General features: G+C 42.8%; 4 protein-coding genes across 7 annotated transcripts in view; 2 read left to right on the top strand and 2 right to left on the bottom strand.

The window, feature by feature from the left end:
* Positions 1-1,648, bottom strand: part of LOC146682268 (E3 SUMO-protein ligase ZBED1-like) — an 11,461-nt gene extending 9,813 nt beyond the window's left edge. The window contains exon 1 of the mRNA XM_085448091.1: positions 1,584-1,648. The gene's annotated coding sequence lies outside the window, so the exon portion shown is untranslated. The remainder of the gene's footprint in view (positions 1-1,583) is intronic.
* dhrsx (dehydrogenase/reductase (SDR family) X-linked) overlaps positions 1-1,744 on the bottom strand; it is a 20,841-nt gene extending 19,097 nt beyond the window's left edge. The window contains exon 1 of the mRNA XM_085448093.1: positions 1,584-1,744. Within this exon, the coding sequence (XP_085304219.1) occupies positions 1,584-1,683 (100 nt within the window). The 5' untranslated portion in view covers positions 1,684-1,744. The remainder of the gene's footprint in view (positions 1-1,583) is intronic.
* A 38,505-nt stretch (positions 1,745-40,249) lies between these two features.
* On the top strand, positions 40,250-55,189 carry cd99 (CD99 molecule). 4 transcript variants are annotated; one of them, XM_085447996.1, is made up of 14 exons: positions 40,254-40,601; positions 44,963-44,995; positions 45,078-45,137; positions 45,604-45,636; positions 45,846-45,893; positions 46,058-46,096; positions 46,480-46,533; positions 46,972-47,049; positions 48,952-48,972; positions 49,232-49,252; positions 49,620-49,640; positions 51,927-52,037; positions 52,135-52,188; positions 53,538-55,189. In XM_085447996.1, the coding sequence occupies exons 1-14, from the start codon at positions 40,541-40,543 to the stop codon at positions 53,564-53,566; spliced, it is 663 nt and encodes a 220-aa protein (XP_085304122.1). In that variant the 5' UTR covers positions 40,254-40,540; the 3' UTR covers positions 53,567-55,189. The 4 variants fall into 4 exon arrangements, with proteins under 4 accessions (XP_085304124.1, XP_085304125.1, XP_085304123.1 ...); XM_085447997.1 differs by lacking the exon at positions 48,952-48,972 and having other exon boundaries at positions 40,253-40,601; XM_085447998.1 differs by lacking the exons at positions 51,927-52,037; positions 52,135-52,188; positions 53,538-55,189 and adding an exon at positions 50,180-50,943 and having other exon boundaries at positions 40,250-40,601.
* Positions 55,190-57,064: 1,875 nt separating this feature from the next.
* Positions 57,065-68,351, top strand: gyg2 (glycogenin 2). Its single transcript, XM_085449059.1, has 9 exons — positions 57,065-57,417; positions 60,149-60,287; positions 62,288-62,462; positions 63,276-63,438; positions 64,468-64,594; positions 65,757-65,943; positions 66,653-66,775; positions 67,375-67,506; positions 68,216-68,351. The coding sequence occupies exons 1-9, from the start codon at positions 57,411-57,413 to the stop codon at positions 68,333-68,335; spliced, it is 1,173 nt and encodes a 390-aa protein (XP_085305185.1). The 5' UTR covers positions 57,065-57,410; the 3' UTR covers positions 68,336-68,351.
* Positions 68,352-71,867: the final 3,516 nt, after the last annotated feature.

Below are 71,867 nucleotides of genomic sequence, written 5' to 3'. Positions count from 1 at the left end.
ACTTTTTATTATTATTTGTAAATATGTGTACAAATGGTTGGTTTTTTATACCGTTTTTATCAATAAATCTCAGCAACAAAGGACATACACCCATGTGTGTTGATTTCTCCCTAAGATGGCAAACTGAAACACTCCAAGTTGGTGACTTTTGGAGATTTATTTCCCTGGATGATTGAGAATGCATCAAGACGAACACAAAAGGAAGTTCACAGCTTTTAGCAGCTCTCCCCCCCGGGCTAAAGCTATTACAGAAGCTGTTGGGGTGTTTAGCTGCAGACGGGAGGCCGTATTCTGTTGCGCAAAACAAGGGGTTTAAACTATGATGGACGTGCTTGAGCCACGCTGTGATATCCCGTTTGCGTCCACTTCAGTGGCAACATCGTTCCAAGCATGTATGAGCAGGAAAAGTTTAAAGTTATGGCTGAACTGTCCCAGGCATCTTCTGTTACCCAACTACTACAAACGGGTGGAGCTCCAGGGCAACGGAAAGCTACGTGACCGCTCGTTATATCACAGCAGAGTGCGATATAACGAGCGGTGTGTATTACTGTAGGGTCGACCTTACATTATAAAGCGCCTTGAGGCGACTGTTGTTGTGATTTGGCGCTTTATAAATAAAATTGAATTGAGTGGTAGATACAAAGACTGTACTGCCCCATATTGTACCATCATTTTTTTTTATAATTGCGTGGAATGAGTCTTGAGCTGAATGTTTTTAACAGGCAAAAATACTTCAATAAGTAAATGTTACATTTTTGTCTTTTTTCGCAGATCCGTAAAATTGATCCGAACCGTGAGATTTTGGATCCGTTGCACCACTAATGTTATATAAATATAGTTTAGTTCGGACTAAAACAGCTGGTAAAACATGCTTCAGAGAGCCACTTCTTATTACCTCTGTCACAGTTTTAATGGGCCCAGGCTGTTACAGCTCCACAGGCTTTTCTTTGCATTTGTAAAGACAAAGCGGCTCTCATGTCACACCTTTACCACAGTGCCTATGAGCTCAGTGGGGTATGAAGCTTGTCCCTGGGGACATTAATGCACGTCAATAGAAAAAGCATAGACACGTGCGTGTAAAGGTCAGTGCATTCACCATCACAGGAAGTGTACAAACATGAATCAGTGTAAGAAATAAAAACAAATGATTGATAATGAAAATTAAATGAACCTCCTTTGAAAACAGGATTGCTCTGATGCGATCTGAGTCCCCTTTGTGTCACAGCCCGCGCAGGAGCCCACGAGGAGACGGACTCACCGTAAGAATCATCTCAGTTTAATCTCATCCCAGCATAAAACCGTTTGCGAGTTAGAAAACGCTACTTTAACTGCTGTTCCGCCGCAAACACACGCACCGCACGGCTCTGGCTGAAATCACATCTTCCTCACACTATCGATCGGAATTACGGACTAACGAGTACTTCAAACTCTCCGTGTCCTGTTCTTGCAGCTGACCGAGCAGTTCTATACCTGCAGGCGCTTCTGTCGACGACGACACGACATCAGTACCGCACATGGTGACAAATATGCATCAGGCACAAACCAGCAGACACAGAGCTGTGTAAGAGAGAAGCGGGACTGACCTGGGAGCGTAAAGGAGCGGTTGAAAATTTGGTAGAGAAGAACTTTAATTCCGCATAAGTACAGTTTGAAGAGAGGCACCAGCACCGACTGAAGAGACATCCTTCTGCTTCCCACACCGAAACGCTTCCGAGTCCGAGTGCGCTTCCGTTAATGAGTCCGTGTGGACGCCTCACTGGGATAAGTCTGTCAGTGGTTCCGCCCTCAAGAAGTTTTGACGCAAAGAGGGCGGAACCAAATGAGCTGAAACGCATTTTCTCCGCTAAAGCTGTGAACAGTGTTTAGTTTGAACAGCCACGTCAATGCATCTGCTGTCGTTATGTCAACAATAATAACAGTATCGGTACTTTGTAGTTTCTGATGAAGAGGCTGTGAGCTGTTTGGTGGCCTTATTCAGACGGTATATTTATTGGGCCATAGCAGCGGGGTTAAAGTAGGGGCAGAGATGAGGTGCAGACCCGCCACATGTCTATTGGTATCAACATTAACAACAATGAAAATAGAATACACAATAAAACAATATGTCCCAGTGGGGGGACAGGGGTACCTTGACACAGAGCCTCTGAAGCATAGTGTGGTTTGTTTTTTGTCACATGCACTGGAGCTTCACAGACCGTCACTACTAATAACTAGGTTACACATCAGCTAAATGTCAAAGTCATATTTTCCACCAGCTTAACCAAACTCGCCATAGTAACCGAAATTTCTATTCCTTGGCAGACAATAACCAGCTGGAAGAAATACAGACAATAAAAACATGTAAAACTTGCTGTATTAGTGAGGCTCAGATATTTTCTGTTGTTGCTGAGGGAGCTTTACTGTGACACAAGACTGTAATCTATCACATGATAGTTTAGACTGAAACATCTTTCTGAATGACTCAATTCTATTCAATTTTATTTAAATAGCACCAAATCACAAGAACAGTTGCCTCAAGGTGCTTTATATTGTACAGTAGATCCTACAATGATAGAAGATACAGAGATATTTGTTTTATAAACGCGAACACTAAACATGGACCGATCCGATATTACGTATCGGTATCGGTCCGATACTGACCTAAATTACTGGATCGGATATCGGAGAAAAATAAAAAATGTAATCCGATCCATTAAATATCACGAAAGCACCTCACAAAACTTGCAACACGCGGTAACTCGCCTCAGAACGTTAGCACGTCGGAGCAGTATGCATCACGTGATAGAGCGGCTGTGGCATGCGGGACCTGTCGGTGGTCTGGATAGCATTTGGAGCTTCGCTAGCAACCCGGCATTTCATCTCAACAAAGTTATCCCCGAGAGAAGTAAAGCAAGTGTGTAAGTCCATCTCTGAATGTTTGTAAAGCATTCCTGCGTTAAGCTTAACAAACGATATATGGAGCGACTGCCTCTTCTTGCTGCTACTTCAATCATGAAACTGCTTAACGATCAGCTGATCGGCTTTTCTGTCACGAGTCCGTCTTTGTTTTTGGTCCACTTTGCACCAGAAAGAGGAAACCAGCGGATAAACAACAGCAGCAAGTTTAAGCTTGATCAGCTGTTGTTAGAATGTATTTAATATTACTTTCTACTCGAGGATCTTTTTCTACGTAGCTGACGCTGGTAACTGTGCAGGGGCGGATCTAGCAAAGTTTAGCCAGGGGGGCCGATAGGGCATGAACAGGGAAAAGGGGGCACCAAGACATACTTTTCTTTCTTATTCTCATTTAAAATGTCGAGCTTTTAATAAATAATTATCTGACACCCAAAGTTTTAATTTGATGCAAAATGAATAGAAGTCCATTACTGTATATAGTGACTATTAAGTCTAATATATATACCCTAGTAAGCTATAGTACTTTTTCCTTTGGGAAGGTACCATCTGTGCAGTCTGCAGTTCTGTTGAAGAAAGATGTTGAATCTATTTAATATTTCTTGAAAAATAATTGATTTCTGTGCATTTTCTGTGCACTGCATCAAATTAAGGTTGATTACGTCGATTAAGCATCATGAGGTGGAGCGTGAGGGGTGGTTCCTTATTTTTTATTTATTTATTTTTGTTGTTGCTGGGAGTTGGAACCCTATTAGTTAGGTTGCTTAATATTTATGCTAAGTACTCTTTAAAATACCAGAATAGGGAGGATGGTGTAGGTCTAAGTTTATTAGATTGATCAGTATTGCTGAACTATGAAATATTTTTTTTGCATACAGGTATAACAGAATAGCTTTAGTGTAGTTGTTGTTTTAAACTTGAGTATGAACTTATACAAAATGCAGCAAGATATTTAAAAAACAGTTTTGTTGATTAAAACACACTATATCGGATTCATATCGGTATCGGCAGATATCCAAATTTATGATATCGGTATCGGACATAAAAAAGTGGTATCGTGCCATCTCTAGTTCACACAGAAAAGCCTCCATGGACATCTAGTTTATCTCTCAGATAAACTCATCTCTAATCTAGCTCCTCCTGGTTCGTTCCAACAAAAGCACACATGATTACAGATGATTGATTTATTGCAAATATCCAACAAATCTTGATTTCGTCACCAGTAACACTGATGTTCAGAACTACAATAAAAGTCTGTTTTTAAAAGTGAATATTTGGCTCATTAAATCAAAGGCCACCGTAAAAGGCCAATCAGTTTTGATCTTTTGTAATGCTGCTGGATATTCCCAAAAAAAGGAATGCAACAAATCTGTCATTAGTCACGCACTCGGTGAGATTATGTGGGTATAAAACCCAGATCTGCATCTCCAGAAACACTTCCCTCTTTGTCTTACAGTGTAATGCATTAGTGATTTTCCACTCTATGGTCACATGCTTTATTCACTAAAATTAAATTACTAACACTGCTCCTTTGATAAATGGGTTTTCAAAAACCTCTAGCTGTAACTCCACCTGTCTACATACTTTTGCTAACAAACAGACATTTTCTGGTCTTCAGCAGATTCATTCTCCACATCTTTGGCTGTAGTTCAGCAGGTCACCTATTAATCACATGCTTGGTGTTTAGCCTACCACCTACACTACAATAAAACTGAAATGGCTATTCAGTAGTGATGGCCTAATGAAGCTTGAGTTAAGTTTTCAATACAGTCTGCTTTGGTGCCATCATTTTGGCAAAAACATGAAACGCAGCTTGAATCTACAAGTTCAATGAACTGCCCGCTCTCAGAGCTCAGTTAGCAGGTTCTGTTTGATATAATGTGACCATTCTGAGTGATCATTGAACATGGATTTGATTGAACAATGATGTGATGTCCACTCGACTAATGAATCATTTTAAAGAAGAAACCTTCCTTGTTTGATCAGGTGTCTTGCTGTGTTCTCCCTTTGCTTGATGAAATTTGTAAAGATAACAGATAAATAAAACATTACATATATTACAGTACAAGACGCTGTTATAATAGGTTGGGAGTAATGCTTGTGCTGTGAGGTCCTTGTAATCGTTACAGTTACATTTATATATAACATATTACAGCTTATTTAGTCTAGTTCTTCTTTATGTTTGTGACCTGGGAGCAGAATTGCTTATGAACATATAAACGTTCATAGAATTTATTTTTTAAATTCTAATTATAATCAGCTTCAATCTGAAGAAAAAGAAGGAAAATCTATTTCTATTTTCTGTTGCCTACATTGTAAAATATGTACAGTCAGGAGGGATTCAGCAGGCTGGGGTTGTAATGTCTCAGTGTGGTGAAACAAATCATAACAGAGCTCCAGCAGATTTTTTTAGTGTACAGGCTGTGATCAGCTGACCTGCTGCTCGCTGTGGATGTACACAGCTGAATTCAACCAGATGTGAGCAGATGTTTCATAAGCGGTCCTGGCTGATTTCATCCTTTACACTGACTGTTTACGCTGTCTTTATATTAGACACTATACAGTTGGTGTGAAGGTGGAATTCAGTCAATGGATCTCAGCATCATCAGCTACAATGTATATGAATCTCTGCTACACTTGATGTAACCTAACGATGAAACCACAGCCACTGTGCACCAGTCACACACTGTCCTTTACTTTAAATCCATCACAGTGCAGCAAACTAACCTGTTTATCCTGCACTAACCTGCAGAGGATTTTCATGCAGCCTTTAAAAAACTGTTATTCTACCTCAGTTTGTTTAGCAGCAGGTTTCACAATATGAAAAAACATAATGTCACATGTACAGACCCAAGAGCTGATTTAAAAACATGACGACTTACATGTGAGCTTTACATTTCTCCTGATCATCCTTCCCTTTAAAGCTCTCTTCTTCCTCTCCTGTCTTTCTTATCTTTCTCCATCTCTGAGTGAGGTTAGCTCTTTCTTTTCTCTTCCTGTGAAATAAGCAGCTGGACCTTTTAGCTGGCAACACACTGTGAGACAAACTGCACACAAACAGTTTGTGTGCAGTTTGTTGAGCTGATAGAAACGTTGCATCTGAAATTACTTGCCACTTAAAAAAAGTCACTCCCTTTATGGTCGCACCTAAGGTGGGTGTCATCTGCATAGCAGTGTAAATGTATGCTATGTCTTCTAATGATGCTGCCTAAGGGAAGCATGTATAATGTAAACAGAATTGGTCCTAGCACTGAACCCTGTGGAACTCCATAATTAACCTCAGTGTGTGAAGAGGACTCTCCATTTACATGCACAAACTGGAGTCTATTAGATAGATATGATACAAACCACTGCGTTTAATAACTACAGCACGCTTAATCACTGCAATAATTCATGTTTTCTATCACACACACACACACACACACACACACACACACACACACACACACACACACACACACACACTAATCTTATTAAACATTTTTAGTGTCAAATTGGTTTGCACAAGTTAGAATGATTACGTGCATCCTTATGTCTCTCACATAAATGAAAAATATAGTCTTCACTTAATTCAAAAACATCACAGGATTTGTAGTTCCACTTTGTGATAAAGGCACAGTGTATAACAGGTTCATGCCGATGAAAGCTTGCATCATGCGGGCCCTTGCAGCTATGTGGATAAGAAGTATAACTCTATAAGTCATAAATGCTGCCTTGTCTTTACTGGCATTGAATCCAACCTTTTCTAAGCACCTTTAGGCGACTGTTGCTGTTATTTGGCATTATATAAATAACATTGAATTGAATTTAAATGAATTTTCTCTAGCATGGATGTCAGGACTAATTGTTCCACTTCAAACTTTGAATGTTCACGCCAACAACTAAATCTCTTTGGACAGTTGTTTCTTTATTAGAGGGAATTAAATGGATCTTAAAATAGAAACACAGTTTTTAGAGTAGTTTTTTGGGAGGTTATATCATTTTGAAAAGAAGTGACTCATCGCTTAGCAGAGCACTAGTGATTTCTACACACAAAGTGCCAACTCTGTAACTTCATGCTGAAGTTGCTTGGGTTTCCCAAGTCCTTTGCAATAATGTCAATTACAGTTCATTATGGAGGGAAGATGTCTTGTTGCAAAGTTGGCATGCTACTACAAGCTAACACCTGAATTTAGTGATCTCTTTAGAATGACCCTGTAACTCACCTGACACTGGGACGTCCTCTGTGTTTTCCCTGTATAATTGTAGGATTTTCACCATAGAATATAAAGTGCCTGAAGCAGCTGTTGTTGTGATTTGGTGCTATATAAATAAAATTGAATTGAATTCAAGGTAACAGACCCAACAACACTTTTGAAATGGCCAGCTGGTTTACCAACTGGCAGCCTGGTAAACCAGTTGCACAGCCCTCCTGCCAATAGAATCAGGTCATAAGTTGATCCACAGTTGATTCATACTCCATGTGACCAGCCATCAGGCTATAATGAGCCACCTGGGAAATTAATTCCTGAGGGCTTTTTGGCACCAACAACTGGGTGTGTTCTTCTCTAGTGCAACCGTCACGAATCATTTGGTACAATATGCCCCTAATAGTGATGTGTCGGTCGCAAACGAAACGGCTCTTAGAGCCGGGTCTTTGACGTGAACGACGCGAGCCGTAGGTTTTTTTTTCTTTCTCTCTCTCTCTCTCTCTCTCTCTCTCTCTCTCTCTCTCTCGCACTTTTTCCCGCTTCACTCTGCACGCGAGCCTTGTGCTTTGCGCTGGGCAGAGGGGGGAGGGGCGGTAGTTACACTCAGTAGCACAGGAACAGAGCGGGAGGGAGAGAGAAAGAGAGCAACGTCACATTAGAAAGGTATTGTTGTAAAGGCTCACCTTCTAGCACATTCACTTCACCAGATGCACCTTGTTTCTTTTCCTCACCTTTGATTGGGTGTGGTGCTTGGCCTTAATTGCACTCACCTGTCACACATTATATGTCACACAGTATATAAGGACTGCACTCACCTACCCCTCACTCTTTCTTCACTCCCACATGGGGCGGCAGCTGAGGTGAGTTTCTCTTTGAGGCTCCTGAGTTCATGTATCATTTTGAGTTACTTAAATCGTACTTTATGTCCTTTTTAGAGAGAGCAGTCCATGTGTGTCTTTCTTTCCTTTACCTGTTATACAATAAAACGACAAAACCTGCAAATGATGACTGCTTATTCTCATTCTAATCCGATGAGCCCATGATGATGACTACTGAAACCCTGAACCTTCCTTCCTCCAAAACATGGTCCTCCGAGCCGGAGTAGCGTTAGCGTCATGGATTCACAGCAGCCATTGACTGAAGATTTGAGACGTTCAGGTCGTGATAGTCGACCTCCTGCCTACCTGCAGCAGTATGACGTTCAGTATCCTGGAGCTAGAAGAGCTACATGTGAGACAGGGAGTCAAACAGAATGCCAACATAGTGACAAAGACACACATGGGCTGCAGGATCCTGTCGGAGAGTCAGAAAGCTGCTAGCTGCTACCACTGCACATTCACCCAGTGTATATACTATATGTGTGTGTGTGTGTGTGTGTATGTATGTGTGTGTATATATATATATATATATATATATATATATATATATATATATATATATATATATATATATATTTATATTTTTTTTTTTTTTCTTCCTCTACACCCCCCCCCCCCCATTTTTTTCACATGTCGAGGAGCGTGTCAGACTACATTTCACTGTGTCTTATACTTGTATAACTATGCATGTGACAAATAAAGAACCTTGAAAGACAACCAGAGACATCCCCTGCTCCTTTACCCACCAATCAAGATGAGGTGATGAGGGAACTCCTGATGACAATGAGGGAGATTAGGCAACTCATGCTTCAGTTATCTCCTCCCCATTCTCGCAGTTCCTCCAGATCTTCAATTCACACTGTCTCTGATGAAAGCAAATCCTCAGTTTGCGGTTTACAAGCCATTCCCCAAACACATCAGCAACATGAGCAGTTCCCAGTGATTGATCCAGCAACATGTCAATCACCCTCTCAGCCCCCCCAGGTTAGCCGTCACTCTGGTGCAGTTCTGGCTGCTAGCCCTCCTTTCCCTAATTCAACAATATTAGATGCTGCAGTTCCTTCAAGTGGTTTGCCTAGACCAGTTTTTCCGACACCAGATGAGACTCCTTTTAATTTCCTGGCCACACCACTGCAAGGTCCCCACCAGATTTCATGTGTTCAACCTGCTGTTCCTCTAGATCAGTAGTTCCCAAACTACCGTACGCGTACCCTCGGGGGTACGCAAGTGGCTGTAGGGGGTACGCGTGGGTTGGGGTTGGAGTGGGGATCAAAAGTTTTAAAAGCCGAAATTTGCGCTAATGCAGTTTTTTTTGCCTGTCAAATACATGACTATATACCACCCTCTGGTGTTCAGCAAAAAAATAGCTCTGACAAAATACATGGGCGTGATTTGCCCAAATGACTGACACCTAACAGTTGAAGTTGCCTCCAAGCATTCAGTGCAGCGCGAAAATGGACAAGTGGTTAACAAGAAAAAAAGGCCCTACCACAGAGACACCGGCCACAACAACCAATAAGCTCATATCTGAAGATGCATTTTCCAGTGACCGCACAGGTGATTGTTCAACAACAATGTGTTCGTCAGATTTGGATGCTAGCAGTGCTAGCAGGGATGTATCTGTGGTTACTAGCCAAGTGGCTAGCATAGCTGGAGCCAGCCATGTGGAAAGTGATGAAGTGTCTGATGCGGAGCGTCAAAGTGGGAGAAAGCATGACAGCACGGACTGTAACACAACCTCATCAAAGAAGCGCAAATATGATGACAATTATATTTCGCTGGGGTTTACGTGTATAAATATTGGTGGATTTCCCCGGCCACAGTGTGTTATTTGTGCAAAAGTATTGTCTCAGAACTCAATGAAACCTTCACTTTTGCGCAGACATTTAGAGACAAATCATCCCCATTTGAAAAATAAACCAAGGGAATATTTTGAGCGACAGCTAAAATCACTTTCAACAAGTAAAACCTGCATTCAGGTGCCAGATCTTATGAATAAAAACAGACTACAAGCATCTTACATGGTCAGTTACAGAGTGGCTAAAAACAACAAACCCCACACTATTGTGGAGGACCTCATTCTCCCTGCTGCTTTAGATATGGTAGGGACGTTGGGGGAAAAGGCAAAAAAGACGATACAGTCCATTCCATCATCAAACAATACTGTCTTACGGCGCATCAATGCAATGTCAGAAAATGTTTTACAGCAGCTACTTCTGCGCATACGCCACAGTGAATGTTATGCAATACAGCTGGACGAGTCCACGGATGTGGCTGGCCTGGCGCATCTTCTCGTATATGTGCGCTACATTCATGAAGGAACCATCAAGGAGGACATGCTGTTCTGTAAACCGCTGGAACAAAGGACAACTGCCGCAGATATTTTTCAAAAGCTGGACACATTCATGAACACACATGGACTCGTGTGGGACAGATGTGTTGGCATCTGTACTGATGGCGCACGGGCCATGACTGGGAGACACGGAGGTGTGGTTTCGCGTGTGCAAGCAGTCGCGCCAGATGCCTCCTGGGTACACTGCAGCATCCACCGAGAGGCTCTTGCTGCAAAGAGAATACCTGTCCGTTTGAAACATGTTTTGGACACGAGTGTAAAAATGGTTAACTTTGTGAAAGCCAGGCCGCTGAACTCCCGCTTATTTGCTGCGTTGTGCAATGAGATGGGCAGCGAGCATGAGACATTATTACTCCACACAGAGGTTCGCTGGCTATCTAGAGGGAAAGTGCTGACCCGTTTCTTTGAGTTGAGGGACGAACTTAAAGTTTTCTTCAGTAACCATCCCTTTGAGCTGTCTGAACATTTGCATGATGAAGAGTACCTTACCTGCCTGGCTTATCTGTGTGATATATTTTCTCGTCTGAACGAGCTCAATCTCGGATTACAAGGCGTTTCTGCAACTATATTCAATGTTCAAGATAAAGTTGAGGCCATGATAAAGAAGTTAAACCTTTGGAAGAACTGCTTGGATACAAACAACACTGAAGTCTTTCCTGTGCTGCATGATTTTCTGTGCTCTAATGATCTCACACTATCTAAAAGTGTAAAGCGTGAATGTAACGTGCACCTTGAGGAGCTGGCGGTGCAGTTACGCCGATACTTCCCAGAGACGGACGGCTCAAATGATTGGATACGTCACCCGTTCACCGCCGTGCCTACTTCGTTATCACCGTCTGACCAGGAGAGCCTAATTGAAATCGCCACAGATGGATCTCTAAAAGTTGAACACGCTCAAAAGAACCTGGCGGATTTCTGGATAGGGCTGCGCACTGAACAGCCCGCGCTGGCTAAGCGCGCTGTCAAGACTCTGATGCCTTTCGCCACCACATACTTATGCGAAAAGGGATTTTCTGCTTTAACAAACATGAAAACAAAATACAGAGCAAGACTTTGTGTGGAAAACGATTTAAGACTCAGCCTTTCCCAAATTGAGCCAAACATTGAAGAGCTGTGTGCCTCTGCTCAAGCACATCCATCACATTAAATAAAGTTCTGTTTAATGAAAGTTCATGGCCTTTATGCTCTCGACAAAAAAGTGAATTCTAATAAATCCTTTGATACACTGCTAGTATTAAGTAGTAAAGTTTGTTATTAAAACTCTGTCATTACTAAAAAATATTGATAAATTCATTTGGTGGTGAGAAATAATCGACTGTGCAGTATTTATCTTTATGCATGCGATATTGCAATGTATTTATAGACACTAATTAAGAGTCGTTCGTAGTAGGGGGTATGCGGCTGAGGGTGACATGTCTCAAGGGGTACGTGGCTGGAAAAAGTTTGGGAAGCACTGCTCTAGATGAAGACCCAGCTCAACCTCTCGTTTGCATTCCAGAACCAAGGCAGCACCCTCCTGTAAAGCAGCAACCAGCTACATCTGATGGTTTGCATGCACAAAACCCTTCAGTACCCATTACTGCTAGTTCTAGTCACCCTGTTAGCACTAGAACACATGTGTATAAGCTTGAGGGTCCTTCTTTCCCAGACCTTACCAGAGAAGATGAAATCCAGTATAGGCTGTTACGAATGGCCCTTACTAACCTGCTTGACCCTCATGAGACAGAGCACTTTAAATATCATGTCCTCCTCGATCATCTGAAAGTAGACCAAGCTAAACGGTTAGCTATTTCCTTTTCCTATGCTCCTGACCCATACACTCAAGCCATCAAAGCTCTTGATGAGCGTTATGGGCAACCAAGACAGCTAGCATTGAAAGAGCTACGGAATATACTGGAGCTTCCTCCTATCAGAGCAGGTGATGGTCGGACTCTGGATAACTTTGCTCTTCGTGTGCAAGCTTTAGTTGGTTTGCTTAGCACTATGGGTGATCAAGGACGGACAGAACTAAATTGTGGCTCCCATGTCGATCGCCTACTTGAAAAGTTGCCCGCAGAGCATTCCAGTCGCTTCAAACGGCACATTTACAGGGAACAAGGAGATATGACGTATGACTTACCTTTGTTCTCATCCTGGTTGCAAATGGAATGCAAGTGTCAATCAAGAAAGGACAGTCCTGTTTCATCCTTTAACCAGCCACGACCTGCCCATAAGTACACCTCTCCACTCACAACAATATTACATGGGACAAATGCATCCGATCCTGCACAACCCATCATAATGACTAAGGCTAGATGTGCATATTGCTGCTCACCTGAACACCACATTAGCAAGTGCCCTGAGTTCATTAACAAGACAAAGGATGAGAAAATAAACTGGATAAAAGCAAACAAACGGTGTTGGCGTTGTGCTAGGACTCATCAGGCCGCAAAGTGTGATCTGAGGAAAGCATGTGCCACCTGTATGGAAAGACATCTACAGATCCTATGTGAGGTGAATCAGAGACCTAGAACTGAAACTAATCCTGTAGTGAGGACACTGTACTTTGATAGACCTAGCGATCGCCCTAGTGTACTATTAAAGGTTGTGAAAGTGCTCCTGCGTAATGGCAAAAGAACCCTGGAAACATATGCAATACTTGACGATGGCTCCCAACGTACCATGCTTCTGACATCTGCAGCTAAGCATCTCCACCTAACCGGGAAAGCTGAAAAATTATCACTCAGAACTGTCCATCAAGAAGTTGAAACCATTCAAGGTTCTTGTGTAAGTTTCCAGATTTCTCCCATCGCACATCCAGAGAAAACTTACACAATTAATAATGCCTTCGCTACAAGTCGCTTAGCACTTTCAGACCACACCTACCCTGTATCCTCTCTTCAACGGAGACAACGGAGAACAAGCATCTTCAAGGTATCCCATTAACCTTCATTAACAAAGCAGCTCCACTACTGCTCATAGGCTCTGATCATACCCACCTTATTACGCCTATTGCACCAGTTAGACATGGACCATTCGGATCTCCTGCAGCAGTCAAAACCTGCTTAGGATGGACACTCCAAGGTCCAATCACAGACTTCCAACCCCAGAGCAGTTCCACACATGCCCAATGTTTATTCACATCTTCCAGTTCAGGTTCAGGAGAACCGCTCCAGCACATCCTTGTGTCCGCTGATGGCTCTGAATTCATTCAGCCACCTCATACTCTACCATCAGCAGTACCTACGTCGTCACTGGCAGTGCCACTATCACCAGTTCCACCGCCTGTGGCTGCCATCCCGCCAGTGGTCAGGGCGCTGCCTGCTCCTGCATCACCTGGTCCTGCCTCTGCCAAGCCCCGTACATTGCCCCCAGCACCTGCAAAACTGCCCAACGGTCTGCAGGTCTGGGCCTGCCGCTGCATCCCAGGTGGTTGGCATTTGGACCTGCTTTGCCGCCACCGCTGGCTACATGGTCGGCCCCCTGAACTGTCTAGCCTGCATTGTCGACCTCTAGGTCGACCCCCTGGACCTATAGTAGACCTGTAGCATGTCTGATTCCTCTGCCCCCGCTTTGTGAAAAGGAGCATCTCTGATCCTTTGAACATATTTCTCAGTAGAAATATGGGGGCGGCTGTTGTAAAGGCTCACCTTCTAGCACATTCACTTCACCAGATGCACCTTGTTTCTTTTCCTCACCTTTGATTGGGTGTGGTGCTTGGCCTTAATTGCACTCACCTCAATTCAATTCAATTCAATTCAATTTTATTTATATAGCGCCAAATCACAACAAAAGTCGCCTCAAGGTGCTTCATTCACCTGTCACACATTATATGTCACACAGTATATAAGGACTGCACTCACCTACCCCTCACTCTTTCTTCACTCCCACATGGGGCGGCAGCTGAGGTGAGTTTCTCTTTGAGTCTCCTGAGTTCATGTATCATTTTGAGTTACTTAAATCGTACTTTATGTCCTTTTTAGAGAGAGCAGTCCATGTGTGTCTTTCTTTCCTTTACCTGTTATACAATAAAACGACAAAACCTGCAAATGATGACTGCTTATTCTCATTCTAATCCGATGAGCCCATGATGATGACTACTGAAACCCTGAACCTTCCTTCCTCCAAAACAGGTATAGTAATCATCCACAACTATTTTCAGTTGCAGATGATAAAGGATTCAGAAAGTTTATTCATGCAGGTCCATATGACAGAGAATGTGCATCTTCTTTATGTTTTCATATTATAATTTATATTTAATTGTGTTGTGGTTTGCAGTGTTTTGTGTTGTTTCACTTTAAATTTGTTTAAAAGGAAAAAGCTGAAAGTTTAAATAATTAAAAGTTGAAATGTGAATAGTTGGTTTTTGTATTATATGATTTATTTATTACATTTTATATTTACAGTGGCCCGGTGGACTGGTGCCAGCTGAACTACCTCCACATCAACACCAGAAAAACCAAGGAGCTGGTCGTAAACTTATGCAGGAACAAACATCCTCCACTGCAACCACTGAACATCCAAGGTATGGACATTGAGACTGTGGACAGCTACAGGTACCTTTGTGTTCATCTGAACAATAAATTGCACTGGACTGTTAATTCAGACGCCCTCTACAGGAAAGGGCAGAGCAGGCTGTACCTGCTGCAGAGACTCAGGTCTTTTGGAGTGGAGGGCCCACTCCTGAAGACCTTCTATGACTCTGTGGTGGCCTCGGCCATCTTTTATGGTGTGGTCTGCTGGGGACAGGAAGAGACTGAACAGGCTGATCTGCAGGGCCAGCTCTGTTCTAGGATGCCCTCTGGACCCAGTGGAGGTGGTGAGTGACAGGAGAACGGTGGCTAAGCTGTCATCCCTGTTGGACAACATCTCCCACCCCATGCAGGAGACTCTGACAGCACTGAGCAGCTCCATCAGTGGCTGCAGCACCCACGGTGTGGGACGGAGAGATTTCGCAGGTCTTTCCTCCCCACTGCTGTCAGGTCATACAGGTCAACATGGTCATACATGCACACAGACACACACAAACACCCCATACACAATTGTAACTCTCCCACTGATGCGCAGAAGGAGATAATAATCAAGGAGAGCAATCTCCGGCTTGAGTGAACGCGCCTGCTGGCTACCGCCGCGCCTGGCTACCGCCGCGCCTGGCTACCGCCGCGCCTGGCTACCGCCGCGCCTGGCTACCGCCGCGCCTGGCTACCGCCGCGCCTGGCTACCGCTACTCACCAGTACATTTTCATTTTCGATTATTTGGCTTCAGACTTGAATGAACAGGAACATTCACACTCAGGACCAGATCGATCTCTGCCAGGGATTGATTTGCAACGCTTGTCCTCAACATCTGCTATTTCAGCTGAATGTGCTCTGACGTCTTCTTCTCAGTGAGCTGCACTAGCTTAACTGTTTGAGCTATTTTAGCCTACCTGTTTGTTGCTCCGGCCAGCTCCTTTTCCTCCACATAATTCAACATGTGGGCCAAGATGTTCTTGAGCTGGTCCACACTATTTTGGATTCTCCTGACGCTCGTCTACCATCCTCACTTTCCAGCCTCGCCGGAGATACATCCATCGCGGGTCCCGCATGGAACTAAATCGTTCTGGTCTGCTACTCGCCGCCCTCGCAGGAACCCTGATCGGGCTGTCAACCATCGATCTCTAGCCCACCTGCCCAGGGCGCCCACCACGATTAGCAAAAAAGAAAATACTCCACTCAACTTCGGTCTTCTAAACATTCGTTCATTGACAAGTAAGGGACCTCTCATCCAAGGCCTCCTATCTGACCGTAAGTTTGACTTTTTCTGCTTAACTGAAACCTGGCAACAACCTGATGACTTTTCTCAGCTAAACAAATCTACTCCTCTGGGGTTTGTTTACTTTTCTAAACCCCGCTGCTCAGGTCGTGGGGGTGGTCTCGCGATCTTCTTTCGCCAGCACTTGAAAGTCCTGCCAGTTAACGTTGATACCTTTAGTTCTCTAGAGGTCCTTGCATGTGAGCTGACTGGACCCATTCCCACCATCATAGCTACTGTATACCACCCCCCCCCCCAAACCTAACCCTGTCTTCCTCAGTGACTTTGCTAATCTACTAACCCATCCTTCATCTCTCTCCCCAAATGTGATCTTGGTGGGAGATTTCAACATTCACATGGACAATAATGACCTTCTGCTCACCAGAGACTTTTCCTCCTGTCTCGAAGGCTCTGAATTTCAACAATTTATCGACTTTCCCACTCACTCTAAAGGACACACCCTGGACTTGGTCTGCTGTTCTGGTCTCACTCCCTTGAATCTTTCTGCTACTGAAATCCCCACAACTGACCACTTCCTCCTTTCATTTAACCTCACTCTCTGCTGCTCTTCTACCAAGCCAACCCGTCTCATCTCATTCCGCAACATCAAGAACATTGATATGGACATTCTCACTACCAGTTTGGACAATGTTCAGATTCCAATGTTCAGCGTCTTTCTTTTTGCAAGTGTTTTCTGAAGTTGCAGTCCGTTTGGCCTCTCAGGGCCACTGTAGTAATGGCTTCATGAATTTTATTTTACAAATAAACCTCACAAATGTACATTATGTACTGTTACAGGGTGGCCCTTAGTGGCTGGAAACACAGTGAGATGGACCGAGGCAAGAGTAGTGGAACAAATTATTTATTTGCTATACAGCTCTCCTTACAACAATTAACTTGTCGAGCTTCTTCACAGCACAAAAAATCCCCCTCTAATGACAACTGGCAGCCTTAAATATGTTCAGCTGTCACAGACTAAACCATTATTCCACTCTCAGGTAAATTCTTAAATCCCAACCTTCCACCACAGTATACAATATATCAATAAGAATAAATAAATACAGAAATACATTTTCACATTAATAAATATTTCACACTTAATGTTACACCAAACCCAATATTATAAAAACCCAGAAACCCAAGCACAAAGATTCACCACACTCTCTTTACCAATGGTCTCTCCCGGAACCTTTAAATGGTGTCTGGACCCCCGGGGAAGCATTTGCCCAAACACCTTGAAGAGGACACAGGCAAGAAAGGTGAGTCATCATTAACTTACAAACACTTATTTGCACCACTTTTATCCCTAGATTTCACACACATTTGCATTAGTTTTCCTTATTGGTAAACCTTAATCACAATCTCAATCACCATTCTTCTCTCCTGACAGACAACCACCACATTCCTTGATGAGGAGCAGCTGTGCAGGATCTGAAATAAGGCTACCAACTGATTTTAAAATTCCCAATAAATAGTCAATAAATATTTAAACTGCTTGTGTGCAAATCCATGCTTAAAGTGCCATGCTAAATAAAGTGCTTGATAAGGTGCTTTTAATAAAGTGAAAGGTGTGCTCCGAAGTGCTATACATATAATATAAATAAATGCAGTAAGGGAGTCCTCTTCCTTACATGTACAGCTACTGTAATCCATCAGCCAATGTTGATAATTAAAGAAAAGATAAGATATGATTGTTCACAGCAGAAAGTACAAGAGCAGTAAAAAATTAAGAGAAGAGAAAAACAACGCGGTATACAACATGCCACATTAGCACTGTTTTCTATTCTTTTAAGTGCTCAATAACTATCATTCACACTCCGATGGATGCATCGGAGAGCAACTTGGGCCCCAAAGACATTTGGCATGCAGACTAGAGAGCCAGGGATCAAACCACCGACCTTGCGATCACTAGACGACCTGCTCTACCTCCTGAGCTACAGCCACCCCCACCGCTTTATTTGCATGTGAAGATGCTCCCCAGAGCTTAATTGAGGCAACAACAAACTTCTGAAGTGCCACAGAATTTCAGTGAGGCCTTCCTTAGGAATGTGTTTGTTTTGCTTCTTCCTCCAGCTTCAATAATACAGGCAATTGCTCAAGAGATGCAAAATGTGCACGAGTTGGGTCAGGATTATGCTTTAGGTAAACTACAGTCACTTTTAAAAAATGATTTGTGCCTAAGAGATGATGCTATTGCTAAAATCTGTGATTGTATCAAGTCCACTGAGAACAACATACTTAAGCCTAAAGAATTAACGTCAGGAAATGTTGGAAATTTGACGCCAAGGATTTCCTTCTACATACCAAAGAAACAAACACAGCAGCTTATTAAAATCAGAATTATGGACGAATTCAGTGTCACAGCAGTCTGGTGAAACTGACTCGGATGCTTTTGGAGACATACGTAATGGAAAAGTCTGACAAGTTTTTCATTGAAAATCCAGGATGCCTGAAGCTAATTCTGTCCCAGGATGTATTTGAAATTGTTAATCCTCTTGGCTTTGCTAAGAAAAAACACAAAGTGGTTGGAGTCTGTCTGTCTGTGGCAAATCTGCCTGCTCATGTGTGGTCCAGTACTGATCACATGTCTCTTATCTTCCTATGTGGAGAGAATGACCTTAATAAAAATTTGGAAGAACAAAGGTTTTCTCAAAAATTTTTATTATTAACCTTTATTTAACCAGGAAAAGTCCCATTGAGATTAAAAACCTCTTTTTCAAGGGAGTCCTGGCCAAGAGGCGACAACACGTTGAAATTACAAATGTTAGAAGATTTAAGAGATTTGGAGGAAAGTGGTATCATTTCTGGTGATGAAACAGTCAAAGCAGCTTTGTCTTGTATTTCTGGGGATAATTTGGTTTCACACAACGTTGGTGGGTTTACTGAGAACTTCAGTCGCGCTGAATACAGATACTATGAAATCACACAAAGTGAGTTTCAGAGTTATGATGTAAATGCATGTGATCTGCAGCGCACATCTGAAAGCTACAATTCTGTTGTGGACAATCTACAAACTGAAGGCAGTCAAGAAATCAAAGGGATAAACTCTGTTTTTAATACTTTGAAATCTTTTCTTGTTTGCCAACCTGGTTTAGGCCACGACATGTTTGAGGGTGTCTTAGCCTACGACATTGCAGTGTACCTGAAGTATTTCATTAAGGAAAAGAAGCGAGTTACATGTGCACTTTTGAACTGACGCATTAAACAGTTCAAGTACAAAGGAGCTGGTGCGCTAACAAAGCCGTGTGCTGTCAACCCATTTTTAACCAAGCTTTCAGGTCAAGCCATTCAGAACTGGAGTTTGTTAAGGTTGCTGCATGTTATAAATGGTGATAAAGTCCAAAACCCAAAGGATGACGTACGAAAGTTAATGCTCCAGCTTAAAGACAGTTGAAATGATTCGTGTACAAAAGATCTCACTGTCACAGGTAGCTTATCTTGACCTTATAATCCAAGAATATTGAGATTCAAGAAAGTGTTTGTTTCCAGAGTCTACTAAAACCCAAACACAATTTCTTGAGCCACTATCCTGCACTTATTTGTAAATTTGGCCCCTTGATTAGGTGAGCTATGCATTTTAAAAGTAAACATAGTTACTTCAAAAGATGTGCCAGGAATCTGAAAAACTTTAAAATCATGTGCCAAACGTTATCGAAAGCCATCAAATGATGTAGTTGTGTATTTTGTGGATATACACAAAGCTGAGTATCTTTCTGAATACCACTCGGTGACAAAGGATAGTACAAGGTTGCAATGTCTCAACTAGAGATGGACCGATTCAATATTGCGTATCGGTATCGGTCCGATACTGACGTAAATTACTGGATCGGATATCAGAGAGAAATAAAAAAAAATGTAATCCGGTCCATAAATATCACAAGAGCACCTCAGCATCTGGGGCTCTCCTCAGCTCTTCCCAGGAGGGTGGCACGGATGCCCCTCCGGTGGTCCTCCTTGGGCTCTCGCCCTCTGGGGCCTCTGGATGTCTGGAGCCTGGATCTCCTCCATGCCTGCTTCATGCCCTGGGGGGCGGGGCTATGGCTCTCTACATCCTCTAGCAGACCGTTACATGGGGAAACCATTTGAATACAAGCGCGCTGATCCACACAGGTGTGCACACGGGTGTTCACTGTTCATAGACATAAACTACACCTTTATTGGTGCTATTTCCAAGCACATTGTGCGCTGTCGGTCCTGCTTGCTACACAACAACATTCAATATTTAGTATTTACTGCTGTTTACACTCAGCTAGATTAACGTGATGGTGTTGTGTTTAGTATGTTGCTCTGTTGTTTTTGCTTGTTTTCTCTTCTTTCTCTTTTTAAGTGCCCTTTCTCACTGTCCCTCTTCCCTTCTGTTTTTCTTTTCCTTCATATTTCTCTCTCCCTTTCCTATCCCTCACTCATGTCTGTCCCGTCTGTAACAACTGAAAATAAAATTAAATAAATAATAACAACAAAGGTCGATCAAATGGACCAATAAGCAAGGCCTTGATGATCCATTTGGCAAAGTAAATCCATTGGGTCTCCTTGTTGGTCTTCAGACAACAATTCTGACGGCTAAAGAACCAAATGGGACAGGCACAAAGGAAAAAAAAAAAGAGTACCTCAGAAACTTGCAGAGGTGGGACCAAGTCATTGTTTTGCAAGTCTCAAGTAAGTCTCAAGTCTTTATCCTCAAGTCTCAAGTCAAGTCTCAAGTAATGTCAGGCAAGTCAGAGTCGAGTCTCAAGTCACTGGTGTAAAAGTCCAAGTAAAGTCACAAGTCTGAAACTTTGAATTTCAAGTCCTTTCGAGTCTTTAAAAAAAACAACGAAAAAAGCACGTTGCAGTTATATGCTAAATGTAAATATTAGACCATGTAATTTTAAAATCTGTGTTTTTCTCAACACATGACAAAATAGTGAACTTAGAAAATATACACAAATTGTGAAATTGCACCTCTTTAAAATGCAGCTCAATTAAACCTAGCTCCAAGAATAATTTTCACCGACAGTTCTGAGATAAGCTGCATGTTATTCTTGGATGCGGTTGTAGGACCGGCTTTAAAATCGCATGACAAAAATATCATACACATTAAAAAAACTGCATCACCAACGTAGCCTGGAAAACATTTGCTAGTTAGATGAAGTCAGCTATCTCATCGTAGCATATTTATATGCATATTTATAATCATACGGTTCTTGGAGTGAGTGCATACACTCATGAAGTTTAGTAACTTCAGGTCACTGCAACAAGCCCAGGTACAGTTTACCGACGGATGGGTGCAGGACCTTGAAATGCACCGTGTAGAAAGTACAGACCATCGTACGTATCATAAGTTTACCAGTCTCACAAATCGTCTTCATAAATACACATTCGTTAACAGTTTATTAATAGGACCTTTGAGCTCAACGGTAATTAATTAGTAGTGGAAATAATTTCTGGTTCATCACAGAAATGTAGCAGTGACAATAATACTGTATGCTGTAATCGTACTGGGCAATTAGTGATACAAAAAACCTGTTTTATCCTGTGAATAAAAGTATATGTTTTTGTCAATGTACCATAATAACAGAAGCGAAACGCAATATTGTGTCAGGACAATTCACTATTTATGCACAATAAACAAAGGAGCATAGCGCGACAATTTCTGTTCAGCGCCAGACTTGCTTGTAACCTATATCACCAATTATGTTAAGAAAAATGACGCATTAACTACTACAAAACTCTGACCTTTGTGGAAATGCTTGGAGCAGACTAACCTGTGAGCTGGAGTGTTCTGGGACGTTATATTTGGTCTTTGAATGGCTGCAATCCAGTCGCCTGTTTGTTACTTCGGAAACATGGCTCGAACAATTTCTCTTCAACGACGTAATCCGATAACAACCGATCTCTTTACCCGTCGGCTTCCCGTGGCTGTCATGCGACCGGCTATTGCAGTTAATAATACAACAGCTTCTTGACATTTTTGTGTTTCTTTTTATCGCTGTATAACTGATTTTAATTGAAAGCCTGCGTGCGCTAGTACCGCTTGCCACGCGTTCCCAGAATCCTTTGCGGTTTTACCCCTGAATGACGTCACATTTTCAATCTCTATATAATATGCATGTTAAATTTTATATTTGGGGTAAAATATCAAGTCTTTTCAAGTAAACCGGTTCAAGTCCAATTCAAGTCCCAGGTCATTGGTGTAAAAGTCCAAGTCAAGTCACAAGTCTTAGAACATTTTTTCAAGTCAAGTCTAAAGTCATAAAATTAATGACTCGAGTCTGACTCGAGTCCAAGTCATGTGACTCGAGTCCACACCTCTGGAAACTTGTGACATGGCATAACTCAGCTCATAACCTTAGCACAGGGGTGCCCAATCCCGGTCCTCGAGAGCTACCGTCCTGCAGCTTTTAGATGCATCCTTGTTCCCACACACCCGAATCAAATGAATGGCTTGTTATCAGGCCTTTGCCAAACACGATGGCATGCTGAAGAGGTAATCAAACCATTTGATTCAGCTGTGTTGGAGTAGGGATGCATCTAAAAGCTGCAGGATAGTAGCTCTCGAGGACTGGGATTGGGCAGCCCTGCCTTAGCACGTCGGAGCAGTATGCATCACGTGAAAGAGCGGCTGTGGAGTGCAAGACCTCTCGGGGGTCTGGTTGAGCATTTGGAGCCAAACCGGCATTTCATCTCCGTGAAAGTGATCCCAGAGAGAAGTAAAGCAAGTGTGTAAGTCCATCTCTGAATGTTTGTAAAGCATTCCTGCGTTAAGCTTAACAAACGATATATGGAGCGACTGCCTCTCTCTCTCCCTCTCCTGCTGCTACTTCAATCGCGAAACTGATCAATGATCAGCTGATCGGCTTTTCTGTCGCAACTCTGTCTCTCTTGTTTTTTTATCGCCCACTTTGCACCAGAAAGAGGAAACAACAGCAGCAGGTTTAAGCTTGACAAGCTGTTGTTAGAATTTATTTAATATTACTTTCTACACCAGGATCTTTTTCTACAGCTGACGGCTGTAACTGTGCAGGGGCGGATCTAGCAAACTTTAGCCAGGGGGGCCGATAGGGCATTAACAGGGGAAAGGGGGCACAGAGACATACTTTTCTTTCTTATTCTCATTTAAAATGTCGAGCTTTTAATAAAAAATTATCTGAATCTTACACCCAAAGTTTTAATCTGATGTAACTAACGGTACAACACAAAGAAATCACAAAAGACCATGAACTCAAAATGATGGGTCACTGACCCAGGACCCTGATATACTGTTTTCCTGGCTGCTAAGAATAATCACCCGGGGGAGAGCTAACAGGGCCTACGCTACCTTCAGCTGCACCAGCTACAGAGGCCTGGCTAGCTACAGTTTTGTTGAAGGTGCGAAGCCAACTCTCAAATTCAGTGATCCTAGCCCAAACTGCAAACAGGCTACATTCATTACAAGTATCATTACTGCTAGAGGAGGCTGAGGAGTAACTAAACATCTGACACACTGAGCAGGAAACTGCAGGAGGGACAGGTGAAGAGGCCGCACCTCTAGCAAGTCAGCTTTGAGGTAAGCTAGCAAATCACAAAAGAAACAGTGAGTGAATACTGTGAATGTAACAGAGAGTGTACTTTGGATAAAGCACGTGAAAATGACACTATGAAATAACACACTGTCTATTATTTCGTTTTTAATTAAATTGACTACGCAGATAAGCTACACAAAAGCACCACTGTGTGTTGGAACAGGAACAGAAAGGGATACTCTACCGCAGTGAGAGTCAACACCAAGCGCGAGCCTCATTACATGGCAAAATATAATGGCACAAAAGGAGGGTGTGTGTGATGTTTGGTGATGCATGTTGTACCTTCATCCCTGACAATACTGCTGCTAATAGTTCTTTTACATAAACAGTCAGTAAATTAGAAACATTGGCTGATGGATTTAAATATAACATTTGATAAAGATGTCTCACATAAATGAACAACTTATTTAAATAAAGTTTTAAAGCTCTCTTTATGCAGTAGAACAACTAATGCTAATGTACTATGTGCTAACTAATGCTTTGTACAACGAGTGTGAAGACGGGAAAAGAACTGACTGTAAGCTTTGCTCAAGACCATGACAAACTTCATTATCAAGCTGGTGTCATGATGGTGAGAATTTCACTCCCAGCCACTGAGTTGAGGAAGGAATCTTGTCTTTTTCTCAATGCTGGTACAAACCCCATTATTATTATTATTATTGATCACTTTGCAAAGTTTTTAACGTTCGTTCAATAAATCTCAGAAAATCAGTTTGGTTTCGATTCTCAAATAATTTTTCCACAACAGCCAACATGAGCGTTGAAGTCCTGTTCTTAAGCGTGCTGTACCTGCTCGATGTTATCGTGCTTTTGGCTCAGATACCGCCGAGCGGTTCTCCATATTGTTTGACCAATTTATTTCTTATCCTCCTGAGTTGTCCATCTCAGATGGATTAGTTTCTTGTTAAGATTCTGCTTGTAAATCTGTCGCTCCTTTTATATTCAGACGATGCAAGCCAAAGGCTAGTCCTTGGCTAACTGATTTTACCAGAGTCGCTAGAAAAGAATGTAGAAGATGTGAAAGACGGTGGAAAAAAGATAGGCTGTGTGTCTCTATGGAAGCTCTTAAGACTAGCTGGAAAGTCTATCAGGGAGCAGTAAAGGCTGCCAAGCACTCCTATTTTTCTCAACTTATTGCTGCCAGCTCGCATAACCCTCGTGTTCTATATAACTCTATAAATTCTGTACTTAATCCAGAAGGCTATATTCTTTTGCACTCTTCTGCGGTTATGTGCAATAAGTTTCTTAATTATTTTGTGGATAAGGTTGCTAGTTTGAGACCTCCGACTCTACCTATTGCTGACCCAGCCATGCATGGTTCTTGCTCAAGTCTGTTCTCTGCTTTTCTACCAATTGTTTTATCTGATTTAGAGAAACTTGTGTTGAATGCTAAACCGTGTGGCTCTCCAAAGGATGTTGTTCCTCCCCGTTTTCTTAAAAAGGTATTTCCTGTCATTGGAACACACATTCTGAACATCATTAATACTAGTCTTTTGTCTGGTCAAGTACCTAGGGAATTTAAGCAGTCATACATCCTTTACTTAAGAAACCAGGCTTAGACAGTTCAGTCATATCAAATTTTAGACCCATCTCTAAGCTTCCCTTTCTTAGTAAGATTCTGGAAAGGGTTGTTTATACTCAGTCGATGGACTACTTGAATGACTCTAAATTGTCAGAAATCTTTCAGTCCGGCTTTAAGCCATTCCACAGCACGGAGACAGCCCTCGTAAAAGTTATGAATGACATCCTGATAGCGACAGACCGTGGTAAATATGCAGTGCTGGTCTTGTTGGACATGACCGCTGCATTTGACACAGTGGATCACGATTTGCCGATCGCAGCACTGTGTGGGAATTTCTGGTTCGGCACTTTTGTGGTTAAAGTCCTATCTCTTAAATAGAACATTTTGTGTTAAGTTGGGGTCGGCTTCATCCTCTGAACAGAAGGACACGCATTCTGAGGGAAAGGGGTTACCCGCACACGCAGGGTGGATCTATGAGAAAAAGAAAAACGAAACTTTAGGGGGAGATGCCAAACCACCGATAAGAAACAGCAATAAACATGGGGAGAGTTGGAGAGCTCACTTGTCACACTCGGGCGAGGGTTAGGGTTAGGGTTAGCCCGAGCCCTGTACAGGCTCGGGCGAGGATTCTCGGGATGTGGGAGAAACGCTGTGATTGATCTCCGTAGTGATCCCGGAAATGCGGCTTCACAAACAGCTGACAGGTAAGCGGGTGATGGATCCGGCTGAGGATACAGGACAACAGGTAAGCGAACAAAATCCCAGACATATGTAACGTGCGGTGGAGATGAAGCCAGCCGCGGAGGTGTGCAGGTGGATAGCGAATGAGCAACAGCTTCTGACTTTCCAAAAAGTACTCATTTATTTACAATATCAAAAATAAGTGCTACCTCTACCACACATTACTGAAGAGCACACTAGTCCGCGTACACACGGGAGCATCCATTACAGGAGGAGTGCGAAGAAGAACAAAAAAGGGGGTGACACCAGTCGTGAGACAGGAGGCGCCGCCATGTGGTGATACACTGCATTACGATAGCAACTGTTACACATAGGTTGGCCGTAATGCACACCGCGGAGAATTAACAAACACGTTACCACTCGAGGAGGTGGCAATACTCCGACACCAGACGTCAGTCGCGCTGCTCCTGAGTAACGCTTCATCAAATGACGTCTGATGCACCGCCGGTGTGTCAGCATCCTGTGACACACCACCCCGCCTACCTGTGCTGAAAACAGAAGCAGACCCCGTGACACCACACCAGAGAAACACCACCAACTCCTAATAGTTATTACGTGAGTTATCATAACATAAAATACAATATCATTGTATTGAAGCAATCAAGTGATGAATAACTGTTTTCCAGTACGATGTTTTGCAATGTTGTTGGTTTTTTGTTGCATTGTTGATTTGTTTTTCACCGAAGCAGCTAATAAAGCACGATGGATTTTTACAATTTTGCCTCTTTCTTGTAAGATTCTATAATAGAATTAAATAATAATGCCAGTTATAAATAAAGACAATAAATTGAGTAAATTATGAAACACTTATTTTATTTCTATTAGATCTGAAAATGTTGTGTAACACTACAACCTGAAAGGACAAATAGATGCGTTGGCCTGTAACAACAGCTGTGAGATGGAATCGTCCAAATCACCAAAGTAAACTGGACCTGGGCTTGTTGCAGGATCTGAAGTTACTAAACATGTTGTGAGTGTGTGCACTCTCACTTAGGACCATATAATAATAAATATGTGCGTGATGAAAGTTGGGCAGCACGCTAACGTCCTTACTCCACTCTGTATGCTCGTGTGGGTCTGACCCTTTCACTCCTTTGATTTGTTCCTCGTACTTTCTTTTGCCTCTTCGTCACGTCTGTCTTCGTACGCAGCTGCCGTGTTCTCCGTCGTTTTGTACAGAACTGTTTTTGGGACAAATAAAATGCAAGTAGGGATTAAAACCGCAGAATTAATGATTACCGGTGCTGGAAATGCAGTGTTTTGATTTTGTTGCCACTCATACCCACAATGCAATGTGCAAAAGTCACGGGGTCTGTGAGTCTCTATTGTCTTCAGACACCGTGAAAACTGAAGAAACATAAGGTTTACAACATAAATGTATTTGATCTTATCAGAGTCTCATGTTTTGAGCAAGCAGAACAGAAAAAATGCAAAATAATGGATATTACTGAAAATGTCCTCTTGTTACCAATGTAGAACGTGTATGCAACCTTACGATATACATGAAAACCATGCTGTGTGCGCCTCTTGGACCACACGCAGAATAACATTCATGTTGTGCTGTAGCCCCATCTGTAGCTTCTGACCCACAATGCCATGGTTGTGCTCTCAACCAAACTCTGCTCATGTGACCATTACAAACTCTACCTAATACAAACTCTACAGCACTTTACATCTGTAACAAACCATTATTTTGTAACCACATATTTTAGCCAAGGTTTTTTAATCAATGCTACACTTTTATCATCTTATCCAATACATGTTTAATTCTTTCCAACAAATAAATGAACTAAATTAAGCATGAATCTATCACAGAAACATGTGAAATAAACAACTTTATTTTAACTGTCTCAGGGACAGTTACATCGTGGAAACATCTGAGCACAACAGAGAGCGTCTCCAGATATTCTGACGATGTCAGAAAATAAATGAGTATGTCATCCAAGTAAGCTTCACAGTTTTTCACTTGAAACAAAACCTTTTGCAGTAAACGTTGAAATGGTGCAGGTGCATTTTGCAACTTGAAAGGCATAACCGTGTATTGGAAGAAATGATCCGGAATTACAAAAGCAGAGATTTCAGAAGCGTTAACGTGTTAACAGAACTTGCCAATACCCTTTAAAAGGTCATCATCATCATCATCATCATCATCAACTTTATTTATAAAGCACTTTAAAACAACCACAGCTGACACAAAGTGCTGTACATTGGAACTGTAAAATAAAATTACATGAGATATAAATAAAAACAAATAAAAGAAGAGTGAAATCATTAATTAAATAACTACTGCATTAAAAAAGAAACTAAGTCTCACTGAGGTTAAAAGCCAAGGAATAAAAGTGGGTTTTAAGACGTGATTTAAAAGTGGACAGTGAAGGGGCCTCTCTAACATGCATGGGCAAATTATTCCATAACTTTGGAGCCACAATAGAGAAGGCCCTGTCCCCTCTGAGCTTCCTCCTGGATCTCGGTACCTCCAGGAGCAGCTGGTCAGCTGACCTGAGAGACCGACAGGGTATGTGGGGATGAAGAAGCTCAGAGAGGTAAGGCGGGGCAAGACTGTGTAGACATTTAAAAACAAACATAAGAATTTTAAAATTAACTCTAAAAGACACAGGCAGCCAGTGCAGAGAGGCCAGCACGGGGGTTATATGCTCTCTTTTTCGAGTTCCTGTTAGGAGTCGTGCAGCCGCATTTTGAACCAGCTGCAGACGTGAGAGCAATAACTGACTGACCCCCACATAAAGTGAGTTACAGTAGTCCAGGCGGGAAGAAATAAAAGCATGGATCACTGTTTCAAGGTGCTGCCTCGAAAGAAAAGATTTTAGTCTTGCCAGTCGCCTTAAATGATAAAAACTGGACTTCACCACTGCTCTGATTTGGTTGTCCAATTTAAAATCACTGTCCAACTTAAAACCAAGGTCAGTAACAACAGATTTAAAATAGACTTCCAGGGATCCTAAAACAACAGAGGAGGACTCACAGGGACCACTGGGTCCAAACACCAACACTTCTGTTTTCTTTTTATTAAAATTTAAAACGTTTCGAGCCAACCAAGCTTTAATGTCATCTAGACATGTCAAGAGAGGTTTTATGGAGATGGCATCCTTGCGTTTTAGTGTCAAATAAATTTGGCAGTCATCGGCATAACAGTGAAATGAGATCCCATGCCTTCTAAGGATGGAACCCAGAGGCAGTAGATACAGAGAAAAGAGCAGTGGCCCTAAAATTGAGCCCTGTGGGACACCACATGACAGAGGAGCAGAAGACGATTCGTAACCGAGAAGGCTGACAGAGAAAGTTCTATCTGACAAATAAGACCTAAACCAATTGAGTGCAGTGCCACCAATACCCACTACATCATGTAATCGAGAAGTTAGAATATTGTGGTCTACTGTGTCAAAGGCAGCAGTTGGGTCAAGCAAGACAAGAACAACATGGTTACCAGAATCACATGCCAGAAGGATGTCATTAAAAACCCTTAGTAATGCAGATTCTGTGCTGTGAAGGGTTTTAAAACCTGATTGAAAAACCTCAAAGATGCCATTACCATCTAGAAAATCTTTCAGTTGACTAAAAACAATTTTCTCTAAAACCTTGGAGACTAAAGGCAGCTTGGAAATAGGCCTATAGTTCGCTAAAACTGTGTGATCAAGGCCAGGTTTCTTAAGCAGTGGCTGTACTACTGCATGTTTGAAATTTGCAGGAACCATACCAGAAGGCAGACTGCTGTTAATAATGTCAAGGACATGTATACTAGGAAAAATTTCTTTAAAGAATTGTGGAGGGACAGGATCCCGTGGGGAACCTGTGGGCTTAATATGGCGAACCACATCCTCTAAAGAGGAGAGCGTCACAAGCTCAAACTGAGTGAAAACAGCAGCGCAAGGGACAGAGACAGAGGGGTCAGAGTCAGGAGCTGTGATAAGAGCCCTGGTGGTGACAACCTTTTCAATAAAAAAGTTCAGAAAATCATTGCAAATCTCAGGAGAAACTTCCAAACAGACATTCAAAGGAGTATTAAGAACAGTGTCAATGGTCCTAAATAACACACGTGGGTTATGACAGTTGGAAGAAATAATATTTGCAAAATATTCCCTTTTTGCATCTTTAACAGTGTTCTGGTAGCGATGCCAGCAGTCTTTGAGAATTTGAAATGATACATGCAGTTTATCCTTTTTCCACCTCCGTTCTGCTCGACGACATTCCCTCTTAACAGCACGACTGCTCTCATTAAACCAAGGCTCAGGTTTAGCCTTAAGCTGCCTGGTTTTTAAAGGAGCCACAGAGTCCATGATTTTTTGACAGCAAGAATTAAACCAGGAATGTAGGTCTTCTGTGTCAGAGGAAACAAAGTCAGAAGGCCCGCCGAGCTGATTAAAAGCAGCAGAAAACTGCGCAGCAGTGGCGGGGTTAATAACCCGACAGCACCGAGTAGCAGCGCCAGGTTTAACTGCGGTATATGTCAAACCAACGTTGAATAACACAGGCATATGATCTGAGAGTGCACAGTCACAAATCTCCAAGTCAGTGACAGGCAGACCATATGACAGAACAAGGTCCAGTGTGTGTCCGTGCTCATGTGTAGGGCCACGTACGGACTGTACCAGGCTAAAAGAGTCAATAAGGCTTAAAAAGTCCTTTACCAGTGGCTTATCAGGACAGCATACATGTATATTAAAATCTCCAACAATAAGAACACTATCATAGTTGGGCATAATCCCAGCTAAAAAATCAGAAAAGTCGTTTATGAAGTTCTTATTGTATTTCGGGGGGCGATAGATGACAGCGCAGAAAATCGGGTTTGTACGACTCACCTCAAATGAGGTAAGTTCAAAGCTGGAGAACGAAGGCTGTAGAAAACACTGCTTACATTTAAAATCCTTTTTGTAAACAGTCACTGTGCCTCCACCTCTGCCTGACGTCCGTGGCGAGTTAAAATAGCAACAATCCACAGGTAAAAGTTCAGATAGAACACTGGACTCACCAACACTCAGCCACGTCTCAGTCACACACAGAAAATCCAGATCACGGGAACTGAAGAAGTCCCGAAGAATAGAAGTTTTGTTTAAAAGTGATCTGGCGTTCACCAGGCCAATCCTAGCTGGAGCTGGAGTTGGAGCTCGGGGTTCAGGGGGTCCAGAAACCCGCCGCAGCGATCTCAGATTCCGATAATGTTGACAGCGGAGGTTTAGCCGAGGAGCATCATCATCAAAGCCGACCACAGGCACCAAACAGGCATCAACAGGATCCAGAAAACGCCGAGACGCAAACAGCCTTGGCAAGAATCCATGCACTGGTCGGAAAACAGCAGAATAATTCTTTAGGTAAACCTTTAGCTTCACCAGGCGACCGCTTCGTTTACCCCGGCGACGAGGACGCTTTCGCCGGGAAGGTAGCGTGGGAACCCGGTACAGGGAACCCGGGGTTTCCGATGCAAATGGGGGCAGGGGTTGCTGCCCACCAGCTCCAAAGGACACAATATTTTGGACCACAGGTTTGAGGTCCAATAGTGTCTGGCGATCATACCTCAGCAGAGACTTTGTTTCGTGGATGACACAAATTAGAAATAACATAAACAGGAACAAACATGACAGTGACAGACGAGCAGCCACACACACCGGCGCCATCTTGCCTATATCATGCAATTTCCTTATATGCCAGTAGCATATAAGGAAATTAGGTCCAACTTTGTAACAAATTTAGCTGACTCAACACTACGAATCCTCCCCCTCCTTCCTGGAATAAGGTAAGTCCAGAGACCAAGACTTCAACAGAACACCATTTTCAACTAAATACCTTACTGGGTCTTTAGATCCATCCCTCTACAACAGAAGAAAAACAAGACGCCAGTGAAGGATCACTCTGCTGTGGTTTGATCAACGTTTCACGTCTATTCACGTTCAAATTCAAATTTATGTCTGCAGGAATAACTTCAGAAACATCACATCTGATCATTTTTACAGAATTACTGGGTGACACAAAAGAGTCTTTTTCATCAAGTGTAGCCATAAATGATCCAGACAAATCCACAATTTCATCCATTTTATGAGCTTGTGCGCGTGTAATTGTGCATGCAAGAAACACATCTGAAGATAGTGCACCAGTCAACGAAACAAACCAGCATAAGATGAATGGCAAAAACTGTGGATCAACGTCAGCTTTTGATTTTTCCTCAGCATCAACATGCACATTCAGCGGAGAAGCTGCCGGAGAAGCCCACACTGGCAGAGCTTTAGTGGCTTGAGCTTCCTTTCTCTTTAATGCTGGACATGCAGCGTTCAAATGTCCTCACGACAGTAAAAACAGACATGATCATTTGACTTAACAGCAGAGGATGATAAAATTTTTCAGAGAGGTTTTGGTGATTTTTTTTTGTTCAGATGAAATTTCTTGAAAGAGCATTTCAAGAAATTTCATTTCATTGAATTCTTTGAACGAAACACACTTTTATGAGTTAAAACAAACTCATCAGTCAAAAGTGCAGCATTAGTGAGGGAGGACACCTTTTGTTAACATAAATGAGTCACAATGCGTCAAATGCTTTTTGTATGATACGTTTTAACTTTACATAGGATAAGATAAGATAAGACTTTATTGATCCCACAACGGGGAAATTTTTGCGTCACCTCAGCTCAGGTACAGATATATGAAGGAAATACAAAAATACAATTAAGTACAATCAATGAAAAAAAGTAAGATAATACACTACATACAATGGTAGCACACACAGTATGTGATTATGGATATAGTTGGAAATATGGAAGACATAAACTATATAGCTTGGAAGGTCATGGAAGATCCATTATGCATGAAGTGGTGACCGTGGATGTTCACAGTGTCCAGTGACTTATGACATCGTGATTGAGGAGTTAGAGTCTAACTGCTGTTGGGATGAATGATCTGTAAAAGCGCTCCTTCCTGCAGCGAGGGTGTTTTAGTCTCTGACTAAAGGAGCTGCTCAGCCCACTCACAGACTCATGCAGTGGGTGATGTGGGTTGTTCATGATGGATGTCAGCTTTACTAACATCCTCCCCTCACCAACCACCTCCACAGACTCCAGGGGACATCCCAGCACGGAGCTAGACCTCCGCACCAGTTTGTCAATCCTGCTCCTGTCCCTGTCCGTGCATCCACTCCCCCAGCAGGGCACTGCATAGAAAAGGGCAGATGCTACCACAGTGTCATAGAATAACAGAGTCCTGCAGACTCCGAAGGACCTCAGTCTCCTCAGCAGGTGGAGTCGACTCTGGCCCTAGAGGACGTCTGTATTTGTTGTCCAGTCCAGTTTCTTGTTGAGGTGAACACCCAGGTACTTATAAGAGTCCACTATCTCAGTGTCTTTCCCTTGGATGTTCACCGGTGTTGTAGGGGGTGACTTCCTCCTGAAGTCTATGATCATCTCCTTTGTCTTGCCGGCGTTGATTTGGAGTACGTTGGTCTCACACCAGCCAACAAAGTCACTGATGACCCGCCTGTATTCCTGATCATTCCCGTCTGATACGCATCCAATGATGGCTGTATCATCTGAGAACTTCTGTAGATGGCAATCGTCCGAATTATAACAGAAGTCTGAAGTGTGAAGGCTGAACAGAAATGGTGAACCGTGCCCTGTGGTGCCCCCGTGCTGCCCACCAGTGGCCGAAGGTGGTGCAGGATGAGCCTTTCCATGGTCTTCATCAGATGAGAAGTCAAGGCAACAGGCCTGAAGTGGTTGGGCTCCCTGGGGTGTGCGATTTTTGGCACCGGAACCACACAGGAAGTCTTCCACAGTTCAGGAACCCTCTCCAGGCTCAGGCTCAGGTTGAAGATGTACAGGCCCACCTGACAGAGCTGGTCTGCACAGTCCCTGAGCAGTCTGGAGCAGATTCCATCCGGACCTGCTGCCTTCCTTGCCTTCGTCCTCTTGAGCTGATTTCTCACCTGATCAGCTGTGAAGTAGATGTGAGGCTGGGCTGGAGTGGGGGGTGGGGCTCGCTTTGTTGTGGATAGATGTGTGGATAGGGGTGAAGCAGGGTTGTGGTGAGAGGAGAGCTCAGGTGACAATGGCATTGCACCGGGAGGGGGCGGCGGCAAACGGAGGGGGGTTAATGGAACCTGGGGGGTGGGAGAGGTGATCAGTGGGCCATTGTCAAAACTGTTAAAAAACAGATTCAAGACGTTAGCCCACCCCCGGCCAGAAGACTCCGCGGCTCCTCCATTGTCCTGGAAGTGTCCAGAGATTTGTTTCATGTTCCTCCAGACGTCTCTGACGTTTTTCTGTTGGAGTTGGTTTTCCATCTTCCTCCTGAAGCGCTCCTTGCCTTCTTGGATCTTGTATTTAAGATCCTTTTGGACTTTCTTAAGTTGAATGACATGAATAACACCATTTATTAAACAGAACTCTTTTCTCTTGCATCTCAATGAAGGTCAGGTTAGCAGTTTGCTCATGTTGATCACTTTATTTCAGTCAGGGTCACTTTAAATCACTCATACTGCAAACTAAAGCTGCTACGTTTGTCATTTTAAAGCACTTCAAAGTCACTTTAAATCTCAATTGTAAATTTTAGACTGTTACTAAACCATTTTTTCCTTCAAAGTGTATATTTACTCCCCTTACCTCAGTCTCAAAGAGTATATATATTTATTCTTACTCTTCTTATATTTATTGTTGTTCTTTTGCACTGAATGGAACTGGAGCCTCGTCGTCTCCTCTCTCTAATTACTGAACTGTATATAGCAGAGATGACAATAAAGTTTACTTTGAATTTTAACGTGACTTTGAGCTGAGAAATTTGTGCTTGGTGGTGTTGATGAAACTGCAGGTGAGCCCTTTTCAAGTTCAAGAGCTCTGATATCAGTCGGTATAGCTCCATCTATCACTGCCACCATCCTCCTCTGCTTGTCCATCACTACAATGTTCAGTTGGTTAGCCATCACCAGTGTGTCACAATATTTATTATGTTTTTATTATGTCATACAACAACAAAGACCTATAAAATCGAGTCAGGTTGGATATTTGGGTAATTCTCACAACATTAGTGACAATTTTATAAGCTTTATTTGGCTGTGCAACAAACGCTGTTGCCAGTAGATGTCAGCCATGAGTGAAGTGAATGAATAGAATAGAATAGAATAGAATAGAATAGAATAGAATAGCCCTTTATTGTCATTGTACATGTACAATGAAATTTTGAGTGCTCCACACCAACTGTGCAGAAATAACAAGCAGGAGAAATATCTGCAGGCAGGAGTAAGGCACACATTAGAAGAACAGGTTGGAAGTAGTGCAGGGCTTGAGTGGAGTCTGTCTTTGAGTGGCCTGAGTGATGATGGTTTCTCCGAAACACACAAACAGGAAAACGGGGAATCAGGACTGGAGTCGAGAAAACAAAACACAACACACGGACACAACGGGCAGGTCGACCGGCGAGGACTGCCAGACCATGACAGTGCCTCATATTCATCATGGAGTCGGAAGGGAGAGAGGATGCTCTGCCTATTCCTGATAAAAAATTAAATGTTATGTTTTTATTTTACTAGTTCATAAACAATTCTGCCCCCAGGTCCAAAACGTACATAAATACACTATAGACATACGTTATAATATATCTCAATGTACCTGTCCACTGGTTAATTACAAAAGCACGAGGAAGCAGAGACCTCACCACACAAGCACACTCCCAACCTACTATGAGAGTGTGCACGTTGTTATATATAAAAGGTTTTTTTAGTCTGTTATTTTTACAAATGTCAAGAAGTCAAAGGAGACCACAGCATGGCACATGTTTAAACAAAAAAGGTTTATGCATTAAAATGATTTTTTAATCAAACAGACACCACAACAATGGCCCGGTATCACACAATTACATGATCTTAAACTGAAGCTGTCAAATCATCATGAAGCAGTTTAATTCAAGCTGCTTTTCATATTTTTGCCCAGCAGATGTCACCAAAGAGACTGTGTTAAAAGTAGAGTATTGAACCTTTTTCAATACAAGCTTCAATGCTCGAGAAAAACTTAATTTGGCCATCACTACTGAAAGCTGTTCAAAAGGACCTAAGAACAACTGAAACAAAAACCAAAGGCTTGGTCGACGGCCATTCTTCTTACAGGGTCACCTTGAACAATCCCTCACCTGCATCAACCCAGGTGTATAAAGCTTAAGCTCCTCCCCAGAAAAAACTGTGTGTCACAAACCGGGCCGCACGGCCATGACAAAAAACCCAGACATGATTAGGAAGGTTTCCAGACTACTTTATTTATTTATTAATAAATAAAACAGAAGAAAACCTACTGTCAAAAAACACAAACTGTGGTGTGTGTAGTCAGTACCATCAGCAGAGTGAGGGAGTGCATGGGTGGGAAAATGGCGCATGTAATGGTGTAAAAAGCCAAACCAAACGCCTGGTGGCATTTGGTTTGGCTTTCCCCGAAAAAAAATGAGCCCAACACAGCTATTTAAGGCTTTTTATGGAGCCTTGGCTCACTGGCCCAGGTGTTGCCAGTGTCACTGATTGTAAACGCAAACTCCGCCTCTCCAACACCTGCAAACAAGACACACATAAGCCAAAAGGGTCGTCACATATGCAAGCAGTTATTAGTTAAGTTACATATCAAATACTTTTGCACACTAGCATCTATTTACCCCTTCTGAGGCTTTTACACAAAAACACCAATACACAATTTTGTTAACACGATTCAAGAGACAATTAAAAAAAAAACTCTGATAAACTTTGTTGTTTTTTCCCTCTTTCTTCCATAACTGGTAAGCTCCAAATTTGCACTCCTATAAAAAGGCTTGGAATCTGCCACTTCCTGTTTGACTCTTTGCAATAAGTGGAATGAGTCCTTGATCAGTGATCAAAGCCCACTGATCAATAACCATGAGTCCCATTCACAGAGAGTTGGGGAATGGCTGCAATCACAGCATTGTAAGATGGGGTCAGATGTACCCTTAAGCCCCCCTCCTCAACTCAGAGATGGTCTTTCCCTTTTCACGTAAACGGAGAAACCAGTGAGTGGACAGAAGTGGACAGTTCTTTGGTAGCTAGCTCGTCTTGGATTTACAGTACTTGCTTAAAGATGCAGTCCCACCACCTCTCTTACCACTTCTATGAACCGAAATGTTTTGTAATTACTGAATGCATGTTTTTGATACCATCTCTTCTCTTTATTGCACCTGCATGCATAAAAGCCTCAGTACAAAATTAAAGCATGATCATTACCTTTTCCTTGTGTTATTTCTCATTGTGTTTGAAGCACAATTGAAAACAATAATGTTGTGGTGTAAACCAACACCAAAGAAGAGGTGAGGTGGTTCTTGGGGCTGGCTGGCTATTATCACCAGTTCAGCTTTGCCAAGCTGACCAGCCTGGCATAGATTAGTATGGGAACCCTAAGATCAGTAATGAAGCATGGAGACAAGTGCCTGTGATCAGCTGACCTGTGCTGATATTCTTTCTGGATTTTGCCACACAGCATTCAGCAATACATAAATGAGTCATCACGACTGCTAGACATGTGGAAATCACTGAGTTAATCTAATCAGCAAAACTTTAACTTGATGTCTGCTACTATTGATGTAACCCAACTTTGACCATGAACGTCACAACTGCTCTGTAGCAATTCAGCTTCAAAATGCAAACTAACCAGTGGAGCCTGCACTAAACTGTTTAGGAGGTTCATGCAACCTTAAGACATCAATTTGTTTTGGAAGGATGTTTCCCCACATGAAAAGAGAACTTCAGCAGCTACGTATAGATCCAATGTCTGTTTAAAAACCTCTAAAATTAATGGGGACATTACATGTGAGCTTTTGTTTTCAATTGGTACTGAAGGAAAAGCAGGGAGGTGCCTTAATTAGAAGTTTTGTGCAGATATTTACATGATGCTACATGTGTACAGATGTGTTTTGTGACCAAATGATGTAGATCTGTCTTTTATTGTTTCACATGGATAAAAATCCACTAAACAAATAACTGTCCTCGATACGTTAAGAAGGAAATGCAACAATGATGCAGTAGAATTTAGAGATTCACTCTAACATGTATCCTGTCAAGTGAAAGCCTCGATACTAGCTCAACGTTACCCATGAAAGGGTTAGCTTGGAGCTAGCAATGCACTGTTTTAATGACATGGCAATCTTTTCATTTTGTAAAATAGTAAACAGCATGCAGAGCACTTAAAAGATGTTCTTCCTCACACACTCACTTGGTTGAAGCAGCATTTTCCACTGTAAAAACACAGAGACTTTGGTAAACCAGTAATAACATGAATTCATTACATTAACTGTCACTGGTGACTGCCTACAGCCAGCTTTACTAGTGTCTGTTTAGCATGACTTGTCTTTCATACCTGGTTCGGTCCAGCCATGCTTTAGATGTGGTTTAAACAAGTGTTTAACTGACAATTTCTATTTACGTATTGACGTTTAAATCCATAGGTGTCTATATTTCTAATGTGTTCAGTGACACATGTATTAGCTGCCATACTCGTGTAAAGAAGTTCTTTCATGCTACACCAACTGGTTAAATGTCTGTTTATTATGAGAGATAAGAAACGTGCTGATTGCTGTTCCTCTCTATGGTGCAAATGAAATGGCTTTGAGACTGACATAACTTTAACAGGCTGATGGGGTATGTCATGCTGCCAGGTGGGCAGGCAAGGCTGAAATACTAGTTTGTCAATGTGATACATGGAGAAAGCAGTGACATGGGAGTTTCAAATGTGTCTACTAAAAATAGAATAGAATAGAATTCAACTTTATTGTCATTGCACATGTCACAGGTACAGGGCAACGAAATGTAAGTATATTACAGAAATGGGTCTATTATGGTATGTTATAATGTACACGGTATGAAGTATGTTGTGAATATGCTATAACTATAAGTATGTACAGGCTGTAGTGAGTACAAGCTATGTACAGGATATGAACAGGATATAAATATGAAAAACTATACAGAATATGAAATAAATAACTTTACAGAATCTGGGATATACAGCTATACAGAAATGGGAACTATGCAAGTTGTAAACAGTTGTAGGATTAAAGATTATCGAATGTACAGAATGATTATTTACACAGAGCTATACAGTAGTGCAGTTAAGATAAGTGAGGGTGTAGATAGTTTCTACAGAGGCTATATAAAGTGCTAGTGGTTGTGAGTGGTGGTTCAGTCCATGTTATTATTGTGTGTTTGAGGGTACAGTTGTCCATTGTGGGTGTGTGTATGTTCAGTCCATGAGTTTAACGTGGGTCAGATGTCAGGAGGCAGAGTTCAGGAGTCTGACAGCTGTGGGGAAGAAGCTGTTCCGGTACCTGGTGGTCTTAGTCCGGAGGCTCCTGTGGCGCCTCCCAGAGGGCAGGAGGGTGAAGAGTCCATGTGATGGGTGACTGGGGTCTTTGATGATTTTCCCAGCCCTTTTCAGACACCGCTTCCTGTAGATGTCTTTTATGGCAGGAAGTGGTGCTCCGGCGATGCGCTGGGCAGTTTTCACGACCCTCTGCAATGCCTTCCGGTCCGAGGCAGAGCAGTTCCCGTACCAGACTGTTATACAGTTGGTCAGGATGCTCTCGATGGTGCAACGATAGAAGTTCACCAGGATGTCTGAGGACAGGTGGTTCTTCCTCAGAGTCCTCAAGAAGAAGAGGCGCTGGTGAGCCTTCTTGACCAGCTTGGAGCAGTTGGTCGTCCAGGTGAGATCCTCGGAGATGTGGACTCCCAGGAACTTGAAGCTGCTCACACGCTCCACAGCCGTCCCCTTAATGTGGATGGGTGGATGTGGGTCAGCATTCCTCCTGTAGTCCACGATGAGCTCCTTGGTCTTCTCGGTGTTAAGCAGCAGGTTGTTTGTGTCGCACCACTCAGCCAGACGATCCACCTCCTCCCTGTAGGCGGCCTCATCGTTGTCACTGATGAGGCCAAATCTTGAATGAGTTTGAATCTCAGTGACCTCAAGGTCAGAAGTTGAGTTTTCTGAAACTCTTGTGATCATTTACAGGGATCTGATAAGCAGAAGGCATCCCAGGTGTGTTTATGTTGCAAATCTAGATCAGCTCTTACTGTTTATAGTTCTCTGTAATCACACAGGCATGGGCATACACCCCTGAACTGTTGCATGTCATAGTAATCATAGCCAAAAATCAGATTACTTGTAAAAGTTAAACTGGAACAAAAATGGATGAACGATGTGGAGAAAGGGTGTAAAATGACAGAGGCGGACACACACTAGGCGGCACACACGTTTCAGAAACTGTTGCTGGTTCTTGTTGTATAAGCTGGTTAGGAGCCTGAGCCCTTGGGCTACAACCAAGCCAGAAAATATGAGTCATCCCATGAAAGACCTCCCACCTGCCTTAAAAAAGCTCAGTCTTATATAGCTACAGGCGTAACTGAAGTACATAATCAGCAGCAAACATACGAACTGCAATATTTATATCGGCTGATGTAAATTTTGGGGAAATCACTGAAAGATTTTAGGCTCCGTTTGCTGTTCTTGTATCTTTCCCTGCGTCTCACGCACAACGCCCTCTCAGAGGCTGCCACACCCAGTCTGTGCTTCACAGGCAAAGTTGACTCATGAAGTGTAAGAAGACACCAGCGGAGTGTTTCTGAGTCCACAAATACCCGCCGCCGACCCGCGCACACGGCTAAAGAAGAGCCAACATGAAGCTTTGTTTGAGGATTGCGGTGCTGCTTTTCCTGGTTACTGGAACATTAACACAAGGTAAAAGCACAGCTGCCATTATTATTGTGTGTAACTGCTTTTTAAGGTCACGCGAGACGAGTATAGCGAATTAAAAAGTTGTTTGGCCACTTGCCAAAAACAAACAAACAAGCAAATAAACAAAGAAGCACTTCTTTGAAAAGCTGGGTATTATTTCGTAGTAATAACGTCTGCTCTTTGCACATGCGGACGATATGATCCACACGCGTAAAATAAGACAAATGTTTGTAATAACGTGTAACTTTTGAGGACTGTGGTTCAATGCACACAAAAACCTGCAACCTGAGCACACGCTGAACTGTTTGCCTCGATCCAAACCGGGATACTCATCCTTTATTCACAATTTATTTAGTTCAGCTCACGAATCCGAACATTATCTCTGTTAACAACCCTCCTGTGCGCACAAACGTCTGAAACTGCGCGTAACACGTCTCTCAAAACTTTAATGCGTGTGCGCCAATCGCTGATCACGTCATGCCCACGTGGGGTTTTGAAGCAAATTTAATGTTGCCAGCTTCGCACAGATCTACAGATATAGGCTGCGTTCAATTCCCAGTGTAAAACTGGGAGATCTGGGCTTCCTGTGTGGGGTTTCTGTGTGCTTTTTCAAATAAAGCGGACGTTTCTTTCGCTAAACAAACTCATAACCCGTTTATTAGAAAACATGTATCAGTTACAGACGCTACACAGTAGCCGCCGAAATGTTCGAGTTATTGATTGAAGGATGTTCCTCCCAGAGTGCAATGATGTCATTAAAGAGTTTAGGCTTGAAGCTCATATCATTTGCAACATATTCCATACTCGAGATGTTTTTTGGAATAATTACATTAACACTACATTTCATATAATGTTGAAAAATGTTTATTACATGTTTGTTACAGTGTCCTTAGTGTGGTCCTCTGGTCTTTTTGTTCTTTGGGTCAAACACATGATAGCTGGTTCCTCTGAGGTTTCCAGGATTATTTCCTTTTTTGGGAATACACCAAATTCCAGAAGTGGAAGCAATTTGTCACACGACTGGTACGAGTTTAGAGCGAAAAGATGCTGCTCGTCAGGATCAAGCAAACAGTTTTATTTTCATTCATTTACAAATGAAGGTTGGGGTGCCTGTAGAAAAGATTGTGAGTGCGAGTGTGAGTGGGCCTGACGTGGCTGGATATCTGTTTGGACTAATGTGAGAAGATCCAAATCAACCAAGCTGATCTTCTCCTCGGTTCAAACACTAGTGTCCAAGTCCCTGTTCACTTTACATTACATTTATTTGACCTCTTGGAAATCCAGTTCATGTTTTGGAGACTGACAAATAACCACAACGATAATTCAATTCAATTTTATTTGTACAGCACCGAATCACAACAACAGTCACCTCAGGTGTTTTATATTGTAAGGTAGAGCCTACAATAACACAGAGAAAAACCCAACCCAGTGGGAAGGAAAAACTCCCTTTTAACAGGAAGAAACCTCCAGCAGAACCAGGCTCAGGGAGGGGCGGGGCCATCTGCTGTGATTGGTTGGGGTGAGAGAAGGAAGACAGGATAAAGACATGCTGTGGAAGAGAGACAGAGGTTAATAACAATAAACACATCACACTAAATTACAGACATTAAAGACACTAACAACAAGAAAGTGCTCAGTAACAACTCCAAAAATCAAATACAAGTAACACACATATCATATCACATCATATTATACACATCCAGGATTTGTTCAACATAGTTATACTCCAAGGTATAAACTTTTTCCACGGGAAAACGTCATGGGGACAAAAATACATCCATTCATTTTCTGCCACTTATCTAGGTTTGGTGTCCTTTCTGCATCCTGTTTGGGGGCGTTACTAAGCTAGCTGACAGATATCAGTCCAGCCTTTGTGAGTGTCAGCTACATTTAAAGTTTGCACGCCATTTGCACGTCTTCCTCTGTCATACTTCCTGTATGAAACTCAAACAGAGCTGGTATGGCAAACCACAGGCATGCTTTCTAAAGTAGATGGCACGCACTGTAGTAACTGAGGTTTTCTACTTCACCCACAGCTCGTCACGATACTTTGCATAAATCTTAAATTATAACTGTAACCCAGGAAACATGCCGAAACACCCACACTGGCGTGCTCACCGTGGGGCCATACGTGCATGTTTGATGGGGAATTGATATTTGGAGAAAAGAATTAAAACACATTCCAAACTGCAGAACTCCCAGGATGGACCTCTGAGCCATCGTCTTACATCACCTGTCACAGGTCATGTGACCATGAGCAACACTGAATCAGAGCCACAAAGAGCTGATCAGTAATCTACATGTAATACATATTGTCCTGGCATGAGTCAGAAAAGGCCGTAGGTTTGTGGTGCTGTTTGCATATGTGCGTTTTGTCTGTCTGTCAGCACGATACCTTCAAAGCTGTTGACTGAATTCTGGGGGGGATTAGAGTGGGCTCATGTCCACTCAAATGTTGCTTACATCCACCAAGGTTGAAACAGACTGAGAAAAATAGACTGAAAAACTCAACTTGACCCCAAAATGTGTCAGATCTTTAACGACAGAACTGTGAAGAGAGGCAACGTTGTATGTTCAGTTGTCTTGTATTCAGCACAACAACAACAGTCGCCTCAAGGTGTTTTATATTGTAAGGTAGACCCTACAATAATACACCCAACAATCAAATGAAGAAACCTCCCTTCACACAGATCTACAAATATAGGCTGCGTATATATTACATAATAAGCCAAACAATTAAACAACAAACTCCCAGCATGGATAAACTAATTGTAGGAAGACACCAGAGAATGAAACTAAAATGAAACAAAATCCGAAAGCTTCTGTTGTCCATCACCTGCTGCTGTACAACATTTGTCATGCTGCACTCATCTGGTCACAAACTATATTTAAAAAGTGCAAAGCAGATAAAAGGAATATATGCAAAAACTAGTTCGAGTACTGGCCAGAGAGCTGCCTTAGTGCAGCTTCGTGCTTCTCGTTTCTTGTTTTTCTGTTTACTGCTGCATTCATGTGGTTCAAAGTGCGTCCTGGTTGTGCTTTATAACCACAGATGAACCAAAAGGCACACGAGTCCTCTAAGACAGCGGTCTCCAACCTTTTTTGCGCCACGGACCGGTTTATGCCCGACAATATTTTCATGGACCGGCCTTTAAGGTGTCGCGGATAAATACAACAAAATAAAACCAGTACCGGTACCGAAAAAAGAAAATCTATTCATAACACACGTGAAAAGACCCAGGAAAACCGCGTAAATGCTAAAAACGATAACAAAATAACGCTGAAAACTGATAAAAACCCTGAAAACCAGACATTTCAGACCTGAGCCTCAACTCTCGCGGCCCGGTACCGGTCCGAGGCCCGGGGGTTGAGGACCGCTGCTCTAAGACGGTCTGCAGAGCTGCTGCTCTGAGGCAAACCTGTCTGTGGGCGCGTACAGTACAAGATCAACGGGCCCAGCAAGTGCTGGATTTCTGCACTTGTTCAGGCAAAGTGCGGCTCACACCTCCTACTTTCAGTTGTGACTCGTGCTTTTTACAGCTTCTTGATGTGTCAGTCAGAGCTGCCCTAGCAACCAGCAAATACACTGTATGACTGTATCCAACACGCAAGGGGCACAGTGAGCTGTGGGCCCGGCACATCTGGCATGCGATTAGTGTGGACTGTGGGTTGTGACGACTCAGTGCTGCTTTCAATAGCACAGGGAACATTCTGACTCCATTCTGCAATAAAAACATGAATAGGTAAAAAATTCAATTGGTTAATTTCAGCCAGTTTTCCCAGTTCTAAGTTCGACTTAGTGAAACTGGTATTTAAGATTAGTTTTACAAAGTACAGATCGTGAAGGTATTTAAAATATGTTAATAAACAAAGGCTACAAATAAACAACACGATACCAAACATCTTAATAATTCAGTGATGATATCGTAGAAAACATGATAGAAATGTAAAACTATGGCGTTCAGCGGGAAATAAAAACAGCAGTCACTGTGAAACATGAACCTCACATCTACCTGCCACCGTCCACACTGTGCATGAAACCATCTAATGTGACGTCACCATTCTGGACATGTTCGCTCTGCTGGTACTCCCAGCACTCCCAGTACTCCCAGCCTTCCATTCATGACCCAGGTCACTCACAGCTTCCCACCATGGGCCCACACGGGCATGTTTGTGTCTGCTAGTTAAAGACTCAGAGGAAATCAGACATGCTGACAAAGCTGGATATAAACATATATAGATATAAATATAAAGGGTATTTATGTGAAGTGTGATGTAGTGTGACAGTGTTACCCTCCTGTGGTTACAGTCAACAGTCTCCACTATTAAACTGTAATGCTCTTCCTCATGTCTTCTTCATACAGAACTCAGCCTGGAGGATGGGTTGGATGAAATAAGTGAGTGACCGTCACATCGGGCACTTTTCCTAGCATTGTTTTTTTAAAGGTTTCATTCACTCGTTTCTTTCTGTTTCTTTAGAAACGACAACCCAAAAGCCCAAAGAGAAGCCAAAGGCACCAGAGCAGCCCAATAAGGATGGTTTGTAGTATTTCATGTGTTACGACTGAACTTTGAAGCACGCCATCAGTGGCCTTTTGTTTACAGTGATGTATACTACACATATGATGATCTGTGTTAGTCTGTCCCATTGTCCTGAACACAATATGTCAGTGCTCAGTAATGACATGAATGACATACATATATATGTATATATATGAGATTACAGGTGTATCCATTGTAACACATCGTCTGTGTAAATCAAACTCGATGAATCAAACTTGGATGTTTTTCATGCTCTTCTTTGTGGCTCTGGCAGTCATTCGTGCCATCTTTAAATTTCCCAGAAACTGCTTCATAATAAGAACGTAAGACTGTGAAAGCAGAAATAAAACGGTATAAATATAGATTTAAACGTATGTCCCAGTTGATATGCTGCACAGCTTCCTGTTTTGAAGCCACACACGTGGACGGGTTAACAGACTAATTCCATGTGTTTCTCCTTCAGGTGAGCTAGACCTTTGGGATGCATTTGGACCAGGTAGATACGCTGACGTCTTATTTTACTGATTGTCTTCTGCTGAGTGTCAGAATTTGTTCTGCGTAATATATTTGTCCTTTTTTAATCTCATGTCTGATTTTTACTTCTACAAATGCAAAACTGTTAAGCATAAATCATAAAATAGCTCCTCGTTAGCCATGCTTGGACTGTCCACCACTGTTTTGTTTAAATTAATCTTTCTTCCACAGACGAGCCACAGCCGGAAAAACCCAAGAAACCAAGTCCTGGAGACTCTGGTAGGTCTGACAGCCTTCATACATCCTGTGCTTTTGTATCATTTGTGATGCAGGGACATTGACGCTAAGATGGATTTTACATGTTTGTTTTGTGTGTGAGTGTATTTGAAGGTAAATGAATCATCACTTACAGTGTTTGAAGAATTTTCTTTTTTATGTCACAGATTCCAATGGATTCAATCTGGGAGACGCTGTCAATCCAGGTAAAGACATGGATCATTCCCATCAGTCACTCCAGTTTTGTTAGTAGTAGCAATGGTGAGTACTGGGAAGCGTTTCCTTTACGCCTCAACAAGGGTGAGAGAGTGTGGAGCGAGTTCATCTGTGCTCGAGCTGGCTGGCCCTCCCCCGCCTGCTTTGAGCTGTCAGCTGTACATTCAGTCTGGACTCAGTCATTAATGTTGAGTCTGGCTGATTGACTGCTGTGTGTGGCTCAATGCTAACATGGTGCTATCTGCACAGAGCATGGACGTATAGCACTGCTGCTGTGCTCACAGGTGGGCCTTTGCCCACATAGACTTTAATCCATCTGCTTTGTTTATCGTATATATTATTATTGGTTCTCATGATGCATTTGTATTTACAGGACCTACCACTAAACCTGACAAACCTGCTGTCAACCCACCAAAGGGTGGAGGAGGTAAGCCTCTGTTTCATAAGCTGCTGTCAGTGGCAGGTTGTTGGTTCGACACTGATTTATGGATGAGATTCCAGTTTAGCAGCTCTGACCTGAGGCTCTGTCTCTTTGCTTCCCTGTCAGTTCTTCAGTGCACATCATGAAGGCAAATAAACATAATAATTGAGGCATTTTGAGGTTTTGGTCAGATATAATCACGTGACCTTACATATGCTTTTCCTGTCACAACCATGAATGGAAATAAATTTACCTTTTTAAGATATGACAACGACTGAATTCATCAAGAAAACCCACATTTGTGTTCACTGATTATCAAGCAGTGTCTTTGTGGCAGATTTTCAGTCTCAGCAGATGTTGTTAACATGTGGAAACAGCTGTAGCAGTACAGAAGTGTTGGTGTTCTCATGTGACGGCATAATTGGTTGTTCATCATTTTTTCAGGTGGTGGAACGTTTGATGATTCCGACTTGTTTGATGTAAGCAATGGAGACTACAAGCCTGATGGAGGCCGCTCAGGAGGTACGATAACGGTTGTTTTATGATGTTATTTCTATCGTTTTTTATGTCTCTGTCTTGGCTCTGTGTAACCCTAAATCACAGGTGTCCAGCTCCAGGCCTCCAGTGCCCTGCAGGTTTTAGATGTGACCTTGACCCAGCACAGCTGGTTTAAATGACTAAATGACCTCCTCAACATGTCTTGAAGGTCTCCAGAGGCCTGGGAATGATTTGATTCAGGTGTGTTGACCCAGGGTGAGGAGTTGGACACCCCTGGGATAAATGCATCAGGATGTTACTCGTTGTGCTTCCAGCTGTATACTGCTGGTGTTTGCAGCTGTAGACCTTTGATTATATAAATGACAGATGGCACTATAACACGGTCTAAATCTGCACTGTAGCTGATAAGTGTTTTGTTACTGCTGTTATGCAGTTTGTTTCCCATTTGTGAGTCAGAAAATTCAGTGGTTCCAGTTTGTATTTAGGAAACATTTTGGAGTTTGTGCAGTACTTCCTCTCTGTTGTTGTGTTTTGTTGCCCTTCACTACCGCTGACTCTGCCCAGCTGCTATAATGGTATCATGTGTCACTGGAAGACAACAACACATTGATATAATGTCACGGTAATGTTGACGCCCTGTGGCTCTTCTCCAACACTGTTTCATTATTTATCCTTGATGTTGTCTCGAGGGAACTAAAATTACTTAAAGACAAAAGAGACAGTTTCATATGCACAGAAGCAACTATCTTTTTATTTTTAGTCTTTATTGCAGTAGATTCTTTTGGCCGTCTTTATCATTGAGGTTAATGCACTTTGGCCCCTTATTTGTTATTTAATGAGTTTACTGCACATCTGTTTAACCCTTCCATGCATGAATTATGACAGCCGCACTCTGGATGTTTTTCTTTAGTATTTTTATTCTTCTTTAGGCTTAAAAAAAGATTTTTGAACTTCTTCTTTTTAAACGTGTACTTTTCAAAGAGTTTTTTACATCCACTTAGGTAGACACAAATAAATAATATACGCTGTGTAAAAACTATAAAATAGCTCAAATATTTTTGATAAAAAACATGTCAATATAACAGCATGTATATAAACTATAACAAATAGGGTTTGGAGGGACACATCAGTGTCCAGTGCAGTGGTTTATGTGCAAGTATACCATCAACACTGACAGACGTACAAGTAAACAGCCTTTGAATAGCTGCAGTGACCGCTGTGTGAAAGGTTAAAAAGCTGCGATGGAGCTTTTGGAACTGTTTTTATTGGTCACATTTGGAGGTTTGAGGATGGGACATAAAAGCATTTTCACTTTGTTGTTTTTGTTTAGACTTGAAGTGGTCACCAGAACTAGAAAGGACCAGACGTTAGGACCAGTCTGAGGTGCTCCTGTGTAGATCAGTACTGAGCTGCTGATGCTGTTCTGCTGACCTTTAAATGGTTAGAAGCTATTTTTACCAAAGGACAGATCAAAACGTCTCATCGTTTATCAGAACTGCTGCAATGTTGTTTCTTCTTATCATTGGAAAAAAGGAAAATACAGAAAAACAAGTGTAGATCTTTTTGTTTTTTAATTCCTAGATAACAGGACACAGGCCTCGAGGGCTGGTGTCCTGCAGGTTTTAGAGATCACCTGAATCACATGATCAGTTCATTCCCAGGCCTCTGGAGACCTTCAGGACATGTTGAGGAGGTCATTTAAATCAGCTGTGTTGGATCAAGGACACATCGAAAACCTGCAGGACACCGGAGGCCTGGAGATGGACACCCTTGGTCTTGGTTTAGTGACAGCATTAGAATAATTAGTTGTATTTTGACCAAAGACAGGAAAGACAAGTCATGACTGAGGTATGTGATGTCATGTTGATTTGCTGTGCTGAGAGTCTGAGGTCAGCTCTCTGACTGACGTCTAACCTTTTCTTCCAGGTCGTGCCATGGGTCCTCAGGGTATGCAGTATTTTGGTTCATCTTGTCTCGTTTTTACCTTACAAATATTATGACTACATGTTTCATTTAACAAGAGTAGCAGGAGTGCACTGCTGTCCTAAGTTATCATGCCACAAAAAATACTTATACTTTGCTCAAGATCAGCCAATGAGCACAATCGTCCTCGTGTTAGCATTAGCATGACATGACATCAGTGTCACAGTATGAAGCACGTCTGTAATAAACACTGTTGATTAATGTGAATCCCGTGTTCTCACAGGTGGCGCTGACCAGCCTCAAGGTGAGTCCCACGTTTGATCTTCAGTCCATGCTTTGCCTGGACGAGTGCAGAAATGCAGCACTCGATGGGCCTGTTGTACTGTACCCACACACACACAGGTTTGCCTCAGAGCAGCAGCTCTGCAGACAGTCTTAGAGGACTCGTGTGCCTTTTGGTTCATCTGTGGTTATAAAGAACAACCAGGACGCACTTTGAACCACATGAATGCAGCAGTAAACAGAAAAACAAGAATCCAGAAGCACGAAGCTGCACTAAGGCAGCTCGCTCGTCCTCGTGTTAGCATTAGCATGACATGACATCAGTGTCACAGTATGAAGCACGTCTGTAATAAACACTGTTGATTAATGTGAATCCCGTGTTCTCACAGGTGGCGCTGACCAGCCTCAAGGTGAGTCCCACGTTTGATCTTCAGTCCATGCTTTGCTAGACCTGCACAGTGTGTCCTCCATATGAGGCCCATGCTCAGTCTCCAGCACTAACAGTGTTCTTGTTTTTATGATCACGTGGAATTTGTTTAAATGTGGTGATGATGTAATCATGAGCTGTAATAATAACAGTGGATCATTTGGTTGTGCAGTCGCTATAAAAAGGTTTCAGCACATGAGACCAACATTTATCTATTCGGCCTTGAAGACGCGCAGCCCTTCTTCCTGTGTGTTCGTCTTCAGAATCGAAGCTCTTGAGTTGTTGTTGGTCATTTCCTGTTTCCTGTCATGGAGGAAGCACCACAGAATGCCTCTGCTTTCCTACATAAGTTTTTATCATTATGGACTTCCTGTTACTAGTTGTTTTGAAAGCTCATTACCTTGGTGGGCAGGAGCTGGATTATGTGCTGGCTGTTTGATGGGCTGCATTTTGTTTAAGTTGCTAATGGCCCCCCGGTCTGGTTCCTCTGGTTAAAACCCTGCTACGATTGTGTCGTTGCAGATCCAGACTTTCTGTGGGGCCACATCCTGAAGATGTTAAACGCTAACATGCCCGAGGAATTCTATGTTTGGATGTCCAACTTAAAGCAGATCTTAACACCTCTGTTAGAGCGGGCCATGGATCTGTTACAAGCTGTGCAATGAGCTGTTGGGTCATGCGGCGGTTTACAAAAGCTGTTTTCAATATCTGATGGACTCAAAATGAGCAGTTAGACATGTTGTTTTGCTGGGTGCCAGGATTGTGGTCATTGGGATACTTTTTTATGTTACTTCATTTTCTGTGTAATTTGTTGCTGTGCAAACAAATGTGTGCTTTGTAGTACTTTGACAGTCAGAGGGGACCACATACCAGCAGCACCTCATACTGGGAGAGTTTTTTAAAGAACGTCTGACTGTGAATGCAGCTAAATATCACATGTTCATCCATGTTCATGACAACTGGTTTGCTTACTGGAAATCAGGTTTTTTACTGCCATCCCTTTGTGTCAGGACACGCCTGCGTATCTCTTCCACAGTCGGCATTCTTAGGATAGCACGCATTGAAAGCCTCAGCTGACACATCCAACATGTAGAGCTGCAAACTTCCCGGGGTAGACTTTCTGATGTGTGATCCGATGATGCTTCTTCTCTCTGGCACAGCTCAGCTTCTGAACTGCTCTTTGTGTGACTGGACTTTTGGTTTTTGCTTCGAGTCTTTAAGGGATTTGGATTTTATTTTGAGAAAAGTGTAACACATAATAATAAAATCATAAAAGCAGCCTGAAACGGTCAGTGTATCTGAAATATGATTCCTAAATCCACAAGAGTTGTTGTGCTGTAGGATTTAGATTTTATAATGACCTCGACTTATGTCCCAGTATCATAATAACATAACAGACACATCACGCTAAGCCCTCGGGGGTCCTGTGTGAGACAGGAGAGCAGTGAGTGACATTCTCCACATTTCCCAGCAGTAAGTCATGCACACAGCTGCCAGCCTGCCTTGTTTTCTTGTTGTTTAATATCCAGGCAACTCCCTGTTTTAGTGATCGGCAGCATCATGAGACAAAGCTCAGTGACTCAGTGTGGCTTCAAAGAACAGCTTCATTATTCATGCTGCCACGCCCTGCACTGGAGCTGCTGCATCTGCTTTTCATTTGCCTTCCTGCACATTTTCCCAGTGCTGCCAGTAACTGTGGCATTGAAAGTTATTAACGCCACAGGTACCGCCATCGTGTGGTGAACTGTGGTCATTACAGCTCATGGACTGGGTCTGGATCAAGCTTTTTGAATTGTTCCTAAAATCTTAAACTCTAACGATCATGTTTGTGAGCCAAACAAACACAGAGCGCTGTTTCGATTTCTCACTTGAGCAGGTATCAAGTTACAAGTATTTGCAAACATTTGCCACTCTTAAAGCAGAGGTGCCCAACTCCAGGCCTCGAGGGCCGGTGTCCTGCAGGTTTCAGATCTCACCCTGGGTCAACACACCTGATTCACAGGTTTAGTTCATTCCCAGCCTCTGGAGAACTACAAGACATGTTGAGGAGGTCATTTAGCCATTTAAATCAGCTGTGCTGGATCAAGGACACGTCTAAACCTGCAGGGCGCCGGCCCTCGAGGCCTGGAGTTGGACACTCCTGCTTTAAAGTGATTTTACTCTGATCTTGATAAACGAAGTCATTTGACATACCGATTAAAAAATAGAATTTGAATACATTTAAAGTGGGTCCCTTCCAGTAATGTCTGTGTCCTTTTTCCGTTCGAAGGGAGTGGTCCGATTGCAGGAATCATCAGTGCCGTAGGCGTTGCCCTGGTGGGAGCAGCGTCCAGTTACTTTGCTTATCAGAAGAAGAAACTGTGCTTCAAGCTGCAGGGAGGTCGGTATCCCTCGTTTCTGTAATAATGAGTTCAGTATTACTGCTGATTACAGATAACAGGACTCTGACATCATCCTGATAAGTGTTTCTGATCCAGGTGCAGATCCAGAGAGTGGTAAAGGACACCAAGGCACTCATTCCGAGCCTCAAGGTAAGTTCTCACAGTCCACGCACGGTGGCGTGACACGCCCCAAAGCTGCCCGCGCATGCGCCACTTTTGGTGTTGTTTCGGACGGCCTGCACATCTTGATTTTTGTAACCTGGGTTGAAGACGGGAGTGTACGATCGTATTCTCTCCACCACCAGGGGCAAAGGGCTTCAACAGAATGAAAAATGTGAGGTTTTTGGAGAAACAAGACTGTTTTCTTTGTTTCCTGTCTTTACTTCTACACCAGTGATAATTCACAGTTTATTTGTGAGAAGGCTGCAGAGCGTCAGGGCTCTGTGACACGGCCATGAATCAGGCTCAAGCTGGCTGCTTACTACGAAGTTACAAAAGGTGTCTTAACTCATTCACTGCCATTGACGTCTATAGACGTCAATTACGTTTTCAATGGGAGGGGCTAGAATACAACCTCGGGCAGCTTGTCAGTGAACATCAGACTGCTTGAAATGTATTTTTCACAAAAAGCTCGTTTTCTCCCTTTTTGTGGTCAAAACAGGCATTTTTGGTGGAACCCACCTCTCTTCTACAGCTGATTACTAAAGAATGGAAAATGGTAGAAACAAGCTTTTTTTTTTGGATGGAAGAAGAGAGTCTGTTCTTCATTTTGGTAGGTTCAGCGTTTATATGATCATAACACACAGTTTTCTGTGGCTCTTCAAAAATGAGTAAAAATGCTCAAAAACCCTGGCAGTGAATGAGTTAATAAGGAGTGTTCACTGGACTGAGATCTGCTGAGGACAGCAGCATCACCTCATCAAACCGTTCAGTGAACCTTCATGACGAGACCACACCCATCACCAAGGTGATCACTGAGACCTGCCTGGGGTGCTTGACTGTCACGCTGTCACAGAGTAACAGTAAAGAGTACCTCTCAGCCCCTCATTACAGAGTAGATTCTAGTTACTGTAGCTTTAGTGTTACTTGTTTTCTCAGCTGTGACACAGGAGCGATGACTGGTCAGTCAACAGTTTTAAAACTGTTACGCTCTGAAATGTGTGACCTGAGCAGTGAGTGAGCTTGTTTGCTAACAGATGTTCATTGATATGATAAAGTCATGTTAAGTGTGAACTGGAAGGAGAAAAATCAGAGTGCACAAAGTGAATATTTAAAATGTTTGAATGCAGATCAGTCTGCTGTTCGCAGCTCGAATACTAAAGAATGATTAGGGGGAAATAATCAGTGATTATATGTAACAAGTCTTAAATGAAGGTCCGATGGAGCGTGATATTGGCAACATCCAGAACAGCACCAAAAAGACTAACTAAGCCCAGCCTGCCCCCTGGTGGTGACTGTGAACAGGCACTGGCTTATCGCTGTGCTCTTTCTAACTTCAGTTCTCAGCAACCTGCTCCAGACAAACTAGACGCGTCTCTCCTGCTGCCAGAGGACTTCATTCAACTTCCAGTCAGCCTTGTTGGTGGTGCTTCTGCAGCCTGATCGACTTAAACCAGAACTACAACTGTAGCCCAGCTTGAAGACTGTCCATTTGCAAACATCTGAGTGTGCATCTTCTCTTTGTGTCTTTAACAAAAATCAGAATATCCCAAAGGTGATTTGAAAGGAGCATTGTATTTGTGTTTGTTGGCTGTGTGTAACTACTGTAAAGATGAATACTCTGGCACTGTGGTAATACACACATTTATTTTAAAGTAGGTGCAAATATTCATGCAGGTGATATTTTTAACAGTAAGTCTCCTCTGTAGGGTTCCCGTTTAAAACACTCGTTACTACAGTTTACTAAATACACACATATACTATTCAGCGTAGCGCACACCTCTGCAGCACACCTCTGCAGAGAACAGGGATATAAAAGCTGCTGGGCAGCGCAAAATGAACACATCCAAACACAGCAGTGACCCCGTTTGGAGCAGGGTGTGTTCATGCTAGCCAGCCTGGTCCCTGGAGGTGTTTCAAACTGAAGGAGAGCTTTCATTAGTTGAGCTGTAGTTTAGGCTCAGTGTGTGACCGATGAAAATCAACTGAAAATGTGTATTTTAGAGTAAAAGAACCGTGTTTGTCGCATGATTTAAGCGTTTAGTGGAAGTGCACATTCTTCAGGAGGCCACGCACATTTCCAGTGCTGGTAAACGACAGCAGGAAGCACAGCCCGTGCTGAGCGCATGGAGATGTTTGTAGTGTTGGTTGCAGTGTGAGCACATCTGTTCATGAAACACAAAAAATGCACATTTATTATTGCACTCGTTGTAGCCAACTCTTAGGATCTTTGCTCTTAATGTAACATACAGCACAAACATGAGTTTCTTGCTATCTTGAGCTTGATTATAAATATTCATTTTCCTCCGTCTGTCCAAAACCTTTTTATCGTGCTAACAGTCAGTCTGCTGCTTTGTAGATGAACGCTCAGAATCAGCAGCTCTTTATCAACATATGATTTATGCCAAAAGATGAGAAGTAATTGTACACAGTGTCCTAAATACGATGTCACTAAAAGTTTGAACATTTAGCAGCTGAATTCAGGTGTTTGGTATATTTACATGGGATGTGTAGATGTGTCGGCTCATGTTTAGCAAACAGAGAGTTTGTGAAAGGTTTAATGAATCAGTGCCTCAGACGAGCAGCAGCCACTGACACTGGGCCGACGCATTTATGCTCATCAGGTGTTTGTTTTAGTGTGACACGTTGTGTGCTGTCCCACAGACTCACACTGGGACATTGGTCATAAATGAGCTTCACATTACAGTCTGAGGGCTCATCAGCAGACACTCAGACTGTAATGTGATGTGAACTCTTACGATGCTAAAATATTGAAATAGTTTGCATCCCTGTGAGATGTAGATAGTTGGGGAGCTGGTGTGTACAGATGCTTTGAGCTTTGTTAGTCTGTTACTAATTTGTCTGGGTTTACAAACCGAGATGTGATCCAGGTTATTTAGTTGTTTACATCTGACTTAGATGAGAGAAATGTTGCATTTGTGAGTGGATTTAATGTACGCTAATGTTTCAAATAAAATGATCTGTGTTTGTATTTTGGAACCCTCGTTGTGTTTAACCTGCACCAAGTCCACACAAACGTACCTGAGCAGCTGAAAGTCTGCTCCCATTTTTATGCTTCATTTTAAATCCTTTTGTTGGAGTGCAAAGGCAAAGCTGTTGGACTTGTTTCATATCTAAATGCTTCTCTAGTTTTTATGAGAATACACATATTCAGGTAAAGACTGTAGAATAATACAGAGAAGATCCCCTTTGAGCGCTTTGGTGACAGTGGGAAAGAAGACTCCCTTTCAACGGGAAGAAACCTCCGGCAGAACCAATAAAAACGAACGATTCAGTGCAGAGAGGTCTATCAACACATAGTGAGTGAAGCAGAAACACCCAGTGCATCATGGGAATACCCCAGCAGCCTACACCTGTTGCAGCATAACTAAGGGAGGATTCAGGGTCACCTGGTCCAGCCCTAACTATATGCTTTAGCAAAAAGGAAAGTTTGAAGCCTAATCTTGAAAGTAGAGATAGTGTCTGTCTCCTGAATCCAAACTGGAAGCTGGTTCCACAGAAGAGGGGCCTGAAAACTGAAGGCTCTGCCTCCCATTCTACTTTTAAATACTCTAGGAACAACAAGTAGGCCTGCAGAGCGAGAGCGAAGTGCTCTAATAGGGTGATATGGTACTACAAGGTCATTAAGATAAGATGGGGCCTGATTATTTAAGACCTTGTATGTGAGGAGCAGGATTTTGAATTCTGGATTTAACAGGAAGCCAAAACAGGAGAAATCTGCTCTCTCTTTCTAGTCCCTGTCAGGACTCTTGCTGCAGCATTTTGGATTAGCTGAAGGCTTTTCAGCGAGTTTTTAGGACTTCCTGATAATAATGAATTACAGTCGTCCAGCCTGGAAGTAATAAATGCATGAACTAGTTTTTCAGCGTCACTCTGAGACAGGATATTTCTAACTTTAGAGATGTTGCACAAATGGAAGAAAGCAGTCTTACATATTTGTTTAATATGTGCATTGAAGGACGTGTCCTGGTCAAAAATGACTCCAAGGTTCCTCACAGCGTTACTGGAGGCCAAGGTAATGCCATCCAGAGGAAGAATCTGCTTAGATACCATATTTCTAAGATTCTCAGGGCCGAGTACAATAACCTCAGTTTGATCTGAATTAAGAAGCAGAAAGTTAGAAATACACACATAAAAAACAGGAGTTTCTTTATGTTTCATCTAGTTTATAATGAAATCTTATGTCATATTCAGCCAGATATGATCTAAAAAAATTTGATGGAAACCACTCATTTCCATTTTAATTTCTAACCTCTAATATGGACTGGCTTTGTCGATGTTGCACCACCTATACACATGCGGTTTCAACAAATGCGCTGTTATGAACAAAGAATGTAACGGTGACACACAGCGTTGCATTCTTACTGAGCTCATAATAGGCAGCTGTCACTGGGTCAGGTGGGCATCGCACTGGTCCTGGGGTTGGTTGTCACACCTGTGAGGTGGACATGTGAATGCTGGTGTCTTTTAAAAGATACATTAATGCTATCAATGATACAAAAGTCCATAAAATAGATTAGATTAGACTTTATTAATCCGGCGGGCGGAGATGGTGTAGTGCGGTGCTGCAGAGCTGCTGGAAAAGCTGCCACAGCCACATAGGTCATGAAATGCAGGATTTGTTCTCTTTGATAGACGCTACATCATTAAAGCACTTCACTGCTCATATGCACAGTTATTACTCACACTAAGTCAACTTATATCTGAATAAATGACGAGTAACGCTGTTTTTACTGAAGGTGTTCGTGTTGTGATGGCCAGCTTCCTTTTTGCAGCAGTTCGTTACAAACAGTAACAGAGGGGGGTGTCGAGCCGAAACACCGGCTGATTGGTAACCTGTCACGCATGTAGAGTGAAAGGAGGGCGGTCAACAAAGGGGCATTAGGGCAGAGTGTGTTGCACAACATCAGTCAAAGCTTCCTTTGTGCTGGTTGAATGACCAGTTGAGCAAACAGGTAACCAGCAGCACCAGCAGCCCAGTGTCACACGGTCGGGAGGAACAACTGAATGAGCTGTGGTTTGGTGGCGTTTCTCGGGATTTAGCCGTTGCTAACCCGGGTCTGTCCCGGGCCTTTGTGATTGGCTGCTCCCACAGCGCTGCAGGGAGACTTTCACACACGTGCCGCATATTCCTGATCTCCTCTGTGGATACGTGCAGCTGTCAGGTGTGCACAAAGCTTCTGTCAACAGGAATGTCAGGTAGGTGGCTTTTCCTTTAACACACACGATCTAGTCTTTATCACGTTATACTTTGTTCTACTGAGGAATCAAGTACGCGTCAGTGTGCGTGACCTTCTTTCAATTCAGTTTCATTTATACAGCGTCAAACCACAACAGCAGTCGCCTCAGGGCGCTTTATATGTAAGGTAGAGCCCACAGTAATAACTCAGTTAACCCCTCCACAGGTTAACTTCTTTAACTGAGTCGTAACTCGCTCAAGCTTCCACTCAATGAAAAACGGCGCAGTGTAATTCTGACATGAAAGTCTTTGCTTGCTGTTCCCCAGCACTCTCCCACACAGTGAGCCGCGTGAAATGTGACACTCGTGCAGACAAAAGGTTAACATGCTTGTGATCTGACTGCATGCTCGGGATATTAAGCCATGCACACTCTGTGCTCTACGTGACGCGTGATTTACAACCACAATAGGAGTGTAACCATATATCCACGCATCAGAAGAACCAGCAGTGGGCTGTTATTTATTATTAAGAGTGTTCCCAGCAGAGGCCAAGTCTAAAGGTTATTAAAACATACTTACATTCACAGAACTTCAATCCTGTGTCCTGTCATTGCGATGGTGGCGATGCAGCCACTCTGTGAAACTACTGACTGTGACTGTGGCTTTTACTGACACACACAAACAACAACAACACAAATCCCACCTAAAATACATCCCATCCTAAATGTACAACCACAGTTACCAACTTTGTGTAAATGTAAATCAAAACAGAATGCAGATATCTTTAAGCCATATTTGATCCGAGCATCTCAGCTGTTTAAACGTAGAAATCTACTGTATTTTTTTTTAAACAAAGTAGGTTGAAAACTGAAACCAGTTTGTTGTTGATGTTGTTTCTTGATGATTCAAATGTTTTTAGACAAAGGCATGCCTTTCTAAAAACACAGCAGAAATAAAACGCACGTCTGGACTCTGTGTGTGACTCTAAATCAGGGGTGTCAAACTTCAACGAGCCACTTTAGTGTTCGAGTACTACAAAACCCCCAACAGACAAGAAAACAGCCACAAATATTTCCTAAAATGTTTTTTTTTATGTCAAATATTGTAAAACAAGCCTGTTTGCTCCTCCCTCTTCACTAAACGAATCCTTTCAGTGAACTACCAAACAAACACACTGGTCCTCTGTGTCTGTGCACACACACAGCAGCACTTGTGCTACACACTAGTTTGTGAACTAACACAGCCAATCCCTCAGCACGTTTGTGCTCTCTGCTCATATTGCCTTCATATTAAATCACTTATTTTAACAAAAAAAGTCACTTCAAAGGCCAAACTGCATTATAATTCTTCACTTCAAGATTTGGTCTGCAAGCAGGGGTGACGTGGGCCGCAAGTGGCCCCCGGGCTGCGAGTTTGAGACCCCTGCTCTAAAACCTGTATGTACTTTCAGCCTTGATGGTACCTTTGCAGAGCTGACCGCCCCACAGGCATTGAAGTATCAGTTGACCAAAGTGCTTAAGTAACCCTACCCTTCTTTTACTACTACGAACTCACATCAGCTTAGGTTACTTCAGTCTGTATTATGCAGCTACCCTTTCATATTTGCATTTATTCTGATATTACGCTTATATTTATCTTCCTGCCAGTAGAGCTTCCCATGTTTCAGAGGTCCTTCTGCTACCGCCCGTGTATTGCTACCCACCTTGAGAGGTCATGTGTGTGCTGAACCTACTTTACAGTACAGGCCCCTGCGCCCTGCACTACAAAGTGAATTTAGCTCATCTGTAGCAGTGACGATCCAATGATCAGGTTTGATGTGTTCCAACTACTCCAGAGACATTCTCAAATGGGGATTAAAAACTGGTAAAGAAGGTAGAAAATGCGCCGGTAAAATGCAACGCTGGTGCAAAATGCACAGATTGAATGGTGTCGTGGTGATTTTAGCACACAGAGCGGTAAGATAAAACATTTTAGCTCCAGTTTATTATTTGATGGCGGAGTGTGCTCTCAGTGCTGCTGCAGATTTCTACACATCAGACGTGCTAAAACTTTAAAGCATAATGGAAATCACTTTAGTTTTTTGCAGATCACAGTGAAAACAATTTAAACAGTTACTCACTACAACAATATGATGCACAGCTGGTGCATTTACTGGTTCTCGTGAGGTAAGCTTGACAACAGGCACGTGTAAAACGTAGTGCAGTGTTCTGAACATGTTACGACTGGTTTTTTAAATTCTGTCAAATAACATTTTGAAAGGTACAGTTTCAGAGTCTGAACCTCAACATATTTTCCACTGAGAATGACCAAAATTAGTCTCAGTTGGTCTTACTAGAAGTGCATCTGCTTGATGTTAACCTATCATAGGCTCCTTAATAGGTCATTAAACAGTGTCTGGGGTGGAGTGCGTGGATTTGGACCAGGTCAGGCCTGGATCTGTCCATAGTGGCTTTCTGAATTGTATTCTTTATTTAAAATAGCTCCTTGTTCCACAAAGATCCTGAAATATTTTAAATACTACAAGTATTCTTTTTCTTTCTAACATGCCTTTACTGATATCGCTTGTGAAAGGGTCACTGTTACTTAACTCTCAGTATGAACAGGGTATCAGGACCTCATGTAAAAGTCAAACTATGCAGTGGTTACTTTTCCTGCTGCAACAAAGAAACACCAAATCCAACAAAGATTAAATGACAAACACACGTCAGCCGGGTCAGTCAGCCTGATGGGGTCTTTTTGTTCTTTCTCCAGCTGCTGAGGCTTTTGTGACCCTTGCCACCACAGACTCTTACTGCATGGGAGCCGCTGTAGTGGCCAGAAGTCTGCGGCGGCATGGAACAACTCGCCACATAGTTGCCATGATCACACCAAATGTCTCTGAGCAGTCAAGGTGGGAGAATGATGAACCATGTGTCAAACGTTAAAAGAATTTAGTCTCACTCCCTCATGTGTGCTCGAAGTATGCTCAGCCATTGTTAAATATCTTTTCCAAGGGTGTTTTCATCTTTATGCAGTGGCTCCAGAAAGCTTTTGTTCCACATTTTGTCCTGTTACAGCCCTATTCCAAAATATATTAAGTCTAAAAATCTTCATATTGTAACGTTCACAAGAACCAGACAGTTGGGGTCTCAGTTTGTCCGTTTATTCGGCACATAAGCCAGCGGGTTGTTAACTCAGGGGGAAGCGCTCTCGAACTACACCTCTCTTCAGCCTGGCACACACACAGAACAACCAGGTCCCCCCACCCCTTCCTGTACACCACCCTCACTACTTCCTGCAGCCCAACCAAACATGAATCTTAAAGGAACAACAACAGTGTGCAGAGAAAACCAACATGTCACTGTCCAGTAACACTTAACCATCGTTACAATATGTATATAAGTATTCACAGCCTGTGTTTAATGCAGCTTTTGCAGCAATTACAGCCTCAGTTCTTTTCGTGTATGACTCTACAAGCTTGATGCATCTAATTTTGGGCAGATTCTCTCATTCTGCTTTGTGGAACTGATCAAACAAAGGTGGGAGATGTTGGTGCACAGTCATTGTCTGAGTCCTACAGAAATGTACATTCAGGTCAGGACACAAGAGATAAAGGGAGCCATCAGGCTGAAGAAGCAGTTCTATCAGGCTTGGTTAGCCTGTGGGACTTTGGAGCCAAGACCTCCTTAAACCCACTGATACGTCTTCTGTAGAGGACGCAGAGTCTGGGGACGGGTGGATGACTCCTCCATCACTGAGGCCGAGGTCACTGAGGCAGTTAAACAACTCCACGGGGGTGGATGAGGTTCGCCCTGAGTTCCTGAAGGCTCTGGATGTTGTAGGGCTGTCTTGGTTGACACGCTCTGAAATGGTGCATGGTCAAGGGTGGTACCTCTGGACTGGCACACCTGGGTGGTGGTTCCCATTTTTAAGAAGGGGAACCGGAGGGTGTGTTCCAAATATAGGGGGATCACACTCCTCAGCCACCCTGGGAAGGTCTATGCCAGGGTGCTGGAGAGGAGAGCCCACCATCCATTAGTCCAGGGGTGGGCAACTCCAGGCTTCGAGGACCGGTGTCCTGCAGGTTTTAGATCTCACCCTGGGTCAACACAGCTGGATCACATGATTAGTTCATTACCAGGCCTCTGGAGAACTTCATGACATGTTGAGGAGGTCATTTAGCCATTTAAATCAGCTGTGATGCATCAAGGACACATCTAAAACCTGCAGGACACCGGCCCTCGAGGCCTGGAGTTGGACACGCCTGCATTAGTCAAACCTCGGTTACAGGAGGATCGTCCCAGTTGCGCAAAACTGGACCAGCTCTTTACCCTCTCAAAGATATTCAAGGGTGCATGGGAGTTTACCCAACCAGTGCACATGTTTTGTGGGCTAGGAGAAGGCATTCCACCGTGGCCCTCAGTGTTCTGTGGAAGGTGTTTCGGGAGTATGGGCGTATCTTGCCCGTTGCTACGAGCCATTCGATCCTTATCCAACTGTTGTAAGAGCTTTAAAAAAATAAATAAAAATTTGCATCCAGACTTTTCCATTATGGGTTATTGTGTGTGTAGAATTTGGAATTGGGACTGTAACATGAAAAATGCAGAACAAGTGAAGTGCTGTAAATACTTTTACTCTGGTCTGAACCAGGTGATGAAACTTGTAGTTGTGGTTTGGTTTCTTTTCATATAGGAAAAATTCAAAGTGAAGTAAGTGACCCACATTTGTCACTACATGAAGTAACGTTAAGTTGGCATACTGGCCAGATGTTATTGGGATGGGAGCAACAAACATAAGGTGAAATGGGAGCTGTGTGTGAAAATGTTAGGTGTCCCATTACTCTTGAACAAACAGGCTCTGAAGGTGCATCTGCTAAAAATCATATACTGACGTTTATGAATCGCCCGACAGACTCGCCCTTGAAGATGTGTTTGATGAAGTGATTGTGGTGGATGTGATGGACAGTGAAGATTACCACCACTTGTCCTTGCTGGGACGTCCTGAGCTCGGTATCACTTTCACTAAGATCCACTGCTGGACTCTGACACAGTATAGCAAATGCGTCTTTCTGGATGCCGACACTCTGGTGAGTTCACTGACACATGCCGATATGTCTGAAGCTGGTTGAGGGGAGGATCACAAACACTCGGGGTGGGAGCAGTGGGTAGCAGTTTCCCTTGTGTCCTTGTAGTGAAGGCACATTTGAGCCAGTCGCCTTCTCAGCACAGAGGAAATGGTGTCTCACAGATATCTTCATTTAGCATAGAAAAAGAGTTTGTTACAATAACAATAAAAACAAGAACAACCCACCTACCTACCTACCTACAATATGTTCCTACTGAATGAAACTAATACCAGCTGAGGTCCAAGGAGCTTGCAAAGAAAAGCGTCTGGACTTCTTTAAGTTGCTTGAAGACGTTTCACCTCTCATCCGAGAAGCTTCTTCAGTTCTAAGGTCAAATGGTGGAGAGTCCCAGATATAAACCTAGTGGGAGTGACCCCCCACAGAGGGACAAAGGACCCCCTGATGATCCTCTAATCGCCTGAGCCAAGGTGTGACCTCAGGCGATTAGAGGATCATCAGGGGGTCCTTTGTCCCTCTGTGGGGGACCAAAGTGTCCAAAGTCCAGACGCTTTTCTTTGCAAGCTCCTTGGACTACGATGACCTGGATGACTGAGAACCTTCACAGACACCAGCTGAGGTGTTTCACAGCAGGCTCTGTAATGAGTAATGTTCTCATGCTTTCTGTAAAAAAGCACGTTTGAAGACTAAAACTTATTTTTTTATCCCTTATGACGCCTGTTTCTACACAAAGGTAACATGTATACCTCCAGATGTCAACTTAAGGTGGATGAAGTCCGTGTAGATGTGAGTTTAGATGACCTCTGGTCTCCTCAGGTGCTGTGTAACGTGGACGAGCTGTTTGACAGGGACGAGCTGTCAGCCGCTCCTGATCCCGGCTGGCCCGACTGTTTCAACTCAGGAGTGTTTGTCTTCAGACCGTCCCTGCACACTCACACCAGACTGCTGGATCACGCCAGTCGCCACGGCAGCTTTGATGGTAACACACGACTACACGGGCTCAGGCACAAGCAATGAGCTACAGTGCTTTGAATTCCAATGGCTCAACTAATTGGAGTCATGTGCTCATAGAAAGCAAGTCAATGATGTTTTATTCCCAACAAAAACATTCAGTCAGCTTTTGGTTTCGTTCTGATCAGGGAGAGAGCGGTGACTGGTCTGATTCAGAAATGCATTATATTATGTCAACCTAGCCTCACCAGGACTTCAGCTATCTTAGTCAGGAACTTCATTGACATAATGCTTTCCCTAGCCCCTTACCTAACCATTAAAAATGAATGCCTAACCCTGACCCTAAACCGAACCATAACCTAATTGCAACCCTGACACTAAAACCACTGTTTGAGCCTCAAAAATGCCTTCAAACTTGTGAGGACCGGTGAGTGTGTCCTCACAAGTGACTGTCGGTCCTCACAAGTATAGTAGAATGCAGATGACGGTCCTCACAAAGATAGCTAGACAGGAACACACACACACAGACACACACAGGCAGCCTCTGGTGGGTGTGGATCTCACAGTTAACCCTTTCACAATGAACTCTTGGACAGCTTTGCATCAAATGCACTGACATAACATCATGTTTTTAATGTGCAGGATCCTTTAGCACCTGCACACCTACCAAACTTTAGGAAGAATAAAATAAAAGAATATTGAGATTTTGGCCTGTTTTCAGCTCTTTATATCAGGACTTTGTTTCAAAGATTTAAAAAAAAAAATCTAATTCCTCGAATTGCTCGATGAATCGTTGCAGCCGTTGAGCTGATCTGAGGACAAATTCTTTGCTTCGATGCTTCGTTTATCAACTGCGGCCTATACTCAAAAAATGCACGGAAGGATCAATAGGATACTCGATTACTAAAATAATGGCCGCAGTCCTTGTAAATGTTGTGTTGCTTTATTGTTCAAACCTGGGTAATTGTTACACAGTCACACAAAAAAAGGGGAACAAAAGATAAAAACCATACATCGAGTTTGTTTTATTGTGGACTTTGTTCTTGTGTGCTGACAGGAGGAGACCAAGGACTGTTGAACTCTTTCTTCAGTAGCTGGTCAGTGGAAGACCTCAGTAAACACCTACCGTTTGTTTACAACCTCAGTGCCAGCTCAGTCTACAGCTACCTTCCTGCTTTCCAACAGTGAGTGTGTCTGCGCTGCCTGTGGTTCTTTTCCACTTAAAACCCACAGTTAAATATCTCCACGTGTAAAGGCTAGTTCTAGTCCTATAATGCATGTCATTGTTTTGGGCATAAATCAAATAGTTTTGTATTTATTGTCACAGGAGCATCATCTGCTGCCTGCATCACTGAGGTGAAAACATATTTGCTAGACGTGCAGTCGGCACTGAAATAAAACTTTGATAACAGATCAGTCGCTGACATCACTCTGAGAAATCTCTTTAATCTGGACTCCAAAATCTAGTTTTCTTCAGAGGTGGACTTTCTATGCTCGTCTTGTCGCTTTAGCTGTCCTCTTCCATCTGTGCAGGATGTGTTTGCACAATGCCGTCGAAGCAGAGCCGTTAAAGTTGACTCCACACGCCCTCACTGACCGTTCACCCTTGTGCTCGGTACAGAACTGCCAAGTTTCCAGACTCCTGAATGCTCCATGATATATATGATATATACATGTCCAACTGCTGCTGTACATGATCAGTCTTAATGCTGCAGTTTTGAATGTGGCATGAAAAGCTCTGTATGAAAAATGCTGGCTAGAAAGCACTTATACATAGAAACGTGCTGGTGTGAATGAGGCAGTCGGGTAAAGTAGAAAAGTGCTGTAGCAGAAGGCCACCGGTCCATAACCCTGTTGGTGTGAATGTGTCCTGGTGTTTTCGACAACGCTTTGCTTCTTTTTCATCTCTGTGTTAGTGTGACACTTTTCAGCTGGTCTATGAAGGCGACCGTTGATTGGATGCTGCAGTTATCTGGCTTGAGTGTGTTTTTAGTATAACATCTGTAGTATTGTAGTGTACCTTAATATTAGGATCAGGAGGGTTTTTAAGCCCTGCACGTTTTCTGTTGTTCATTTTTAATTTGAGCTAACTGTGCATCTCTGCATTGACTGTGAATGTAATCTTACAGTCTGAACACAACTGATAGAGTTCTTATGAAACGAGAATAAACTGACAGAAAACAAACGGTGACAGCTGATGACGCTCCAATGAACCTTCTGGAACATAAATATAGGTTTGAGGAATTGATAAATTGGGAAATACTCTGAACCGTGTGGGTTTCAGTCTCCTCTGTGTTACTGGTTTCCACAGTTGGACATGTTGGAGTTACAGTTTTGTTCTTGCAGGTTTGGCCACAATGCAAAGATCATCCACTTCCTTGGAGCAGACAAACCCTGGAACTCGCAGGGAAACAGCAGCTACTCACACAACATGGAGCAGTTTGTGTCTCTGTGGTGGAAGGAATACCTTATTCACACAGTGTCATCTGCTCCAGTTGTCCAGCCCAAGCAAGAGCAGAAGAAACCACAACAGGTAGGAATGTGCACGAGGGCGGGTAGGACAGTAAAGGTTTAATCGGGGGAAACGGAACAGGTGTGGGACTCACTGGTGGGTGGAGGTCCAAAGTCACACACCAGGAGTCAAAGGAAGGGATCTGAGTGGGACAAAGACAAAAATGACATCTGAAGCTAAAGATTGGCTTTAAACAGCAGCAGACGTTACCAGCATGAGTTACAACTGAGCTATGCAAACGTTCACATGGGATGAGCCATCAGGCTGATAGTGAAACCCCCGAGATGTCTCTGCTTTACCATCATGTGCCTGTGCAGTACAGCAGCTCACAGGTGGTGTCCTTGTTAGTAAACCAGTATCACTGTCATGATGTTGTAGTGAAGGCACCAGACTGGCTTACTCACACTGTCTGGTTTAAATCCGATGCTTTGTTGGACTCCTGTAAGGATACATTGTCACCAGTTTGCTGGATTTTGTTCCATTGTGAAGAGTGTTGCTTTGCCACGTTTGGCAGATGCTCTGCACGTTTTCTCTGCAGCCGCTCCAGCACCAGTTTTCACTGCTGACTTCTCCCTCTGTAGCTGAAGATTTGTCAATCTGTCACATAAGTTGCTGCAGAGTTTGGCTGCAACATGAACGTGGCAGCTAGACGTGTCAGATGGCTGTGCAGCGCTGGTCTTGGTTGTCAGCCCAACATTTACTATCCTCCTTTTTTTTTGTCTTTGTGCAGATCCAAGAAAGAGAAGCCAAGATGCCGTTTACAGAAAACTTGGACACCTCGAATTCACTGCTTGCACATTTTTCTCCTCCTCCTCCTCCAGAGTACCTTTATTCACAGTCTGAACCAGCTGTGGTAAGCTGAGACTGACATGCTGATCTGTATGTTAAGCTCTTGGACAGTTTGTGTTTTGTTGAAGCATCATTTTTTGCTTTTGTTTATTACTAAATATAATTGTCATAGCTGTGCATCTCATGAGTCAGAGTAGGGGGATTAACTACTTTAAACACAAGTCAGACTTTTCCTGTAAGTACTCATTCGATATAATCTCTTATCAGTACATTAATTAGCTTAATGAATAACCTTATTAGCTAGTTGTGTTTTTCATATATCATAGTAATGATCGTAGTAGTTGTGAGTATTTCAGCCTGACTTCATTTGACTCCAGGAAGAAAAAACACAACAAGACAGGGATACAGCCTGCTGTCTGCCACGGGCCTCCGAGCTTCTCGTTGTCTTTGGTCATTTGTTTAATTCATTACAACTTGATGCACTGTGTTTATACAAGCTTGTACGATTAGTTTGAACAACCACATTCCCTCCAGTATGATCACAGCTATGAACATGCATCAGCAGAGTTATCCCCACGATCAGGTGATGTAGAAGCTTTTCCAACAGCGTACGGCACATGCAATCACGTTTGCTGTTTAGTAAAATGATTCCTGCGTCTGCAGTGTTCCCACACAGATGGCACACAGTTGGAGGAGGAGTCGAGATCGTCTGAGGAGTCAGAAGCTGAGGATCCACCTTTGGGGGCAGAAGGCTCTGAAAGCAGTGACGTTCCTGCAGACACGGCTGCTGATCCCGTATGTAGTCCTTTAAACCGTAGAAGTATGAATTTACAGCTGCCAAATTTATGTTCTGTAAAACAATTTATGTTGTAATAATCTGCAGATTTTGCTTGTCAACAGAATCGCAAATGAAACCGTAATTATGTCATTCCTTAGACTAGTTCTGACGGCCCCTCAGACGTAGTGTGGAAATATTAGCACGTTCTCCAGGCTCACAGCAACTTATAACTAAAGGTTTCAGTGAGGTGTGTCTGAGCCAGCGCTATGCAGGGCACATTCTTTCAAGGCAACACTGGTTGCTCAAAACCGCACAGAGCACATGCTGGTGGCAGTTATCATTTTGATTTGGTTTACTTACAATATTTCAGATCGATGTTTATTGTACCAGTTGAATCTGTTCAGAATGAAGTAGAGCTACTGCACTGGTTGAAACGTCCTTTGACTGTCAGTGTTCCCTTAAATGTGTGGCACAGAGTAGCAGACAGCTTGTGAAAGCTTCACTTGTGTTGCCAGAACATGATTCGTGGAGCGGTGGTTTTGTTTTTTTTAGCTACTGTGATACTCCTCCTCCTCTTCACAGACGATTCACACTGACTCTTTGTGTTTACACTGTGTTGTCTTTGTGTAAGAATTCAAATCCGGCCAGATTTCAAAACGAGACTTCTGTTAAATGCATCTATATGGAATAATTATGTGATGTTTATTTCCCACTTTGTCGTGGCAGACACCTGCAGACACTGAGCCGCTGGATCACCGCAGGCTGTGGGAGATGGGACAGGTGGACTACCTCGGCAGAGATGCCTTTCAAAACATCCAAAGGATGCTGGACCGCTTTTTGGATTAAAAAATGTCAAACTTCATCAGCCTTAGTGTTTCCATGTTCTGTAGTGTGGTTACTAAAATGCTGGGGTTTGACAGTTTGCATGCCTTAATACATAGAAGGGCACACAACTATTTATAAAAACTGAAGTTACACACAGTAACACGCTTTCTACCTGTTTACTTACTGATTTATTTATTTGAGCAGTCTGATAGACATCTACATCGTTCATAGATGGTTTTGTTTTGTTTTTAAAGTATCTCCCCTCTGCTGCTTATTACTAGATGGCCCAGTCAGGACAGAGGAGAGCTAGTACCCGTTTTAGTTTCTGTAGTTTTCTTTTCTTTTTGTTCTATTAACCTGTGCTTTCTTGGTATTGTGCTGGATTAGTCTTCATCATTCTCTGACAATGACCACAGGCCAAAACCTGTTGGTCAAGGATCAAAGCTGTTCTTTATACTCCAAGTGTTCTTTGGACCCTTGTTTTTCTCCATGCACCTTGGAAGTAGGTGACGCTGTGGCAGGAACAGCCTTTGTGCTGGAAGTGGCAAATGCAAAATTAATATTGCATGTGAGAATCATAAAAATATGATATAGATAGTTTAATTGGAAACTTTAAATTGCCCATAGGTGTGAATGTGGAAGTGAATGTGAGTACAAATGGTTGTCTCCTGTCTATATGTTGGCCCTGCGACAGACTGGCGACCTGTCCAGGGTGTACCCTGCCTCACTAAGACAGCTGGGGTGGGCTCCAAGCACCTCCCGCCATCCTGAAAAGGATAAGCGAAAGCGGATGGATGGATGGATAGTTTGAAGTTGACTTTAAGTATGCACTTGGCTTTCAAACTTGGATCATTTGAACACCAAAATGCAAGATGTCATGCTACTCATATCCCACCGAGTCATGCAAACTTTGATCGATTCTTTTAAGACAGTCCTTATAAACACATAAAGATTTATGACTATCCTTATAAATAATGAAAATCCATAGAATTTACAGAAATTCTGAACAAGAGTGACTCCAAGATGAATAGGTTGTAAAACCTTAAAGGAAAAGGCCAAAAAGGCAGATGCTTGACCCCTGGAGTCTGTCTATACACATGCTTGTTTAAATATTTAAACCTTTAACACTGGCACTTGTCTGGTGATACCACTAACACTCACTGATGGCTAATAGATGTTTTTCCCATTAAAAATGGTTGCAGTCCTTGAGTTGGTTTTAAATGACTTTTGATATGAACGATTAAATAATGACCAAATTCTACATACCTCAGCACTGACACGATCTGACCAGTACAACAATGAAAAGGCCTAATGTCTCAGAGTAGTGGATGAGAGGACCTGCAGCTCAGCCATCAAGGTCTCGTTCACTCAGTGTTGACTGGAGTGGGCTCCAACCCTAACCCTGTCTCCCGATGTCTCCTCCACTCTCATGAGACTGCTGGGAGATGGAACAAGCCCTGTGGGCGCACACAAGGATGTCTTTTCCTCGATGAGCTCAGCTGCCGCTTCATGCCTGCAACAGTGATATGGACACAGCAAAGATACACCTGTGGCCAATACCTGCAGAACCATTCTTTTTTTGGAGGTTGTCTTCTTATTGTCAGTGTACAACGGTGTTATTTTTGTGCCTCTATTCTGAGCACACGTAAAGAATTTACAAATGTACAAATGTTGCATTTTGAGGAGAAAATAATTTTGAGCAAAGAAAAGTTTAATTTGAGCGAACAAAATTCATTGCTGCATGCAAGAAATGTATTTGAGTGTTTGCTATTATCCATATACACACAATAACAGCCCCTCTCGCTCAGTTGTTGGCATTTGCTCTTGCTCAGATCTCTGCTCTGTGCGCTCACAGACATCTGCTCTCAGTGTGTCGTTCTCGCTCACATCATCTCTGCTCTCTGCACGCTCAACTCTTTCTGTGCACTGTTACAAATGTGCCACAAAACCAACCAATCACAGACTTGGATGCAAAACTTATGATTGGCTGTTTTGGTCTCCAATCAGCTCCCTAGCTACTGCATTCGGGAAACATGGTCCAGAATGTAACTAAATCCATTTTCGGTTAGTATTGTAGCGTCCCTCCGACAGAAGACGGAGACTATCGTTATTCCGGTTACCTGGTGTTATATTAGGAACAGTAACACCGGCTACTGTGTGCCATAGCCAACGCCAAAACGAGGGAAAAACGCACTCTCTTGAGTCAAAACAAACCCCCAACTTGCGCTCCTTTTCCCCTGCAAACACACACAACAACATTCTCTAACACCATATGTTAAATGTTGGGTAAATTTTGTGTTAATGTGTTGGTCTTAAGTTAAACTAAGGTGTAACACTGAATTGATTGACAATTTATACTTTGTACTTTAAAAAACACTCAAATGAAGTGGGGACATTTTTGACCCCTGAGGACCACAGGTGTGTGGAGGACATTATGAGGGTTAAACCAGTCCACTCCACTGGATTTAGCTACATTTTGGACAGTGTTTCTGGAATGCAGTAGATAACGAGCCGATTGGAGAAAGAGTTGAGCGTGCAGGGAGCAGAGATGTTGTGAGTGTGAGCGACACACTGAGAGCAGGTCTGCAGACGTCTGTGAGCGCACAGAGCAGAGATCTGTTATTGTGTGTATATGGATAATAGCAAACACTGAAATGCAGTTCTTGCACACAGCAATGAATTTTGTTCACTCAAATTAAACTTTTCTTTGCTCAAAATAATTTTCTTCTCAAAATGCAACATTTGTACTTGCAAGATTTTTTTATGTGCACTCAGAGTAGAGGCACAAAAATAACGCCATAGTGTAGCTGGTGTCTCTTTAATGTGCACCAAAGCAGGTGAAATGATTGATGATGGCTTCTGCTTTTTAACGTGTAATAAGAACTGCTTTCTGTTTTAGCTGGTTTTGAGAAACCAGTAGCACCAGTTTAATTTGTGATTTCTGAGCTGGTATTGAATCAACTTGCAACAAAATTGCTTGTTTTGTGGAGCTGTTACTTTTGGTCATGTAGTCAGATTTATAAAAACTTCCTAGGCCACCCCATGTGTGCATCTGCACAAACACACACTCTCACTACCTTATTTCTTAAGGATGTTCTTTAATGTTTCCAGTAGGGGGCACTGTGGTCCTTTAGAGTGGCCATCTTCTCAGCTCATCACAGAAGCAAAAGCAGAGATTAATAGCTGTCTCTCTGCTGTTGGCAGGATGCTGTGTGATCCTTATCCAATGGGCGCACAGTGCATGTAATTTTCATAAGCATTTCTCCTATAATGTTGTCACCACAACACAATGCAGTGTGCTGAATGTAAAGCAAGAGTAAAGATGTGAGAAGGCCTCGGCTAAGAGCAGTGATGTGCCCGGCTTTCTAAGCAATTCCTCCTTCAGTCTAATTCATTCAAGATTAGTGTGTGAGTGCAGAGTTGGGATAAGTCAACCCTTTCACACATAGTAGTCACGACAGTGGACAGCTATGCAAAGGCTGTTGTCTTGTATTCGTGTCAGTGTTGATGGTATACTTAAACCCCTACACTGGACACTGATGTGTCACTCCAA

This window comes from Copadichromis virginalis, linkage group LG23 (genome assembly GCF_057382275.1).
Source record: "Copadichromis virginalis isolate Kocher_CV1m ecotype Utaka linkage group LG23, C_Virginalis_male_GT1.1, whole genome shotgun sequence".
NCBI classification, from domain to species: Eukaryota; Metazoa; Chordata; class Actinopteri; order Cichliformes; family Cichlidae; genus Copadichromis; species Copadichromis virginalis.
The sequence above is the reverse complement of the archived record's forward strand: the minus strand, read 5'-3'. Positions and strand labels throughout refer to the sequence as shown.

What these genes read in the sequence shown, in the direction of transcription:
- cd99 (XM_085447996.1), top strand. Translation starts at nt 40,541, where the DNA reads ATGAAGCTTTGTTTGAGGATTGCGGTGCTGCTTTTCCTGGTTACTGGA. An exon ending in TCGTGCCATGGGTCCTCAGG is followed by an intron (nt 48,973 to 49,231) that starts GTATGCAGTATT and finishes GTGTTCTCACAG; the next exon opens with GTGGCGCTGACCAGCCTCAA. An exon ending in TGGCGCTGACCAGCCTCAAG is followed by an intron (nt 49,253 to 49,619) that starts GTGAGTCCCACG and finishes GTGTTCTCACAG; the next exon opens with GTGGCGCTGACCAGCCTCAA.
- gyg2 (XM_085449059.1), top strand. An exon ending in TACCTTCCTGCTTTCCAACA is followed by an intron (nt 64,595 to 65,756) that starts GTGAGTGTGTCT and finishes TTGTTCTTGCAG; the next exon opens with GTTTGGCCACAATGCAAAGA. An exon ending in AGCAGAAGAAACCACAACAG is followed by an intron (nt 65,944 to 66,652) that starts GTAGGAATGTGC and finishes GTCTTTGTGCAG; the next exon opens with ATCCAAGAAAGAGAAGCCAA.